The sequence below is a fragment of the Henckelia pumila genome, chromosome 4, assembly GCF_033568475.1.
Source record: "Henckelia pumila isolate YLH828 chromosome 4, ASM3356847v2, whole genome shotgun sequence".
Classification (NCBI taxonomy): Eukaryota; Viridiplantae; Streptophyta; class Magnoliopsida; order Lamiales; family Gesneriaceae; genus Henckelia; species Henckelia pumila.
The window spans coordinates 180,716,645-180,788,733 of record NC_133123.1 but is presented as its reverse complement, the minus strand read 5'-3'; the positions used below and the strand labels follow the sequence as shown (position 1 = coordinate 180,788,733).

The 72,089-nt window shown below is 37.2% G+C and overlaps 4 protein-coding genes across 4 annotated transcripts in view; 1 reads left to right on the top strand and 3 right to left on the bottom strand.

The window, feature by feature from the left end:
* Positions 1-4,498: 4,498 nt before the first annotated feature.
* LOC140862381 (uncharacterized) lies at positions 4,499-5,020 on the bottom strand. The gene has a single exon (XM_073265403.1). It carries the CDS (start codon positions 5,018-5,020, stop codon positions 4,499-4,501), a length of 522 nt encoding a protein of 173 aa, XP_073121504.1.
* Positions 5,021-37,321: 32,301 nt separating this feature from the next.
* Positions 37,322-51,810, bottom strand: LOC140864410 (ubiquinol oxidase 2, mitochondrial-like). The gene is made up of 4 exons (XM_073268582.1): positions 51,440-51,810; positions 50,332-50,460; positions 38,027-38,515; positions 37,322-37,646 (listed from the first exon to the last, which is right to left on the bottom strand). The coding sequence occupies exons 1-4, from the start codon at positions 51,746-51,748 to the stop codon at positions 37,587-37,589; spliced, it is 987 nt and encodes a 328-aa protein (XP_073124683.1). The 5' UTR covers positions 51,749-51,810; the 3' UTR covers positions 37,322-37,586.
* LOC140867136 (uncharacterized) lies at positions 43,882-46,619 on the top strand. Its single transcript, XM_073272209.1, has 2 exons — positions 43,882-45,997; positions 46,324-46,619. The coding sequence occupies exons 1-2, from the start codon at positions 44,899-44,901 to the stop codon at positions 46,356-46,358; spliced, it is 1,134 nt and encodes a 377-aa protein (XP_073128310.1). The 5' UTR covers positions 43,882-44,898; the 3' UTR covers positions 46,359-46,619.
* An 18,144-nt stretch (positions 51,811-69,954) lies between the features above and the next one.
* The window catches only part of LOC140863771 (ubiquitin carboxyl-terminal hydrolase 4-like), a 3,501-nt gene continuing 1,366 nt past the window's right edge, over positions 69,955-72,089 (bottom strand). Inside the window, exons 3-6 of the mRNA XM_073267413.1 lie at positions 71,799-71,897; positions 71,135-71,320; positions 70,691-70,872; positions 69,955-70,619 (exon numbers count right to left, since the gene is read on the bottom strand). Coding sequence (XP_073123514.1) covers positions 70,202-70,619; positions 70,691-70,872; positions 71,135-71,320; positions 71,799-71,897 — 885 coding nt within the window. The 3' untranslated portion in view covers positions 69,955-70,201. The remainder of the gene's footprint in view (positions 70,620-70,690; positions 70,873-71,134; positions 71,321-71,798; positions 71,898-72,089) is intronic.

Genomic DNA, 72,089 nt, shown 5'->3' with positions numbered 1-72,089 from the left:
TTCATTCAATAACAATTTCCAACAATCCCCCACATGAATGAATTTCACGTATATTAGCATTCTCACTAGAAAATCATTTTTAAGTTATTGTTACATCAGGATAGGTAGCTTGTGGCTTTGAACCTACCTTAGTAAAATACTATCGGATTTACTAGTTACATAGTGACGCGATGTCTTGAACTAGTCAACCGTTTGTGTAAACCAAGACAATAGTACTTACATAACAATACTCTAACATATTTTGTTCTCACGTTGTGTCCATTTGGGCCTTGGACCATATTTTAGATTCATAAGTGTTACAATCAAAGCGGCCAATACTTTTCATTTATATAGGTGATCTCCTATCAAGAGTATCCTGCGTTACTCCACCTCATAGGTATAGAAATTATTAAAAGAAAACTTAACCTCACCACATTTTGCAGGTCATTTATACTTGGATATTTTAGGAATGAGCAAGTAACAATTCCAAGCACTCAAACTAATATTTATAACTTAGTTGTCCCATTGAACCAAGGTTTTGGGATCTCCAATTCTCAAGGTTGGGTTACCGCTATAAATATTTTAATTTGTGGATTTTAAACTCATTCCTCCAAGTAGTTTGTACATTTGATCTCTATTTATACTTTTTGTAAGCAGATCCGCAAGGTTTTCCTTTGACTTCACATAGTCAACCGAAATAACCCCATTCGAGATCAATTGTCTTATGGTATTGTGTCTCCGACGAATATGTCGAGATTTACCATTGTACATACTGTTTTGTGCTCTTCCTATTGCTGACTGACTGTCACAATGAATCGTAATGGAAGACACCGATTTATTCCAACATGGAATATCTTCTAGAAAGTTTCGAAGCCACTCGGCTTCTTCTCCAGCTTTATCTAGAGCAATGAACTCGGACTCCATAGTCGACCGAGCAATACAAGTTTGTTTAGAGGATCTCCATGACACCGCTCCTCCACCAATAGTGAACACATATCCACTCGTAGACTTGGAGTCTTTCGTGTCAGAAATCCAATTTGCATCACAATATCCTTCTAGGACTGCATGATATTTTGTATACACTATTCCATAACTAGAAGTGTATTTCAAATATCCAAGCACTCTCATTAGTGCTTTCCAATGATCCTCACTTGGATTACTTGTGAACCGACTAAGTTTGTTTACAGTATATGCAAGATCAGGATGGGTACAGTTAGTTAAGTACATTAAACTTCCTATCACCCTTGCATATTCCACTTGTGAAACAGGTTCTCCTCTATTTTTGGCTAAATGGGTACCTAACTCCATAGGTGTTCTAGCCGGAAGACGATTTGTGGCATTAAATCGTTCAAGAACCTTTTTGACATAATGAGTTTGGGATAACATAATTCCAGCAGGTAGTCTAGAGACTTTAATCCCTAGAATTATATCATACAATCCCAAATCCTTCATATCAAAATGTTTTCTCAACATTTTCTTGGTTTTCACAATCAATTCATGGTTGCTTCCCATGATTAACATGTCATCTACATAAAAATAAACAATTACATATGCATTTGTAGTACCTTTAATGTAGACACATTTATCACATTCATTTATTGTGAAACCATTTGACAACATAGCAGTGTCAAACTTTTGATGCCACTATTTAGGTGCTTGTTTAAGTCCATACAATGACTTGACAAGTTTACACACCTTTTGTTCTTTTCCGGGTACAACAAACCCTTCTGGTTGTTTTATATATATTTCTTCTTCCAATTCTCCATTCAAAAACGTTGTTTTAACATCCATTTGGTGTATCTCAAGATCATACAATGCTGCAATAGCTATGAGAACACGGATGGATGTTATTCTAGAAATCGGAGAGTGGGTATCGAAGAAATCATATCCCTCCTTTTGTCTAAAACCTTGAACCACTAATCGAGCTTTATATTTATCTATAGATTCATATTCTTTGTATTTCCTTTTAAGAATCCACTTGGATCCCAAAGGTTTACATCCCGGAGGAAGATCAACCAACTCCCACGTATGATTGTGCATGATGGAATCTATTTCATTTTGTATGGCTTCCTTTCAAAAAGGATCCTCAAGATTCGATAAAGCCTCTTGAAGAGTTCTTGGTTCATTATCTAACATGTATGTTAGAAAATCCGGACCAAATGATTTTTCAACTCTTACACGCTTGCTGCGTCTTGGTTCTTCTTTGGTTTGTGGAGTTTCAATTGTATATTCATAAGTTCGCTTATTCGAACTTATTTCTTTCCTTTCTTTACATGGAAAAATATTTTCAAAGAATACAACATTCCTTGATTCCATGATTGTGCCTTCATTTACATCAGGAATTGTTGACTTATGCACTAAGAATCGATATGCACTACTATTGTATGCATAACCAATAAATATGCAGTCAACCGTTTTAGACCCAATTTTGATTTGTTTTGGCTTAGGTACTTCTACTTTAGCCAAATACCCCCACACTTTGAGGTATTGGTAAGATGGTTTACGACATTTTCACTGTTCATATGGTGTCTCATCTTTCCCTTTGATTGGAATCTTGTTTAGAATATGAGTTGCTGAGAGAATCGCTTCACCCCACATATTTTGAGGTAAACCAGAATTTATTAACAACGCGTTCATCATTTCCTTTAATGTTCGATTTTTGCGTTCTGCAACGCCATTGGATTGAGGTGAGTAAGGGGCTGTCGTTTGATGAATGACGCCCGAAGTTGAGCAAAATTCTTCAAAAGGAGCCACATACTCTCCACCTCGATCACTTCGAATCATTTTAATTTTCGAACTTTGTTGATTTTCAATCTCAGTCTTATATTTTTTGAAAGCTTCAATTGCTTTATCTTTGCTTTTCAATAAATATACGTAACAAAATCTGGTGCAATCATCAATGAATGTTATAAAGTACTTATTTTCACCTCGTGTTTGTACCATTTTTAAATCACATACATCAGTATGTATTAATTCAAGTGGCGTAGTACTTCTCGTGACATTATGAAATGGAGCTTTAACTATTTTCGCTTCAACACAAATCTCACACTTATGTTATGGATTTCTTTTAAACATAGGTATTATATTTAAATTTGCAAGTCTTTGCAACGTGTTGAATAGACTTGTCAAATTGGGTTGGGCCCGTCGGGCCGGCCCGCCCCGCCATGGAAATGGGTTGGGTTGGGTTGGCCAAATCTCAGCCCGTTTGGAGGCAGGCCAAACGGGCTGAGCCCGCGCGGGCCGCGGGTTAGGCCCACCAATTTTTTTTTATTTTTTTTTTGGCAAAATTGTATTTTTTAGTTTTTTTATATACATATTTTTTAGTTTTATTGAAATTATTTTAAATAAATTTTGATGATAATAAACTATTAGTATTTTTTAAATATTTTCATATTTTAATTTACTAATTAATTTTATATATTATTAATTTTTCATGGTAATACTTTTTAATATTGATTAAACTATTTGATTAAATTTTATTTTTCATTTTCTTAGCATTTCAAGTGTTTTTATATATTTTTTTAATTAAAAAATTAACATTTATTTTTAAAAAAATTAATAAAAAATTAGGCAGGCCAGCCCGCCCAACCCGCGGACCAAGGCGGGTTGGGTTGGGTTGAGCATTTGGAGGCCCGCCCCGCCGGCCCGTTTTGACATGTATAGTGTTGAAGTTAACGTGTCATAATCGTTCATGTCATATATCATAACTTTCAGTCAAGTAAGCAGAACCAATAACTTTATTCTTCGCCTCAGGGCGGATAACATTCATTGCATTCAATTTAAAGAGACCATTATCTTGGTACCCTTTACCAACAAATACACCAGATTTTGTTAATACAAATTTATCAGACTCAAACACCATTCTAAAGCCTGCCTTTCTCAAGAGAGAATCCGAAACTAAGTTCTTCCGAATGTTTGGCACATGCAGCACATTCTTGAGTGTCACCTCTTTGCCCGAGGTCATCTTCAACAGCACATTTTCCACTCCAACAACTTCAGATGTTGCGGAGTTTCCCATGAACAACTTTCGATCCCCAACGGTGGCATAGGTGGAATACATATCTTTATCGGCACAAATGTGGCTCGTAGAGCCGGTATCAATCCACCATCCTCTTGGATCATCCACCATGTTGGTCTCACAAATAACGGCACTTAAATCAATATCAGAAATTGCTAAAGGTACATACCTTCGTTCAACCAAGTTTGATTGATTTTGTTTCTGATTTGTGCTGTTTTTCTTTGGAATTCGGCAATCCCTTGCCATATGATTCGGTTTGCCACAGTTGTAGCAACTTCCTTGGAATTTCTTCGCTTTCACCTTTTGTTTTCCATCATGGGGGAGCTTCCTCTTTTGACTCGTACTAGACTCCGCCAGATTTGCTTTGGCCTCGGTTTCCATCATCTTTTTATGTGACTTGACCTCGGTATTTCTGTTATCCTCCTCAATGTGAAGTCGCACTATAAGATCTTCAAGTTTCAACTCCTTACGTTTGTGCTTAAGGTAGTTTTTGAAGTCTTTTCACAGTGGAGGCAACTTCTCAATGATAGACGTGACTTGAAATGGTTCATTGATTTCCATTCCTTCGGTCAATAAGTCTTGCAAGATGATTTGTATCTCTTGCACTTGACTCATCACAGTTTTTGAGTCTACCATCTTGAAGTCCAGAAATTTTCCAACCACGAACTTCTTTATTCCTGCGTCTTCCATTTTGTATTTCTTCTCCAAGGAATCCCAGAGTTCCTTGGCCGTCTTCACAGAGGAGTAGACACTATAGAGAGTGTCATCAAGGCCATTCAAGATGTAGTTTCTGCATAGGAAATCGATGTGATTCCATGCATCAACAGCGGTCCTCCTTTGGGTGTCAGAATCGCCATCAACGACGATAGGGGGATCCTCCTTCAGGAATCTATACAGATTCAATGTGGTAAGGTAGAAGAGCATTTTCTGCTGCCAACGTTTGAAGTTGGCGCCAGAAAACTTTGGCGGCTTTTCTCCATGTGCAGGGGCAGAAGCGAGCGGAGTGAACGAAACGGTAGACATCTTCAGAATCCGAGAAATACAAAATTTTGTCTTGCGATTGTTATGAGGGTGTACTTCGAATTCTGAAAATTAGTGCGTCAACAGCAACAAAGACGAACAAAGTCGAGGCGAGAGAAACTCTCTATCCGCAAGACGAAATTGCCCGTTAACAGTGCTCAACGTTGGCGACAATCGTTTCTAAGATACAACGACTATACTGTTGGAAAACGGTGTTCAGATCAATCAGAATTGATACCCGGTGCAGCGGAAGTTTTAAAATTTTATATGGAACGATTCCATATCATGGGTATCAAAACTTTACGATTAAATTGTGCGTGTAAAAATTAAATAACAATTAAATTTTTACCTTAAAATCTCGAAACGAGATTATGGACACCAACAGATAACTCTGCTCTTGTTGTATATCCTAGGAACTGATGAACGAACAATTCTTCAATCAGGTCCACGAACAGAAGTTTAATCCCTCTGATAGACTGCACTAGAAAGTCTATCAGAAGTTTCTGCGAAGAGATAGAACAGATATGATCTGCTAATTCAGACTGCAAATTCGAAATTCGCAGACTGAAAATTCTCTAAGACAGAGAGAGGGAGGGGCGGCCGAATTCTCAAGACTGGAGGCTAGGGTTTTCAAAAATTTGACCTCTGTTGTGTGTAATTTCTGTACTGCAATAACTTATTTATAATGTGGGCTGCTAATAGCTTAGGGCCCATTAGTCATAAGTTCAAGCCTGACAAGCAAAGCCCGCATGTTCAGAAATTAATATAAAATTCATCGTGACTCAGATTGATAAACCAATTTCACCAATGTGCACAGAAACCATTTCTGCATCTTTTAAAGTCAAGATAAATTTTCTGAATCCGAATTCAGTGATTTCCAAAAATGTCCATCACTATGTCATTTTAGGAAATCTTACTCCCTCTACTGTTAAATAAGAAGTCCCACTTATTTATTCACTAAATTTAACTCTTTAAATTTAATTATCTCAACGAGGATTAAAAATCCATTACTTGTGTGACCCTCAATGGTTCAGGGATACAGCTAGCCGTGGGCTCACAACTCCTTGCGACTCGGAACAACAATTTCCGACTTGCCCATCGAATCATGGTAAGAGCGCCTAGCAACATCACCCCATGATTCCCTAGGTATCACTGATAGTGCCTGCAAGAACCAATAGATTTTGGTTAGCGTACAGTACGGTCCCTTCATCCATATATCCCGATCGAATCAACAACTATTGGTAAATCGAGAGTCGTTCGAGATTCGATAACTATGCAATGCATCTTGAAGATCAAATAGTGACATCGCATGTGCTACTAAGAAACCATTTCTTAAAACACATCATGTACTCTGGCCAGAGATTCGTCACACTAATATCTCCTCAGATTGCATAGGATATCCACACTAGCAAGTATGTGGTGAATCCTTGACAACAAAGCATCGACTCCTATATGTGTTGTAACTGTACCCAATCCCGACACCTGATGACCCCAATAAAGTCGGTAAACGAGTCAAAGTACAGTACTAGCATATAGAGTCTCAATAATATTTCAAGTAGTAAGGACTAATGGTGTACAACCAAAACCGCGGACTTTATCCACTCGATAAGTGATAACCACTTGGAAAGTCCGGATAGGGTAGTTCGATCATTCATCGTATGAATATCCATTTGCATGCTTTGAACATCTTTATGTTCCATACCAATGAAACGTGGTACTCGGCATCGCAAATGCTAGTTTCAATCTCGAGCGATCCTTATCTTTATTAACGGACGGCTCAATCGACTAGGAACTGTTTAGAATATACAGTGACTATAAGATGTGTTTCATGATAGCCATCCCCATGTGCCACCACATCTTACATACACTATAGTATATTCAAGGTCTTTATCTAAACATCTTATAGTATGTCACAACATAATAATATGATAAAAGATAAATTAAACGCCATTATAAAAGTGTAAATTATATTAAACAAAAGATTGTTTATACATAGAGTCATAAAAGCCCTTAGCCACAAGTTGGCTCACCGGGCACCCACTCTTTCAATCTCCCACTTGCCCTAAAGCCAACTAGTCATACTACGCAGTCCCATTGCTTCGCGATGTTTGTCAAATAATGGTCCTGGCAAGGGCTTAGTAAGTGGATCAGCGATATTGTCTGCAGAGGCCACTCTCTCGACAGTGATGTCTCCTCTTTCCACGATCTCCCGGATGATGTGGTATTTCCTCAGTACGTGTTTGGATCTTTGATGAGACCTTGGTTCCTTTGCCTGAGCAACGGCACCCATGTTGTCACAGTACACCGGGACTGGACCAACAACTTCAGGAATAACGCCCAACTCTTGGACGAAATTCCTCATCCAAACGGCCTCTTTAGCAGCAGCTGATGCCGCAATGTATTCTGCCTCAGTGGTGGAATCCGCTGTGGTGTCCTGCTTGGAACTCTTCCAAGAGACAGCACCTCCATTGAGCATGAACACAAATCCAGAGGTTGACTTCGAGTCATCCACGTCACTTTGGAAGCTAGAGTCGGTATAGCCTTCCAATTTCAATTCTCTTCCTCCATATACCATGAACATATTCTTAGTCCTTTGTAAGTACTTAAGAATGTCCTTCACGGCTTTCCAATGCATTTGATCGGGATTGGCTTGATATCTACTCGTGACACTCAGAGCAAATGCTACATTTGGTCTGGTAGATATCATCCCATACATGATACTACCTATGGCTGACGCATATGGTACATGTGTCATTTTCTCTATCTCTTCATCAGTCTTGGGACACATGGACTTGGATAGAGAAATTCCATGACACATAGGTAGATGTCCTCTCTTGGACCCATCCATTGAAAACCTTTTCAATATGATTTCGATGTAAGTTGATTGAGTGAGTCCTATAATTCTTTTAGATCTATCTCTATAGATCTGAATTCCTAGAATATAGGATGTCTCACCTAAATCCTTCATCGAGAATCTACCTGATAACCATATCTTTGTTGACTGCAACATCCCTACATCATTCCCAATGAGTAAGATGTCATCAACATAAAGTACTAAGAATGTCACAGCATCCTTAACTACTTTCTTGTACACGCACGGTTCCTCCGGGTTCTTGATGAAACCAAAATCCTTTATTGTTTCATCAAATTTCTGGTTCCAACTTCTTGATGCTTGTTTGAGACCATAGATTGATCTCTGAAACTTGCATACCTTATGCTCGCTTCCCATGGATGTGTATCCCTCAGGCTGCGTCATATAGATCTCTTCCTTAATGTTTCCATTAAGAAATGCAGTCTTCACATCCATTTGTCATATCTCATAGTCATACCAAGCAGCTATGGCAATAAGGATTCTTATGGACTTGAACATTGCAACTGGTTAAAAGGTTTCATCATAGTCAACTCCTTGTCTTTGAGTATAACCTTTCGCCACCAATCGTGCCTTGTAGGTCAATACCTTACCATCAGGCCCAAGCTTTCTCTTGTAGATCCATTTACACCCTATTGGAACAATTCCATCGGGAGGATCTACTAAAGACCAAACTTGGTTTGTATGCATCGAATCTATTTCCGACTGCATAGCTTCAAGCCATAAATTGGAATCCGCATGAGAAATTGTTTCCTTGAAGTTTCTTGGATCACATCCAACGTCGGGTTCATCTTAATCCCCTTCAAGAAGAAGACCATATCGAATAGGAGGTCTAGAAGTCCTCTCGGATCTTCTAGGTATAGGCGTGTCCTCTGAATATTCTTGAGGTATGGGATCATTATTTTGTATTTCGGGTTCTTCTCGAATTTCTTCGAGTTCCATCATCTCGCCTTTCTCATCCAATAAGAACTCCTTCTCCAAGAAGGTGTCATTCCTTGAAACAAACACTTTTGTTTCAGTAGGATGATAGAAATAATATCCGATTGAATTCTTCGGATACCCTACAAAATAACATAAGGTGGATCGACTATCCAACTTATCTCCCACTGTCTGCTTCACGTAAGCTGGACATCCCCAAATCCTCAAGTACGAATACTTAGGAGTTTTGCCATTCCATAACTCGTATGGTGTTTTATCCACTGCTTTGGTGTGGACGTTGTTCAACAACAACACCGCCGTTTCAAGCGCGTAGCCCCAAAACGAAGGTGGAAGCTCAGTGAAGCTCATCATGGATCGAACCATGTCCAACAAAGTTCGATTACGACGCTCCGATACACCATTCAGCTGAGGTGTCATAGGAGGAGTCCACTGAGAGAGAATCTCATTCTCTTTCAGATAGTCCAAAAACTCGGTACTTAAGTATTCTCCACCTCGATCCAATCGAAGTGCTTTAATACTTTTACCTAGCTTGTTTTCTACTTCAGCCTTGAATTCTTTGAACTTTTCAAATGTTTCAGACTTATATTTCATTAAATATAAATACCCATACCTTGAATAATCATCAGTAAAGGTAATGACGTAGGTGTGGCCAAATTGAGTACCAATTCTAAATGGACCACAAACATCTGTATGGATCAAATTCAACAGATTTTGACTACGCTCAGGTTTCCCCTTGAATGGAGATTTAGTCATTTTTCCTTTCAGTCAGGATTCACAAGTAGGTAGAGAGTTAATATCAGACATATCAAACATGCCCTCTCCCACTAGCTTGTTCATCCTCCTTGAGGAAATATGACCTAGCCTAGCATGCCAAAGGTTTGCCGGGTTTTGACTATCGATTTTCCTTTTGTTCGTTGTTACCGGTTTATCAACATAATTTATTGGAACGTCTTTTAATTTTAAGTTATATAGATCGTTTTCAAGTTGTCCATTTCCAATCAAACATTCATTCTTGTAAATATTGCAAATCCCATTCACAAAATTGCAAGAAAAACCATCTCTATCAAGCATAGAAACAGAAATAATGTTTTTAATCAAGTCTGGAACAAATAAAACATCTCTCAAAAGTAACTTAAAATCGTTCTGCAATATTAAATAAACGTCTCCCACAGCTTTGGCTTCAACTCTGGAACCATTTCCGAGCCTCAGCTGGGTCTCACCCATTCTAAGCTTGCGACTTCTTGTCATCACCTGCAAATCATTGCAAATGTGAGATCCACATCCGGTATCCAATACCCAAGAAGTAGTATTAAGTGAAACATTTATTTCAATATAAATCATAACCTTCGCAGTTCGCAACTGCTCTAGATATTCCTTGCAGTTACGTTTCCAATGACCGGGTTTCTTGCAGTGATGGCAAACATCCTTGGACTTTTCCATGTTTGAAGCCTTTGTCTTGTTCTTCTTCTCGGGTTCGGTTTTCTTGGATGGGGCAGAACGTTTCTTACCCTTTGTACTTGGCCCCTTCTTAGCAGAAGAAGAGGAGCCCACCAAGAGAACCGGTTTATCCTTCTTTAAAGTGGCTTCATAAGTTACAAGCATATTGACCATCTCTTCAAGGGAGGCCTCTATCTTGTTCATATTGAAATTCACCACAAAACCGTCAAACGATGAAGGAAGAGAGAGAAGTAATAAGTCCACATTGAGTTCATGCTCCAATACCAAATCAAGCGTTACCAACTTCTGAATGAGCCAAATCACGCGTACCCCATGAACACGGACCGAAGTCCCTTCACGCATGCGACACGTCATTAACTCTTTTACAGTAGCGAACCTTTCAGCTCTCGATTGAGCCCCAAAAAGTTCCTTGAGTTGTACGTGAATGTCAGCAGCATTCACGGTATCCTCAAATCGCCTCTGGAGTTCATCAGACATCGAAGCTTGCATATAGCATTTGGCCTTGATATCATGGTCCCACCATTTATCAAGTTTGGCCAACTCTTCCGGACTTATATCAGATGGTGCTTCCTTCGGAGGAGATTTTTCTAACACGTAGAACATTTTCTCCGAGGTCAAGACAATCTTCAACTTACGGAACCATTCCGTATAGTTTGCGCCAGTCAGTTTATTTTGTTCGAAATAGAGAATAGTGGATTGCGCGAATTCATCTTAATGAAATACTGAAAAGAAACAGACAATAATCAGTGATTGTTTAATTAATTTACTAAGACATAAAATAGGCGAAATTTATTTTATGAATCTCACTCCCACTATTTTAACGATTTCACTACCCTCTAGTGAAAATGGGAAACTGTTTTCCTTAGTGGGAACATGGAGTCCAATTGACAAACTATGGTCCTGAATAATATCAGCCAACCATAATTTTCAAAAGGTAGAGCTCAATTGCTTCCAAAGCAACCTCCACGTTTTTACCACATGTCCAATAAGGGCCCAATAATATGAGCAAATCCCATGGGAGTTCCACCCAACTTACAACATGTGTCGATCCAATGTATAGCTTTCCGACGAACGGGCCCCCCCAATAATATGAGTCGGACCGTATCCGCGGGTAGCATCTCATACATTGATCGTTGATGGAAGGTAGGAACATTTAAACAATATTTAAATTCCCTTTTAATCTTGATATCAATTTTAAATCATATTTAAAATGAGGGATTTTAATTTTGAAAATTTGTCTCATCATTTAAAATTTGTATGCTTGCGGGATTCATACAATTTAGTCTAAACATGCATACAACGATAATATCATATATTATATTTTAGGATGATCGATTCCATTACTAATCGACCCGTGGTTGCCAATCACGAGTCTAAGTCCAATCCTAGGTGATATGCAAGTATGCAATGTAATCCTATTACATTGTGCTTCCAATTTACATTTCTTCAGTCTTTATTGTCTGCTGGGCCCACCTTCGTCTTCAAATCTTCATCTCCCACTAAGTATAATGTATTTACAATAAATAACTATGACAAGTAGGGGATACATTTTAAGGGGTGGGAACGGGCCATAAACCAGGCACACTTTTATTACATATGACAATTCATATTGGGCCATAAACCAGGCCCATTAATAAATCCAACAACAATAAAAACAAATGTAAATTCCCTAACATACACCTACAAAATTGGACATGGTAATTGATCATCCTTATCCAATAATATTTAATTCAAAATTAATTTATTGGATAACATGCAATGGCAATTAAATTAAAAAGGATAAAATCATATTCCATATATAAAATCTTATTTTACATAAAAAATCATATTTTACCTTTTTATCAAATAAAATCATATTTTACATATAAAATCCAATTTTATACATAAAATCATATTTTACTCAATATTTTCATAAGATCATATCTTATCATCAATTCTACCAAAAATAATTAATTACATAAAATCTGATTTAACGGATAAAATCTATAAATTTCCAAAAATTCAAATTTATCCAAAAATCAATTTTAAAATTTTCGGACTCGAACAATTCGATCCGACGCCTCGTGGACCAATCAAAAACAATTTTCGATCGAACCAAAAATAGAATTTTAACATATTAAAATTTTAATTAAAAAATAAAAATTAATTTTCCCGGGCCGCCCGGGACGATCCCGGGCAGCCCGCGCCCCAAAAGGGGCTCGGGCCGGGCAGCCCGTCGCTGCCCCTTGGGCAGCGATCCAATCGCTACCCTTGGGCAGCGACGTTCGCTGCCCTAGGCAGCGATGGACTCGCTGCCCTTGGGCAGCGATCCAATCGCTGCCCCGGGTTTGCCCATTAATTTTAAATTTTTAAAATTCTTTTGTTTCAAAAACCAAGGCTTAAAAATTTTTGTACAATCGATTAATTTAATCGCTTGATCTGAGCAACCTGGCTTTGATACCACTGTTGGAAAACGGTGTTCAGATCAATCAGAATTGATACCCGGTGCAGCGGAAGTTTTAAAATTTTATATGAAACGATTCCATATCATGGGTATCAAAACTTTACGATTAAATTGTGCGTGTAAAAATTAAATAACAATTAAATTTTTACCTTGAAATCTCGAAACGAGATTATGGAAACCAACAGATAACTCTGCTCTTGTTGTATATCCCAGGAACTGATGAACGAACAATTCTTCAATCAGGTCCACGAACAGAAGTTTAATCCCTCTGATAGACTGCACTAGAAAGTCAATCAGAAGTTTCTGCGAAGATATAGAACAGATATGATCTGCTAATTCAGACTGCAAATTCGAAATTCGCAGACTGAAAATTCTCTAAGACAGAGAGAGGGAGGGGCGGCCGAATTCTCAAGACTGGAGGCTAGAGTTTTCGAAAATTTGACCTCTGTTGTGTGTAATTTCTGTACTGCAATAACTTATTTATAATGTGGGCTGCTAACAGCTTAGGGCTCATTAGTCATAAGTTCAAGCCTGACAAGCAAAGCCCGCATGTTCAGAAATTAATATAAAATTCATCGTGACTCAGATTGATAAACCAATTTCACCAATGTGCACAGAAACCATTTCTGCATCTTTTAAAGTTAAGATAAATTTTCTGAATCCGAATTCAGTGATTTCCAAAAATGTCCATCACTATGTCATTTTAGGAAATCTTACTCCCTCTACTCTTAAATAAGAAGTCCCACTTCTTTATTCACTAAATTTAACTCTTTAAATTTAATTATCTCAACGGGGATTAAAAATCCATTACTTGTGTGACCCTCAATGGTTCAGGGATACAGCTAGCCGTGGGCTCACAACTCCTTGCGACTCGGAACAACAATTTCCGACTTGCCCATCGAATCATGGTAAGAGCGCCTAGCAACATCGCCCCATGATTCCCTAGGTATCACTGATAGTGCCTGCAAGAACCAATAGATTTTGGTTAGCGTACAGTACGGTCCCTTCATCCATATATCCCGATCGAATCAACAACTATTGGTAAATCGAGAGTCGTTCGAGATTCGATAACTATGCAATGCATCTTGAAGATCAAATAGTGACATCGCATGTGCTACTAAGAAACCATTTCTTAAAACACATCATGTACTCTGGCCAGAGATTCGTCACACTAATATCTCCTCAGATTGCATAGGATATCCATACTAGCAAGTATGTGGTGAATCCTTGACAACAAAGCATCGACTCTTATATGTGTCGTAACTGTACTCAATCCCGACACCTGATGACCTCAATAGAGTTGATAAACGAGTCAAAGTACAGTACTAGCATATAGAGTCTCAATGATGTTTCAAGTAGTAAGGACTAATGGTGTACAACCAAAACCGCGGACTTTATCCACTCGATAAGTGATAACCACTTGGAAAGTTCGGATAGGGTAGTTCGATCATTCATCGTATGAATATCCATTTGCATGCTTTGAACATCTCTATGTTCCATACCAATGAAACGTGGTACTCGGCATCGCAAATGCTAGTCTCAATCTCGAGCGATCCTTATCCTTATTAACGGACGGCTCAATCGACTAGGAACTGTTTAGAATATACAGTGACTATAAGATGTGTTTCATGATAGTTATCCCCATGTGCCACCACATCTTACATACACTATAGTATATTCAAGGTCTTCATCTAAACATCTTATAGTATGTCACAACATAATAATATGATAAAAGATAAAGTAAACGCCATTATAAAAGTGTAAATTATATTAAACAAAAGATTGTTTATACATAGAGTCATAAAAGCCCTTAGCCACAAGTTGGCTCACCGGGCACCCACTCTTTCATATACAATCGAGATATAGCAGCACAACAAATATCTCAATCTTCGTCTAACTAAAATATGTATCAACTTTTTCTTTTGTGAGAGAGAAGGAAGATTTTGCAAAAATCTAATGTATATGCGTTATCAGATGTTCTGTATCATCATTTCTGTGTTATAACTACCGTATATATATACTTATACACGAAACAACACGTTATAAGGAGTAAGGATGCAACCCATGACAGAAAAAGCCCAAAAACAGACGTGACTTTTCAGTCTACAGAAGGCGCGCACGGTCGGTTATTTTGACCGATCGAGCGCCCCTCTTCTGACAGACATTCTGTCTCGCTCAAACCATGGTGCGTTCGGTCGGTTAAATTTAGCGGACCGAGCGCCCAACTTATATGAAACATTCTGTCTCGGCAGAGGAGGGCTGCGCTCGGTCGGTTGTTTTTAACCGATCGATCGCACTCACAAAAATAATAAAATATTATTCTTGAACCAAATTTTATCCAAAAAGAATAATTTATAATAAGACATCGCCGAGCCAGCCGACCGCGCGCGTGTGTGTTTGTTGCATCGATTAGCGTCTTGCCCTTTTACAAAATATCGGTGCCCTAAGGGCCCAAACCCATAATCCTAAGTTGGATTATATAAGGTGAGCAACAATGTAACGCCCATAAATTCGTCACGTAAATTCTCATGCATAACTAGGGGATTTTATAATTTTATAATAATGTGAAAATGTGTTAAATTGTTTTTATGATTGATTATTTAAATTAATTGATTTATTTGCATGTTTTAAATATTGTTTCAGCATTTAAATCTGTATGATGTGATTTATGAATTTATTTGAGAAAGTTTATTTTATGATCGCGTAGGCGGGACCGTGGACGGACGAGATGTTGTTTTCACCCAAAATGTTTTATGAGATTTTTAAGAGCCTTAAAATATTATTTTAAGGTTAGATTTTAAGAAAATTATGGTATTTATATATATGTATACTTATGTGTCCATTTTTATCCAAAATAAGTCATTTTAATGACTTTTAATAACTTTTAAAATTACATTTAATTATTATTACGGGATTTTCATTATGTTACCTAATCTATATTTTTATTTATGAGTTTTAAATATATTTTATGGTATAATTATCTACTAGCTTAATTAGTGTAATTTAATTTATTCTAACCTAAAAACCCACCCTATCTCACGCCAAAACTCTCTTAGCCGCCTCCATAAATCTTTCGAAAATTTTCCATCGTCAAGAACGCATCACACACAATTTTCTCGAGGTTTTTGGGCAAGGATTTTCAAGCCGTTCGTCCCGGCGAGCCCGATACGCGTTGATTTCTTTGTTTTGGTCCAAATCTTCAACAAGGCACGTTTTGAATCCATTCTTGGCCACCATTTAAATCATATAAACTGTTTTTAAGCATGATTGATCTGTTTATGCATGCGTTTTTCAGATTTGAAGGAGATTTTTCATTGTGCATGCATGTTTCACGATTTTGAGTTAGATACCCCAAGTTTGATGTGATTTCTGTTCATGGATTGTTTGAGTCTACTGCCAATCGATTCTTGGTTCTAGGAGGGTCCCTTAGGGTCATTTTGGGATGATGGTTAGGTCCTAGGAGTGGCTTCGTGGCTAGAACCCCTGCTGTTGCATGGGTGACGGGCTGCACATTGTTTGAGTAAGATGGGATTGGGTGCAGCATCAGGGAGTTTATGGCTGAGCCAAGCCGGGTCCTATGGTTGTATTGGGACCCTGGGGTGGTTCAGGTGTCGGAGCTCCTTCCATTGGTGGCCGGAGCTGGTCGAAAAGTGCATGAGTTCAGGGGCTGCTCATGGGGGAGGGTTGCGCAGGTTGGAAAGGGGGAAAAACCAGCCATGGCCGAGCCATGCACTTCATGGTTCGAACCATGGATGGACCAGGAAGGATCCACAGGACCATGGGGTGGTCCTGTGGGCGAGGCTCCGGTCAGGGGCGGCCGGAGCAGGGCGGTCTAAGGCTAAAGTGAGGAGCTGCCGCATGGGGTTGGGGATTAGTGTAGGATCGGCAATTTCGGGATTCCCGAATCGTGTGTCGCTAGGGTGGTGTAGGGATCGGTTCAAGGCGAGGTTTGGCTCGTTGGAACCGCCCAGACGTGGGTTACGTTTGGGTGGTGGAGTTTTGGCCATTCGGCGGCCGGAGCTGGCCAGCAGAAGGCCATAAAGCCTGCTGCTACATGGCCGAGAACTTAGGGGGGGGAAGTCTGTACGTGGGTTTGGAAATTGGGTTTATGTTTTTTTTTATTATTATTTCGGGTTATGGGTTTTTAGGTGGGCCGGGATTGGGTCTTGGTTCCGGGTCCGGGTCCGGGTCCGGGTCCAGATCCGGGTCCGGGTCCGGGTTCGGGTTCGGGTCGGGTCACGTCACGTCTTGATGGATCAAATTAATTTTAGTCCGGGTCTAGATTTTTAATAATTAGGCTTGGGTATTTTATTTTAATTAATTAAGAGTTCAAGTTAATAAATTATGGGTTGGGCTTGACTAATCAATTGGACTAAATTAATGGGCTTTAATAATTATATTGAGGTGAGCCCACTAATTTGTCATGGCCATGTGATCCATGAAAATTATTGGGCCAACTTGAGTCGGGTTAATAATTTTATCGGTCTAATTTATAGTAATGGTTAGTTAATAATTTTATTAATTTAACTTTAAATTAATAAGTTGATGGGCCTAAATTATGTTTTAAGCGAGCCCATTAGTTTCCATGGGCCTGGGGCCCATGAAACTTAATGGACCAGGTCAGGTTTGGGCTTTTGAGTTTTTGAGTCAGTCTAGGAATATTTGGGTTTAAGTGAAGTGGTCAGCAGCTCGAACAAGTCCTTGAAAAAATAAATGTCCGTAAATATATATTTAATTCATGCATGCATTTTTATTAGATATATAAGTATGATTTGTTTTAAGAAAATAAATTAAATATATATTTACGGGCGAATTTTCATGAAAATAAAGAAATATGTGAGAATTTTCAAGTTCATGCATCATGTAAGAATTTTTATGATAAGTTTAAATGTATGTTAAGAAAAATATATTTTTTTTATGGAAGTTGAAGTGAAGGTGGAAAGTGATGTGGTTGGAGGCCGGGATACCTGGGCCCGGTGACCTTCCTAATGATGTATAAGTATGATGAGCTTATGGATCCAGCTGAGAGGGCTGGTGAAGTGGCAGCACAGAGGTGGAAACCCCGCCGCCGCGTACGTTGGTTTATAGATTGATCAAGCGTTTAGTATGATGCCACCGACATGGATACGACCTATTGAGAACTAAGAAATCATGATAAGTTATTTTATGAGATTTATTAAGTATGATGATATATGTTTAGCATTATGATAAATCAGTATAATTATTTTATTTCAAGTTTATATGCATATAATTTTAAGATCATGCACGTATAATTATTATTCACGTATTTTATATGATGTGTGCTTGTGTGTGGTTTCATTTTGTTATGTAAGGATAGAACGTGCTGAGCCTCTAGGCTCACTAGATTTAAATGGTGCAGGTGAGCAAAATGTCAATAAGGATAATGTGTTCCCGACTGGCGGCGAGGGCGTATGAGTTTCCAGGCGGCTAGAACCCGTGACCATTGCTCTAAGATGAATTTTATGTTGAGACTAGAACACTTATTTTCGCATATATTTTATTATTATAGATTTTTAGTATATGCATGGATTTTACGTTTAAGTATTTATTTTCTAAGTTTTCATGAATTTTTGTGAAAGAAATATTATTTAGGAATTTTATTATGAAAATTTTTATAAATGATTATTTAGTAATTAATGTTAGGTATTTAGTTGCATGCATGTACTTTTATTATTATTTATGTTTATCGTGTAGATGTATATTAAATTAAGAAAAGTTATTTTTAAATATGATGTATATATATATGTATTGCATATATATTTTTATATTCATTATTTTATAGTTAGAGAGTTTTTAAAAAAAAAATTCCAGTAGAAGTTCTAGGATGTTTCATTTGGTATCAAAGTCAGGTTCCTTGGAGGGTGACTAGCCTGCTTCACGGAGCTCAGAAGCCGTACTGCCAGCCTGTAAGTTTTAAATGATTTAAATTATGTTTTGCGCATGGAACACATGACTTATGTTTTAATGATTTATGAAATGAGAATTTCAAGTTATAACAGTCTTAAAGTTAAAAACACTTAGTTATGCAATGCGATTACGTGGGGAAATTTATGGAAATTACATTATGCTTCTGAGACGTGTTACACACGAGGATGAATAGAATGATATACGTTTAGAAAACTAAGTTTGATAATTATGAGATGTAAGTTTGACATATAGATTTGTAGATTAAGTTATGATTTTCATATTTAAGTTTGAAAAGTTAGAATTTTTGAGATTTAAGTTGAATTTAGATATGTAAATTAATTTATGTTTTGGGATTTAAGTTTGAAAATTAGTTTTGAAAAATTTTAGTCATGTGTTATTAGACGACTAAGTTAAATCAAATTTCGAGAACGAAATTTCATTTAAGGGGGAGAGAATTGTAACGCCCATAAATTCGTCACGTAAATTCGCATGCATAACTAGGGGATTTTATAATTTTATAATAATGTGAAAATGTGTTAAATTGTTTTTATGAGTGATTATTTAAATTAATTGATTTATTTGCATGTTTTAAATATTGTTTCGGCATTTAAATCTGTATGATGTGATTTATGAATTTATTTGAGAAAGTTTATTTTATGATCGCGTAGGCAGGACCGTGAACGGACGAGATGTTGTTTTCACCCAAAATGTTTTATGAGATTTTTAAGAGCTTTAAAATATTATTTTAAGGTTAAATTTTAAGAAAATTATGGTATTTATATATATGTATATTTATGTGTCCATTTTTATCCAAAATAAGTCATTTTAATGACTTTTAATAACTTTTAAAATTACATTTAATTATTATTACGGGATTTTCATTATGTTACCTAATCTATATTTTTATTTATGAGTTTTAAATATATTTTATGGTATAATTATCTACTTAGCTTAATTAGTGTAATTTAATTTATTCTAACCTAAAAACCCACCCTATCTCACGCTAAAACTCTCTTAGCCGCCTCCATAAATCTTCCGAAAATTTTTCATCGTCAAGAACGCATCACACACAATTTTCTCGAGGTTTTTGGGCAAGGATTTTCAAGTCGTTCGTTCCGGCGAGCCCGATGCGCGTTGATTTCTTTGTTTTGGTCCAAACATTCAACAAGGCACGTTTCGAATCCATTCTTGGCCACCATTTAAATCATATAAACTGTTTTTAAGCATGATTGATCTGTTTATGCATGCGTTTTTCAGATTTGAAGGAGATTTTTCACTGTGCATGCATGTTTAACGATTTTGAGTTAGATACCCCAAGTTTGATGTGATTTCTGTTCATGGCTTGTTCGAGTCTGCTGCCAACCGATTCTTGGTTCTAGGAGGGTCCCTTAGGGTCGTTTTGAAAGAGTGGGTGCCCGGTGAGCCAACTTGTGGCTAAGGGCTTTGATGACTCTTTGTATAAATAATCTTTTGTTTAATATAATTTACACTTTTATTAATGGCAATGACTTTATCTTTCTTCATATTGTTATATTGTGATATAATATTATTGTTTTGATAAAGACCTTGAATATACTATAGTGTATGTAAGATGTGGTAGAACATGGAGATGTCTATCATGAAACACATCTTATAGTCACTGTATATTCTAAACTGTTCCTAGTCGATTGAGCCGTCCGATAATAAGGATAAGGATCGCTCGAGTTTGAGACTAGCATTTGCGATACGGAGTACCACGTTTCATTGGTAAGGAACATAGAGATGTTCGAAGCATGCAAATGGATATTCATATGATGAATGATCGAACTACCCTATCCGGACATTCCAAGTGGTTATCACTTATCGAGTGGATATAGTCCGCGGTTTTGGTTGTACACCATTAGTCCTTACTACTTGAAACATCATTGAGACTCTATATGCTAGTACTGTGCTTTGACTCGTTTACCGACTCTATTGGGGTCATCAGGTGTCGGGATTGGGTACAGTTACAACACATATAGGAGTCGATGCTTTGTTGTCAAGGATTCACCACATACTTGCGAGTGTGGATATCCTATGCGATCTGAGGAGATATTAGTGTGACGAATCTCTGGCCAGAGTACATGATGTGATTTAAGAAATGGTTTCTTAGTAGCACATGCGATGTCACTATTTGTTCTTCAATATGCATTGCATAGTTATCGAATCTCGAGCGACTCTCGATATACCAATGGTTGTTGATTCGATCGGGATATATGGATGAAGGGACCGTACTGTACGCTAACCAAAATCTACTGGTTCTTGTAGGCACTATCAGTGATACCTAGGGAATCATGGGGCGATGTTGCTAGGCGCTCATACCATGATTCGATGGGAAAGTCGGAAATTGTTGTTCCGAGTCACAAGGAGTTGTGAGCCCACGGCTAGCTGTATCCCTGAACCATTGAGGGTCACACAGTGTAATGGATTTTTAATCCCCGTTGAGATAGTTAAATTTAAAGAGTTAAATTTAATGAACGAAGAAATTGGACTTCTTATTTAAGAGTAGAGGAGTAAGATTTCCTAAAATGACATAGGGATGGCCATTTTTGGAAATCACTGAATTCGGATTCAGAAAAATTTATCTTGACTTTAAAAGGTGCAGAAATGGTTTCTGTGCACATTGGTGAAATCGGTTTATCAATCGGAGTCACGATGAATTTTATATTAATTTCTGAACATGCGGGCTTTGCTTGTCGGGCTTGAACTTATGACTAATGGGCCCTAAGCTGTTAGTGACCTACATTATAAATAAGTTAATGCAGTACAGAAATTACACACAACAGGTCACAATTTTCGAAAATCCTAAGTATTTTTCTAAAAGGTGGCCGCCCCCCTCCCTCTCTCTGTCAGAAAAATCCAGCCTGTGATTTTGAATTACAGTCTGGTTTAACGGATCAAATTCGTTAATCTCTTCGTAGAAAACTTCTGATAGATTTTCTAGTGCAATCTATCAGAGGGATTAAATCTCTGTTCGTGGACCTGATTGAAGAACAGTTCGTCCATCAGTTCCAGGGATATACAACAAGAGCAGAGAAATCTGTTGGTGTCCTAAATCTCGATTCGAGATTAAAGGTAAAAATTTTATAATTGTTATTTAATTTTTACACACACAATTTAATCGTAAAGTTTTGATACCCAATATGGAATCGTTCCATATAAAATTTTTAAACTTCCGCTGCACCGGGTATCAATTCTGATTGATCTGATCGCCGTGTTCTCCAACAGTGGTATCAGAGCCAGGTTGCTCAGATCAAGCGATTAAATTAATCGATTGTACAAAAATTTTTTAGGCCTCGGTTTTTGAAACAAAATAAATATTTTAAAAATAAAAATATTTTTTCGGGCAAAAACCCGGGCAGCGATTGGATCGCTGCCCGGGGCAGGGCCAGCGATCGTCGCTGCCCAGGGCGGCGCACGGCGCTGCCCAGGGCAGCGATCGTCGCTGACCGGCCCGGGAACGTCCCGGGCGGCCCGCGGGAAAAATTATTTTTAATTTTTTTAAATTAAATTTTAATATGTTAAAATTCTATTTTTGGTCCGATCGAAAATTGTTTTGATTGGTCCACGAGGCGTCGGATCAAATTGTTCGAGTCCGAAAATTTTAAAATTGATTTTTGGATAAATTTGAATTTTTGGAAAATTTAAATATTTTATCCGTTAAATTGAATTTTGAAATTAATTATTTTTGGTACAATTGATGATAAGATATGATCTTATGGATATATTGAGTAAAATATGATTTTATGTATAAAATTGGATTTTATAGATAAAATATGATTTTATTTGATAAAAAGATAAAATATGATTTTGTATGTAAAATAAGATTTTATATATGAAATATGATTTTATCCTTTTAAATTTAAACTGCCATTGCATGTTATCCAATAAATTAATTTTGAATTAAATGTTATTGGATAAGGATGATCGATTGCCATGACCAATTTTGTAGGTGTATGTTAGGAATTTACATTTGTTTTATTGTTGTTGGTTTTATTAATGGGTCTGGTTTATGGCCCAATATGAATGTCATATGTAATAAAAGTGGGCTTGGTTTATGGCCCGTTCCCACCCCTTTAAAATGTATCCCCTACTTGTCATTGTTATTTATTGTAAATACATTAGATTTAGTGGGAGATCAAGATATGAAGATGGAGGTGGGCCCAGCAGACAATAAAGACAGAAGAAATGTAAATTGGAAGCAAATATAATAGGATTGCATTGCATACTGCATATTACCTAGGATTGGACTAAGACTCGTGATTGGCAACCACGGGTCGATTAGAAATGGAATCGATCATCCTATATAATATGTGATATTATAGTTGTATGCATGTTTTAGACATAATTGTGTGAATCCGGCAAGCATACAAAATTTTTAAAAAAATGATGAGACAAATTTTTATAATTAAAAATCCCTCATTTTAAATATGATTTAAAATTGATATCAAGATAAATAAAGGAAATTTAAATTTGTTTAAATGTTCCTACCTTCCATCAACGATCAATGTATGAGATGCTACCCGCGGATACGGTCCGGCTCATATTATTGGGGGGGCCCGTTCGTCGGAAAGCTGTACATTGGATCAACACATGTTGTAAGTTGGGTGGAACTCCCATGGGATCGGCTCATATTATTGGGGGATCCACATGGCGACCGTCCATCACAACTTAATATTGATGGGTCATCTTGACATGTCACAATAAACGGCGTCATATTATTGGGCCCTTATTGGACATGAGGTAGAAACATGGAGGTTGCTTTGGAAGCAATTGGGCTCTACCTTTTGAAATTATGGTTGGCTAATATTATTCGGGACCATAGATTGTCAATTGGACTCCATGTTCTCACTAAGAAAAACAGTTTTCCGTTTTCACTAGAGGGTAGTGAAATCGTTAAAATAGTGGGAGTGAGATTCATAAAATAAATATCGCCTATTTTATGTCTTAGTAAATTGCTTAAACAATCACTGATATTTGTCTGTTTCTTTTCAGTATTTCATACGATGAATTCGCGTAATCCACTTTTCTCGATCCTCGAACAAAATAAGTTGACTGGCGCAAACTATACGGAATGGTTCCGTAAGTTGAAGATTGTCTTGACTTCGGAGAAGATGCTCTACGTGTTAGAGAAATCTCCTCCGAAGGAAGCACCAGCTGACGTAAGTCCGGAGGAGTTAGCCAAGCTTGATACATGGTGGGACCATGATATCAAGACCAAATGCTATATGCAAGCCTCGATGTCTGATGAACTCCAGAGGCGATTTGAGGACACCGTGAATGCTGCTGACATTCACGTTCAACTCAAGGAACTTTTTGGGGCTCAATCGAGGGCTGAAAGGTTCGCTACTGTAAAGGAGCTAATGACGTGTCGCATGCGTGAAGGGACTTCGGTCCGTGATCATGGGGTACGAGTGATTTGGCTCATACAGAAGTTGGTAACCCTTGATTTGGTGTTGGAGCATGAACTCAACGTGGACTTACTACTTCTGTCTCTTCCTTCTTCGTTTGACGGATTTGTGGTAAATTTCAATATGAACAAGATAGAGGCCTCCCTTGAAGAGATGGTCAATATGCTTGTGACATCATGAATCCACATTAAAGAAGGATAAACCGGCTTTCTTGGTGGGCTCCTCTTCTTCTGCTAAGAAGGGGCCAAGTACGAAGGGTAAGAAACGTTCTGCCCCACCCAAGAAAATCGAACCCGAGAAGAAGTACAAGACAAAGGCTTCAAACATGGAAAAATCCAAGGATGTTTGCCATTACTGTAAGAAGCCCGGTCATTGGAAGCGTAACTGCAAGGAATATCTAGAGCAGTTGCGAACTGCAAAGGGTATGTTCTATATTGAAATAAATGTTTCACTTAATACTACTTCTTGGGTATTGGATACCGGATGTGGATCTCACATTTGCAATGATATGCAGGTGATGACAAGAAGTCGCAGGCTTAGGATGGGTGAGACCCAGCTGAGGCTCGGAAATGGTTCCAGAGTTGAAGCAAAAGCCGTGGGAGATGTTTATTTAATTTTGCAGAACAGTTTTAAGTTACTTTTAAGAGATGTTTTATTTGTTTCGGATTTGATTAAAAACATTATTTCTGTTTCTATGCTTGATAGAGATGGTTATTCTTGCAATTTTGTGAATGGGATTTGCAATATTTACAAGAATGAATGTTTGATTGGAAATGGACAACTTGAAAACGATCTATACAACTTAAAACTAAAAGACGTTCCAATAAATTATGTTGATAAACCGGCAAAAACAAACAAAAGGAAAATCGATAGCCAAAACCCGGCAAACCTTTGGCACGCTAGGCTAGGTCATATTTCCTCAAGGAGGATAAACAAGCTAGTGGGAGAGGGCATGTTTGATATGTCTGATATTAACTCTCTACCTACTTGTGAATCCTGCCTAAAAGGAAAAATGACTAAATCTCCTTTTAAGGGGAAACCTGAGCGTAGTCAAAATCTGTTGGATTTGATCCATACAGATGTTTGTGGTCCATTTAGAGTTGGGACTCAATATGGCCACACCTACTTCATTACCTTTACTGATGATTATTCAAGGTATGGGTATTTATATTTAATGAAATATAAGTCTGAAGCATTTGAAAAGTTCAAAGAATTCAAGGCTGAAGTAGAAAACAAGTTAGGTAAAAGTATTAAAGCACTTCGATCGGATCGAGGTGGAGAATACTTGAGTACCGAGTTTTTGGACTATCTAAAAGAGAATGGGATTCTCTCTCAGTGGACTCCTCCTATGACACCACAGCTTAATGGTGTATCGGAGCGTCGTAATCGAACTTTGTTGGACATGGTTCGATCCATGATGAGCTTCACTGAGCTTCCACCTTCGTTTTGGGGATATGCGCTTGAAACGGCGGTATTGTTGTTGAACAACGTCCACACTAAAGAAGTGGACAAAACACCATACGAGTTATGGAATGGCAAAGCTCCTAAGTATTCATACTTGAGGATTTGGGGATGTCCTGCTTACGTGAAGCGGACAGTGGGAGATAAGTTGGATAGTCGATCCAGCTTATGTTATTTTGTAGGGTATCCGAAGAATTCAATCGGATATTATTTCTATTATCCTGCTGAAACAAAGGTGTTTGTTTCAAGGAATGCCACCTTCTTGGAGAAGGAGTTCTTATTGGATAAGAAAGGCGAGATGATGAAACTCGAAGAAATTTGAGAAGAACCCGAAATACAAAATAACGATCCTACACCTCAGGAACCATTGCTGGACACGCCTGTACCTAGAAGATCCGAGAGGACTTCTAGACCTCCTATTCGATATGGTCTTCTTCTTGAAGGGGATCAAGATGAACCCGATGTTGGATGTGATCCAAGAAACTTCAAGGAAGCAATTTCTGATGCGGATTCAAATTTATGGCTTGAAGCTATGCAGTCGGAAATAGATTCGATGCATACAAACCAAGTTTGGTCTTTAGTAGATCCTCCCGATGGAATTGTTCCAATAGGGTGTAAATGGATCTACAAGAGAAAGCTTGAGCCTGATGGTAAGGTATTGACCTACAAGGCGCGATTGGTGGCGAAAGGTTATACTCAAAGACAAGGAGTTGACTATGATGAAACCTTTTCACCAGTTGCAATGTTCAAGTCCATAAGAATCCTTATTGCCATAGCTGCATGGTATGACTATGAGATATGGCAAATGGATGTGAAGACTGCTTTTCTTAATGGAGACATTGAGGAAGAGAACTAAAATTGGAAGGCTATACCGACTCTAGCTTCCAAAGTGACGTGGATGACTCGAAGTCAACCTCTGGATTTGTGTTCATGCTCAATGGCGGTGCTGTCTCTTGGAAGAGTTCCAAGCAGGACACCACAGCGGATTCCACCACTGAAGCTGAATACATTGCAGCATCAGCTGCTGCTAAAGAGGCCGTTTGGATGAGGAATTTCGTCCAAGAGTTTGGCGTCATTCCTGAAGTTGTTGGTCCAGTCCCGGTGTACTGTGACAACACGGGTGCCGTTGCTCAGGCAAAGGAACCAAGGTCTCATCAAAGATCCAAACACGTACTGAGGAAATACCACATCATCCGGGAAATTGTGGAAAGAGGAGACATCACTGTCGAAAGAGTGGCCTCTGCAGACAATATCGCTGATCCACTTACTAAGCCCTTGCCAGGACCATTATTTGACAAACATCGCGAAGCAATGGGTCTGCATAGTATGACTAGTTGGCTATAGGGCAAGTGGGAGATTGAAAGAGTGGGTGCCCAGTGAGCCAACTTGTGGCTAAGGGCTTTGATGACTCTTTGTATAAACAATCTTTTGTTTAATATAATTTACACTTTTATTAATGGCAATGACTTTGTCTTTCTTCATATTGTGATATTGTGATATACTATTGTTGCTTTGATAAAGACCTTGAATGTACTATAGTGTATGTAAGATGTGGTAGAACATGGAGATGTCTATCATGAAACACATCTTATAGTCACTGTATATTCTAAACTGTTCCTAGTCGATTGAGCCGTCCGATAATAAGGATAAGGATCGCTCGAGTTTGAGACTAGCATTTGCGATGCAGAGTACCACGTTTCATTGGTAAAGAACATAGAGATGTTCGAAGCATGCAAATGGATATTCATATGATGAATGATCGAACTGCCCTATCCGGACTTTCCAAGTGGTTATCACTTATCGAGTGGATAAAGTCCGCGGTTTTGGTTGTACACCATTAGTCCTTACTACTTGAGACATCATTGAGACTCTACATGCTAGTACTGTGCTTTGACTCGTTTACCGACTCTATTGGGGTCATCAGGTGTCGGGATTGGGTACAGTTACAACACATATAGGAGTCGATGCTTTGTTGTCAAGGATTCACCACATACTTACGAGTGTGGATATCCTATGCGATCTGAGGAGATATTAGTGTGACGAATCTCTGGCCAGAGTACATGATGTGATTTAAGAAATGGTTTCTTAGTAGCACATGCGATGTCACTATTTGATCTTCAAGATGCATTGCATAGTTATCGAATCTCGAGCGGCTCTCGATATACCAATGTTTGTTGATTCGATCGGGATATATGGATGAAGGGACGGTACTGTACGCTAACCAAAATCTACTGGTTCTTGTAGGCACTATCAGTGATACCTAGGGAATCATGGGGCGATGTTGCTAGGCGCTCATACCATGATTCGATGGGCAAGTCGGAAATTGTTGTTCCGAGTCACAAGGAGTTGTGAGCCCACGGCTAGCTGTATCCCTGAACCATTGAGGGTCACACAGTGTAATGGATTTTTAATCCCCGTTGAGATAGTTAAATTTAAAGAGTTAAATTTAATGAACGAAGAAATTGGACTTCTTATTTAAGAGTAGAGGAGTAAGATTTCCTAAAATGACATAGGGATGGCCATTTTTGGAAATTACTGAATTCGAATTCAGAAAAATTTATCTTGACTTTAAAAGGTGCAGAAATGGTTTCTGTGCACATTGGTGAAATCGGTTTATCAATCGGAGTCACGATGAATTTTATATTAATTTCTGAACATGCGGGCTTTGCTTGTCGGGCTTGAACTTATGACTAATGGGCCCTAAGCTGTTAGTGGCCTACATTATAAATAAGTTAATGCAGTACAGAAATTACACACAACAGGTCACAATTTTCGAAAACCCTAAGTATTTTTCTAAAATGTGGCCGCCCCCCTCCCTCTCTCTGTCAGAAAAATCCAGCCTGTGATTTTGAATTACAGTCTGGTTTAACGGATCAAATTCGTTAATCTCTTCGTAGAAAACTTCTGATAGATTTTCTAGTGCAATCTATCAGAGGGATTAAATCTCTGTTCGTGGACCTGATTGAAGAACAGTTCGTCCATCAGTTCCAGGGATATACAACAAGAGCAGAGAAATCTGTTGGTGTCCTAAATCTCGATTCGAGATTAAAGGTAAAAATTTTATAATTGTTATTTAATTTTTACACACACAATTTAATCGTAAAGTTTTGATACCCAATATGGAATCGTTCCATATAAAATTTTTAAACTTCCGCTGCACCGGGTATCAATTCTGATTGATCTGATCGCCGTGTTCTCCAACATGAATCCACATTAAAGAAGGATAAACCGGCTTTCTTGGTGGGCTCCTCTTCTTCTGCTAAGAAGGGGCCAAGTACAAAGGGTAAGAAACGTTCTGCCCCACCCAAGAAAATCGAACCCGAGAAGAAGTACAAGACAAAGGCTTCAAACATGGAAAAATCCAAGGATGTTTGCCATTACTGCAAGAAGCTCGGTCATTGGAAGCGTAACTGCAAGGAATAACTAGAGCAGTTGCGAACTGCGAATGGTATGTTCTATATTGAAATAAATGTTTCACTTAATACTACTTCTTGGGTATTGGATACCGGATGTGGATCTCACATTTGCAATGATTTGCAGGTGATGACAAGAAGTCGCAGGCTTAGAATGGGTGAGACCCAGCTGAGGCTCGGAAATGGTTCCAGAGTTGAAGCTAAAGCCGTGGGAGATGTTTATTTAATTTTGCAAAACGGTTTTAAGTTACTTTTAAGAGATGTTTTATTTGTTCCGGATTTGATTAAAAACATTATTTCTGTTTCTATGCTTGATAGAGATGGTTATTCTTGCAATTTTGTGAATGGGATTTGCAATATTTACAAGAATGAATGTTTGATTGGAAATGGACAACTTGAAAACGATCTATACAACTTAAAACTAAAAGACGTTCCAATAAATTATGTTGATAAACCGGCAACAACAAACAAAAGGAAAATCGATAGCCAAAACCCGGCAAACCTTTGGCACGCTAGGCTAGGTCATATTTCCTCAAGGAGGATGAACAAGCTAGTGGGAGAGGGCATGTTTGATATGTCTGATATTAACTCTCTACCTACTTGTGAATCCTGCCTAAAAGAAAAAATGACTAAATCTCCTTTTAAGGGGAAACCTGAGCGTAGTCAAAATCTGTTGGATTTGATCCATACAGATGTTTGTGGTCCATTTAGAGTTGGTACTCAATATGGCCACACCTACTTCATTACCTTTACTGATGATTATTCGAGGTATGGGTATTTATATTTAATGAAATATAAGTCTGAAGCATTTGAAAAGTTCAAAGAATTCAAGGCTGAAGTAGAAAACAAGCTAGGTAAAAGTATTAAAGCACTTCGATCGGATCGAGGTGGAGAATACTTAAGTACCGAGTTTTTGGACTATCTAAAAGAGAATGGGATTCTCTCTCAGTGGACTCCTCCTATGATACCACGGCTTAATGGTGTATCGGAGCGTCGTAATCGAACTTTGTTGGACATGGTTCGGTCCATGATGAGCTTCACTGAGCTTCCACCTTCGTTTTGGGGCTATGCGCTTGAAACGGCGGTATTGTTGTTGAACAACGTCCACACTAAAGCAGTGGACAAAACACCATACGAGTTATAAAATGGCAAAGCTCCTAAGTATTCGTACTTGAGGATTTGGGGATGTCCTGCTTACGTGAAGCGGACAGTGGGAGATAAGTTGGATAGTCGATCCAGCTTATGTTATTTTGTAGGGTATCCGAAGAATTCAATCGGATATTATTTCTATTATCCTGCTGAAACAAAGGTGTTTGTTTCAAGGAATGCCACCTTCTTGGAGAAGGAGTTCTTATTGGATAAGAAAGGCGAGATGATGGAACTCGAAGAAATTCGAGAAGAACCCGAAATACAAAATAACGATCCTACACCTCAGGAACCATTGATAGACACGCCTGTACCTAGAAGATCCGAGAGGACTTCTAGACCTCCTATTCGATATGGTCTTCTTCTTGAAGGGGATCAAGATGAACCCGATGTTGGATGTGATCCAAGAAACTTCAAGGAAGCAATTTCTAATGCGGATTCAAATTTATGGCTTGAAGCTATGCAGTCGGAAATAGATTCGATGCATACAAACCAAGTTTGGTCTTTAGTAGATCCTCCCGATGGAATTGTTCCAATAGGGTGTAAATGGATCTACAAGAGAAAGCTTGGGCCTGATGGTAAGGTATTGACCTACAAGGCGCGATTGGTGGCAAAAGGTTATACTCAAAGACAAGGAGTTGACTATGATGAAACTTTTTCACCAGTTGCAATGTTCAAGTCCATAAGAATCCTTATTGCCATAGCTGCATGGTATGACTATGAGATATGGCAAATGGATGTGAAGACTGCTTTTATTAATGGAGACATTAAGGAAGAAATCTATATGAAGCAGCCTGAGGGGTTCACATCCATGGAAAGCGAGCATAAGGTATGCAAGCTTCAGAGATCAATTTATGGTCTAAAACAAGCATCAAGAAGTTGGAACCAGAAATTTAATGAAACAATAAAAGATTTTGGTTTCATCAAGAATCCGGAGGAACCATGCGTGTACAAGAAAGTAGTTAAGGATGCTGTGACATTCTTAGTACTTTATGTTGATGACATCCTACTCATTGGGAATGATGTAGGGATGTTGCAGTCAACAAAGATATGGTTATCAGGTAGATTCTCGATGAAGGATTTGGGTGAGGCATCCTATATTCTAGGGATACAGATCTATAGAGATAGATCTAAGAGAATGATAGGACTCACTCAGTCAACCTACATCGACACCATATTGAAACGGTTTTCAATGGATGGGTCCAAGAGAGGACATCTACCCATGTGTCATGGAGTTTCTCTATCCAAGTCTATGTGTCCCAAGACAGATGAAGAGATAGAGAAAATGACACATGTACCATATGCGTCAGCCATAGGTAGTATCATGTATGGGATGATATCTACCAGACCGGATGTAGCATTTGCTCTGAGTGTCACGAGCAGATATCAAGCTAATCCCGGTCAAATGCATTGGAAAGCCGTGAAGGACATTCTTAAGTACTTACGAAGGACTAAGAATATGTTCATGGTATATGGAGGAAGAGAACTAAAATTGGAAGGCTATACCGACTCTAGCTTCCAAAGTGACGTGGATGACTCGAATTCAACTTCTGGATTTGTGTTCATGCTCAATGGCGGTGCTGTCTCTTGGAAGAGTTCCAAGCAGGACACCACAGCGGATTCCACCACTGAAGCTGAATACATTGCAGCATAAGCTGCTGCTAAAGAGGCCGTTTGGATGAGGAATTTCGTCCAAGAGTTGGGCGTCATTCCTGAAGTTGTTGGTCCAGTCCCGGTGTACTGTGACAACACGGGTGCCGTTGCTCAGGCAAAGGAACCAAGGTCTCATCAAAGATCCAAACACGTACTGAGGAAATACCACATCATCCGGGAGATTGTGGAAAGAGGAGACATCACTGTCGAAAGAGTGGCCTCTGCAGACAATATCGCTGATCCACTTACTAAGCCCTTGCCAGGACCATTATTTGACAAACATCGCGAAACAATGGGTCTACGTAGTATGACTAGTTGGCTATAGGGCAAGTGGGAGATTGAAAGAGTGGGTGCCCGGTGAGCCAACTTGTGGCTAAGGGCTTTGATGACTCTTTGTATAAACAATCTTTTGTTTAATATTATTTACACTTTTATTAATGGCAATGACTTTATCTTTCTTCATATTGTTATATTGTGATATACTATTGTTGTTTTGATAAAGACCTTGAATATACTATAGTGTATGTAAGATGTGGTAGAACATGGAGATGTCTATCATGAAACACATCTTATAGTCACTGTATATTCTAAACTGTTCCTAGTCGATTGAGCCGTCCGATAATAAGGATAAGGATCGCTCGAGTTTGAGACTAGCATTTGCGATACGGAGTACCACGTTTCATTGGTAAGGAACATAGAGATGTTCGAAGCATGCAAATGGATATTCATATGATGAATGATCGAACTACCCTATCCGGACTTTCCAAGTGGTTATCACTTATCGAGTGGATATAGTCCGCGGTTTTGGTTGTACACCATTAGTCCTTACTACTTGAAACATCATTGAGACTCTATATGCTAGTACTGTGCTTTGACTCGTTTATCGACTCTATTGGGGTCATCAGGTGTCGGGATTGGGTACAGTTACAACACATATAGGAGTCGATGCTTTGTTGTCAAGGATTCACCACATACTTGCGAGTGTGGATATCCTATGCGATCTGAGGAGATATTAGTGTGACGAATCTCTGGCCAGAGTACATGATGTGGTTTAAGAAATGGTTTCTTAGTAGCACATGCGATGTCACTATTTGATCTTCAAGATGTGTTGCATAGTTATCGAATCTCGAACGACTCTCGATATACCAATGGTTGTTGATTCGATCGGGATATATGGATGAAGGGACCGTACTGTACGCTAACCAAAATCTATTGGTTCTTGTAGGCACTATCAGTGATACCTAGGGAATCATGGGGCGATGTTGCTAGGCGCTCTTACCATGATTCGATGGGCAAGTCGGAAATTGTTGTTCCGAGTCACAAGGAGTTGTGAGCCCACGGCTAGCTGTATCCCTGAACCATTGAGGGTCACACAGTGTAATGGATTTTTAATCCCCGTTGAGATAGTTAAATTTAAAGAGTTAAATTTAATGAACAAAGAAGTTGGACTTCTTAATTATGAGTAGAGGAGTAAGATTTCCTAAAATGACATAGGGATGGACATTTTTGGAAACCACTGAATTCGGATTCAGAAAAATTTATCTTGACTTTAAAAGGTGCAGAAATGATTTCTGTGCACATTGGTGAAATCGGTTTATCAATCGGAGTCACGATGAATTTTATATTAATTTCTGAACATGCGGGCTTTGCTTGTCGGGTTTGAACTTATGACTAATGGGCCCTAAGCTGTTAGTGGCCTACATTATAAATAAGTTATTGCAGTACAGAAATTAGAGACAACAGGCATAATTTTCGAAATTAACTAGGGTTTTGAAACCTAGTGGCCGCCGCCCCCCTCTCCCCTCTCTGCTCGAAAAACCCAGCCTGTGAATTTTGAATTTGCATTCTGGTTTAACGGATCAAATTCGTTAATCTCTTCGTAGAAACTTCTGATAGATTTTCTAGTGCAATCTATCAGAGGGATTAAATATCCGTTCGTGGACCTGATTGAAGAACAGTTCGTCCATCAGTTCCAGGGATATACAACAAGAGCAGAGAAATCTGTTGGTGTCCAAAATCTCGATTCGAGATTAAAGGTAAAAATTTTATAATCGTTATTTAATTTTTACACACACAATTTAATCGTAAGGTTGATACCCATTATGGAATCGTTTCATATAAAAAATTTTAAACTTCCGCTGCACCGGGTATCAATCCTAATTGATCTGATCGCCGCGTTCTCCAACACGTTTTGGGATGATGGTTAGGTCCTAGGAGTGGCTGGTCGTGGCTAGAACCCCTGCTGTTTCATGGGTGATGGGCTGCACATTGTTTGAGTAAGATGGGATCGGGTACAGCATCAGGGAGTTTATGGCTGAGCCAAGCCGGGTCCTATGGTTGTATTGGGACCCTGGGGTGGTTCAGGTGTCGGAGCTTCATCCATTGGTGGCCGGAGCTGGTCGAAAAGTGCATGAGTTCAGGGGCTGCTCATGGGGGAGGGTTGCGCAGGTTGGAAGGGGGGGAAAACCAGCCATGGCCGAGCCATGCACTTCATGGTTCGAACCATGGATGGACCAGGAAGGACCCACAGGACCATGGGGTGGTCCTGTGGGCGGGGCTCCGGCCAGGGGCGGCCGGAGCAGGGCGGTCTAAGGCTAAAGTGAGGAGCTGCCACATGGGGTTGGGGATTAGTGTAGGATCGGCAGTTTCGGGATTCCCGAATCGTGTGTCGTTAGGGTGGTGTAGGGATCGGTTCAAGGCGAGGCTGGCTCGTTGGAACCGCCCAGACGTGGGTTACTTTTGGGCGGTGGAGTTTTGGCCATTCGGCGGCCGGAGCTGGCCGGCAGAAGGCCATAAAGCCTGCTGCTACATGGCCGAGAACTTAGGGGGGGAAGTCTGTACGTGGGTTGGGAAATTGGGTTTATGTTTTTTATTATTATTATTTCGGGTTATGGGTTTTTATGTGGGCCGGGCTTGGGTCTTGGATCCGGGTCCGGGTCACGTCACGTCTTGATGGATCAAATTAATTTTAGTCCGGGTCTAAATTTTTAATAATTAGGCTTGGGTATTTTATTTTAATTAATTAAGAGTTCAAGTTAATAAATTATGGGTTGGGCTTGACTAATCAATTGGACTAAATTAATGGGCTTTAATAATTATATTGAGGTGAGCCCACTAATTTGTCATGGCCATGTGATCCATGAAAATTATTGGGTCAAGTTGAGTCGGGTTAATAATTTTATCGGTCTAATTTATAGTAATGGTTAGTTAAAAATTTTATTAATTTAACTTAAATTAATAAGTTGATGGGCCTAAATTATGTTTTAAGCGAGCCCATTAGTTTCCATGGGCCTGGGGCCCATGAAACTTAATGGGCCAGGTCAGGTTTGGGCTTTTGAGTTTTTGAGTCAGTCTAGGAATTTTTGGGTTTAAGTGAAGTGGTCAGCAGCTCGAACAAGTCCTTGAAAAAATAAATGTCCGTAAATATATATTTAATTCATGCATGCATTTTTATTAGATATATAAGTATGATTTTTTTTTAAGAAAATAAATTAAATATATATTTACGGGCGAATTTTCATGAAAATAAAGAAATATGTGAGAATTTTCAAGTTCATGCATCATGTAAGAATTTTTATGATAAGTTTAAATGTATGTTAAGAAAAATATATTTTTTTTATGGAAGTTGAAGTGAAGGTGGAAAGTGATGTGGTTGGAGGCCGGGATACCTGGGCCCGGTGACCTTCCTAATGATGTATAAGTATGATGAGCTTATGGATCCAGCTGAGAGGGCTGGTGAAGTGGCAGCACAGAGGTGGAAACCCCGCCGCCGCGTACGTTGGTTTATAGATTGATCAATCGCTTAGTATGATGCCACCGACATGGATACGACCTATTGAGAACTAAGAAATCATGATAAGTTATTTTATGAGATTTATTAAGTATGATGATATATGTTTAGCATTATGATAAATCAGTATAATTATTTTATTTCAAGTTTATATGCATATAATTTTAAGATCATGCACGTATAATTATTATTCACGTATTTTATATGATGTGTGCTTGTGTGTGGTTTCATTTTTTTATGTAAGGATAGAACGTGCTGAGGCTCTTGGCTCACTAGATTTAAATGGTGCAGGTGAGCAAAATGTCAATAAGGATAATGTGTTCCCGACTGGCGGCGAGGGCGTATGAGTTTCCAGACGGCTAGAACTCGTGAGACTAGAACATTTATTTTCGCATATATTTTATTATTATAGATTTTTAGTATATGCATGGATTTTACGTTTAAGTATTTATTTTCTAAGTTTTCATGAATTTTTGTGAAAGAAATATTATTTATGAATTTTATTATGAAAATTTTTATAAATGATTATTTAGTAATTAATGTTAGGTATTTAGTTGCATGCATGTACTTTTATTATTATTTATGTTTATCGTGTAGATGTATATTAAATTAAGAAAAGTTATTTTTAAGTATGATGTATATATATATGTATTGCATATATATTTTTATATTCATTATTTTATAGTTAGAGAGTTTTTAAAAAAAAAAATTCAGTAGAAGTTCTAGGATGTTTCAAACAAATTGGAGTTGTTCCAATGTGGGACAACCAATTCCCCATTTTCCTTCCATTTATTTCACCAAATTCAAATTATTTGTAACACTTGGGACAAACTTTTCAAGCCTTTTGGAACAAGCTTTTCAAACCCATTATTTCCACAATTCATTCAATAACAATTTCCAACATGTAATCCTTATCTAGCTTCCGCCTGCCATGTCCTGTTTCATTGCTCTGTTGCTCGTCATGTTTGGAAAGATGGGGTATATTGGCCTTTCATTCGAATGAATCGGGATAGCTCTGTTTTTGGATTTTTTGTTTGGGCTGTCCCAAATTTGGTCTCATGATGAATTAATTATTTTTTGTGCGTTGTCTTGGGCGGTGTGGGGTGAAGTATGTAAGAGGAAGCGTGTTTCTTTTGAGTGTGTATCCTATGCAAGTGAACTGGGTGCATGCAATGATCAGAGAATTTATGTGCATGAATAGTAGAAGAATATATTGACGAGAATTCTAGTCCAGAATCGGGTGTTTGTTGGGTGGCACCATCACCGGGACACTTCCAGGTGGATGTTGATGCAAGTTTTGATTATAGTAAAGGACACTATTCGATTGAGGCTGTGATTCGTGATTGTAATAGAAACTTAGAATTGTAATAGAAACTTGTTGGCTGCCACATCTAGTCCAATCCGAAATCCTAGCTCAGTGGCGAGGGGGGAACTTGTGGCTTTGATTTATGGTTTGAAACTGTGCATTAGTTGTGATCTTTCTAGTTGCTGGGGTTGTTCAGACTCTTATGAGGTGATTCATGATGTGAATGACTCGATCGATTTCTTGGGTCCAGAATGTGTTCTAATTTCCTCCATTAGAGGATTTGCATTCCAAGAATATCTTCTTGGGTTTGAAGCACATGCGAAGACAAGCAAATTCTGTGGCCCACATAAGCTTGCTAGATATGCTTCTACTTCTTCTCGTCCTTTTTCTTGGAATTTTAGTGGTTTTCCATCTTAGTTGAATATGGTTGTATCTAAAGACAATTCAGTCTATGGATTTTATGTTTCTCTCAAAAAAAAAAATGTTTTATTTGCACGTACCCCTCCAATACTTTTACCCAATTGCATCGTCACACAGCGTCTAACCAAGATAATACCAACATTACTTCATTTTACACTTAATTCCTCTTAGCTAACACCAAAACAGTGCCTTACAAAGAAAAGCCAGTGTTTCTGCTATATCTGATCAAAGCCATAGATGTTGGAACCTCCACTCATATTCGGCAACATCCATCATGGACACTAGGAATCAGACAGCTTCAAACGTGACCGAAATTAGTGGTACCCAATAGGAGCTGGTGCCTCTCTTAATTCCTTTCCCTGGAAATGAACATCCTGCACATGAGAATTGCATTCTGTGAGTATTGCGTTATCCGAGCCGAACATGTAAAATTCGAACCCCATACATATGCTTTGTCATTCTATAATCAAAGTCAGATAACATCACAAATTTCTTCACAAGATAATATTTCAACCAATCCTAGTCGTAATGATGAGGTTCTATCATTTCTCTACCCGGCTATCTTTGGATTTGGATTTCTGGTTGTTGAGAACAAAGTTGGGAGAGTGCGAAAGCATGGTGGAAAGGATATGGTGTTAAATAAGATGAAACGCTAAATAAATAATCAAAGATGAATGCCAAAGCATACAAATCAGGCATTTCAACAGGAAATTGCACTAACAAAGAAAAGTTTAAGATGGTCAGCTGACAATACCGAAGCAAAATGGTTGACATCTCGATGGTGGGCTTCATCAGCCCGGATGACAGTGATAACATCCTTCAGAGTTGCATCTTTGGGAAGCCTCCAGTAGTCAATTGCAATAGCTGGAGCAGGGACATTTTTAATGGCACCACTTTCGATATCCTTCAAGTACTCGGTATATGAATGTATGGCCTCTTCTTCCAAGTAACCAACAACTCTATGAGCCACTTTTGGGGACATCACGTACAGTACAAAGAAGGCATTGAAAAAGACTCCTTGAACCGCGAGCACCAGAAGTCTCTCATACCATTTAGGCTGCACAAGCTCCACCATGGTCATCAAGTGCATCCTCTCGTTTTCAGCTTCTTCGAGTAATGCTTTAATCCAGCCACCACTTTGCTGAAACTTGCGCAGAGACCTGAGATGCAAAAGCATTCCTCCTACCATACCAGGAACAGCAGCCACAGTTTCAAGCATCATTGCTCGGCATCCATATCGCCTCTGCAAAAAGAATCTTAGGTGTTAATGAAATCACTAAAATACACGCTATGCTGTCAGGATAAATGTACAGGTGGTTGCTACATTTCACGTTCATTTTCAAAACTATGCTTTAATTCTCTGGAAATAAAAACAAAATACTTTCACTTTTCTCCCAAAGCACGTTTACGTGAAATTTCTCATTTTCCTATGTAGTTTTTATTTTCATTCAACTTTTCCAATTCCAGAAAACTTGATTATTATATTGAATCATAATCTAAAAGACTACATTTTCAGATTTTAAAATGCTCCATATGCTATTAGAAATTTCCCTAACCCATCAATTTCTTGCATGATGGAACATCCGCAGTAGAAAACTGTCACCTTCAGGAAACAAAATCAAGCAAACATTACATTCTCCAACAAAATTTTTAAGACACATTCAGATACCACACATCTAAAAATGCGTGGCATGGATTCAAACATAGCCATGATATCCAACAGTCAAAAAAACAAACATGGAAACCGAAGAGGAGGGAAAGATTCAGAGTTTTAACTTGGATCCAACAGCAATAACAATATGATTTCATCAGTGAAATGCAGTCGTGATGTGATGCAGTCTGTCATGAGCCATGAGAATACGTTATGGGCAGCTCATGGATAATTCAAACAAAATATTAATTAAAATAGGGATAATTATTTTATGTATTTAATGATTTGGTTTTATTTATTTTAGGATTAGGTTTCTTTATTTTAGGATTCTAAACTATCTTTTCATTTCAATAAAAATATTTGGAATCATCCAAATCTATAGGATTCTTAGGGATTTGATTTCTGATTTTATCTTCTAAGCTCTATTATTTATAGGGTATAATTTATATGAATAAAATGATGAGAGAAGAATTATTTACAATCTTGTGTTATGATATCTGAGGTTCTCTGCCAACGAGTCTCAAACCCAAGACCTCGAGAGGTTTCTATAGGATTCTTAGGGATTTGATTTCTCATTTAATCTTCTAAGCTCTATCATTTATAGGGTATAATTTATATGAATATAATGATCAGAAAAAAAATATTTACAATCTTGTGTCATGATATGTTCTCTCCCAACAAGCCTTCAACCCAAGAGATCGAGAGGTTCTCTCCTAACGCCCCACACATTCACAATAGACAGCCCCTGACGAGATCAATAACTTGGACCATACAACATGGTCTCAAAGAAAGTGTTCTAAATAGCGGTTCAGGCGGCCCTCGACCGACCCGCCTTTGCATTAGGTGGTCCTAGGCTAGCAGGCGGTGGAGGCCATCAATAATTTTAAAATCCTAGTCAAAGTCAATTAAATTTAAAGCCTAGTCAAAGTCAATTAATTTTTAAAAACTGTCAAATCAATCGATTTTAGAAAAACACATCTCACTTTCTTTCGTTTTTACCTTTTAGTTTCAAGTATTCTCCACCATCAGCCACCACCGCAAACAGCCTCCAGCCGGCAGCCACTAGCTGCCACCAGCCCTTTAAGTTAGTTATTGTATATTTAACATATTTTTACATGATATTCCAGATTTTGTTATTTAAAAATTCAAATTTGTTACAATTTTTTATCTTTCATTAACTGTTAAAGATTAATGGAAGAAAAGGATAAACAACCGGAGTTGGAAGCAAAAGTCTTAATGATATTGTTTGGGATTATGTCGTTTTGTATAATAAAGACTAGTAAACGTATGCACACGATGCGTGCAAATAAATTAAATTTATGTCGTATATAACAAACTTTTATATGAAATATAATAAAAATTGAGTAATTTTATATTTAATATTATGTTTTTTGTTATTAATTGTTGATTACTTATGTTATTTAATAAGCATTATGGTAGTTATGGGTAAGGATATTTTGGAGACAAAAAATGGTATGGCATAACCTACCAAAAGTAGTTACTATGTAGGCCTCAAACTTAATAAAAGGGAATGGGATCACACGCAAGCTGTGTAAGCGGCTTATTAAGAGAGGAGTTTATCTGATGAAACATCATATTGTGGGTATCGTAGGACAAGTTGAAGCATGTCCTAAAGCATCCGATGAGGACAAAAAAAGAATGAGAGCTTATCTTGAAAATAGCAAGAATAAGAAGCGAGAAAGGGAGGAAGAACTAAAATAATAGAGAGAAGAGGTAAATAATTGTAGTGAACTAATGATGGAGAGAATGATGATTGTCAAGTGGTGGGAGATTCTTCAAAAAATAAATCAAAGCACCTGGAGCCTATTGATAAATGGACATCTACAATCGATCCAACAATGACAAGACAACAAAACATAAATGATGTCTTGAAATAAAGTTTACAAATGATGTGCTTGAGCACGTTGCTAGATGAATTTATGAAGGTGGAGATTCATTTTCATGCAATTGACAATCAAAGCTTTAGACAACTTCTAAAGACGGTTGGCCAATTTCTTCCGTGCTACAAACCTCTAAGTCAATATCTTTTAAGAGAGCAACTTTTGAAGCAAAAGGTTGAGAGGCACAAATTATCTCTAAAAAAACAAGAAGAGTGGATGAAAAATGAATGTACAATAATGACCGATGTATGGACCAATCGCAAGTGGATAGGTATTGTGAATGTAATTGCAAGTTAGACACTTAATTCCTTGGTTCTAGTGTTGTAAATGGCGGGAGCCGGTGGCAATACAGTCAGTGCCCGCTCATCGCCTCGCCTAGGCTGTTGAATTTTCTTTAGCAATTTTTTTATAAGTAATTATATATAAAGATGCAATATAGTTACAAATAATGATAATTTTTTATGTAATATATATATAAAAAATTTCATAACATCTAGACAAGATGCAAATAAATGCATAAACACTAAACATAACTAATTTTCTAAATCATCTACATATGCACCATCAACTACATTCATAATCCTCTCATCATCGGACGCAAAATCAACATCTTTTTCATTATCTTCCTCCGATGTATATCTAAATCCTCATAAAGTTCTCTAATGTAGAAGTTCCTTGTAGTCATCTTTGGTTTTAGCACTTCACCCACTCCCGAGAGTTTGCTGTCATTCTCCAAGTCAGTCACAAACCCCGATCTACCTCATCTTCATCACCAGTGTCAACAAGCCAATCTTGACCCTCACTAGCTCAAGAGGATAGAAGCAAATCTCCACTTTTTTCTCTTCTTCATAACATTGACATATACAAGATCATGATGTCTCAAGCCTATTCCTCTTCTTAGTATGTATCCAAAGATTTTAAATGTTATTTATAAAAACAAAGGATAGATAACATAATTTATGAATTACTTAATACATACCCCTTCAAATTGGCTCCAATTTCTCATATCCCCAACGAACTACATGTCAAATAGAGAAATCTAATTGCCATTTTTTTGTAATTTTGGAGGGTCACCACCATCCAAGTTAAAAAATTAAAGAGACAAAAAAATAATTAAACCAAATATGAGTAAAAAATATATATATTAGTGAATATAAATAAAGGAAAAATATTTACACGGATCAAAGTCATGGTACACATCCACCTTCTCATATACTGTTACCGCCAGTTTTCTTCCAAAGCTTCTGGATTTACTTTTGTAATTCAACAATTCATAATTAGCAATGGTTGATTGCATGGTATCGTTGGTGGAAAAAATGATATCAACACAAATTCAAGAACTCATCCATAACATTAGTGTCACTTGGTATGGTTGAATCTTCAAATTCAACAAGTAGGCGTCATAATGCAAAGACTATCAAGTTTACCCTTAGACTTCTCATCAATAATCTTCAAAATAGAAGTGACATTTCCATTTTTTTGAAAGACTTTCTAATATCTTACTCGGTTTGTTTAAGAACTCGATAAAACGGGCGTCAACAAGACGTAGAACTTTCACTAAAAGGATGAAAACATTCTAAGCAAAAGAAACATCATTCCAAAAAGATATACTTGTAACCATCAACTTCGCGGCTCCGCCGCTTTCCCCTTCACACTACTCTTTTAACTTTGTTTTGCTTCATTCATCGGATGTAAACACAAGTCTCAATTGATCTTTATTGTCTTTTAGACTTTCCAAAGTAAAAAAAATGAAGTAGCAAATTTGGTTATCCGTGCCTCACAATATCCCTTTTCTTGGTATATTTCATCCATAATAGCCAAAGTTTTATGATGTGCATAGATGAATATGGTTAAGAGTTTTTCTTTCTCAAGCGGAATAAACTTGGGACAGCGTTCCAATTCTCTCTAAGTCAATATCTTCTAAGAGAACCACTTTTGAATCAAGAAGTTGAGATGACCAAATTATCTCTAATGAAGCATGAAGAAGGGTGGATGAAAAATGTATGTTCAATAATGACCGATGCATGGACCGATTGCGAGCGCAGAAACATTATGAATATTTGTTAATTGCAAGCTAGGCACTTCATTCCTTGGTTCTATTGAAGAATACATGGATGCACATTTCAATGAAAAATATATCAATGAGATTGACACGCAACATGTTGTTCAAGACTTCAGTAGTGACGGACAATGCGACACAAAATAAGGCCGCGGCGGATGCATTGAAGAGACAACCTCAAAATATTTGGACCTCTTGTGCAACTTATGCAGTCAACCTCATGCTTGAAACAATTGAAAAGCTACCCAAGTTTAGCTGAATCCTTGAGAAAGCAAATGCCTTAACTATATTCATCTACGCACATCATAGAACTCGGTTATTATGAGGAATATATCGAGAAGAGGGATATTGTGAGGCCCGGGTGACTAGATTTGCTAATTAGTTTTTGACTTTGAAAATTTTGATCAATTGAGACTTATGTTTACAACCGAGGAGTGTAGAAAAACAAAGTTAAGGAGTAGTGAGAATGGGAAAGTGGCGGAGGTCACGGTAACAAGTATATTTTTTGGAATGATGTTTCTTTGGCTTTGAATATTTTCACCCTTTGAAAGGTTTATGTCTTGTTGACGGTGACAAGAATCCCTCAATTGCTTTTTTATTGGGTGCGTTTAAACAAGTCAAGGAAGATATTAGAAAGTCTTTCAAAAAAAGAGGAAAATGTTGGCCTTATTTTGAAGATTATTAATGAGAAGTCTAAGGGTAGACTTGATAGTCCTTTACATTATGTCGCCTACTTGTTGAATCCGATTTTTTACTTCAAAGATTCAAATATACCAAATGACATCAATGTTATGAATGAGTTCTTGAATTGTGTTGAGACAATTTTTCCCGAGGACGAGGACATGCAATCTAGGATTGTTAATAATGAATTGTTGAAGTATAAGAGTAAATCTAGAAACTTTTGAAGAAAAATGGCGGTCACGGCATATGAGAAAGTGGATGCATACCATGACTTTGATCCGGGTAAACCTCTTTCCTTTATTTCTATTCATTAACATTCATGTATTTTTTACCCATATTTGGTTTAATTACTTTTTTCCTTCTTTACTTTTTAAGTTGGATGATGGTCCAATTATAATGGTGGCATTTCAGACTTACAAAAAAACGCAATTAGATTTCTCTCTTTGACAAGCAAATCACCGGGGTCTGAAAGAAATAGGAGTCAATTTGATTAGGCTCGAGACATCAAGATTAATGATTTGTATATGTCAAATTCAACGCCAATCTTACGAAGAAGATGATTAAAAGAGAAATGGGTGGAGATTTGCTTCTCTCTCAAACTAGTAAAGCTCAAGGTTGGCTTGTTGATTGTGGTGATGAAGATGAGGTCGAACCGGGTTCGGGTCTTACTTGGAGAATGGTAACAGAGGCCTCGGGAGCAGATGACGTGCTACAAACAAGGAGGAGAGCAAGGAACTACACCATCAGAGAACTTGATGAGGATTTAGATGCACTGGAGTAATAGAATGAATAAGATGTTTTTTAGTCCGATGATGAGAGGATCATGAATGTAGTTGATGGTGCATATGTAGATGATTTAGAAAAGTATTTAAGTTTAGTCTAGTATCTGTTGTCTTTGGATTGAAACCTTGAATTGTAAACTTAGGTTTTTGATAAAAGTAATTATATTACTTTGTTAGCATATGAATCTTTATTATTTATCATGTTAGTTTGCATTTCTATATTTATTTGTCAGAAAATCTACTCCTAATCAAGGAAGATTGTGTGCATAATTATTTAGTCAATGTATATCCCAGATTGTGTGGGATTTAGATTAGAGTAAATATTCTCTAGGATTTAATTCCTAATTTAGATCTTAACTATCGTGTATATAAATCATTGTAATCATCATTATTAAGATATAAGAGTTATATTTTTCTCTTTAATTTTTCTTACATGGTATCAAAGCTTTAGGTTAAAAAAAAATCCAGAATTTTATTAAAGCTTCACATCGTCACCATTACATCGTCGATCACTCCATTCCCTTCAATCGTGTAACCAGTAGGCACACAAATATGTCAGAAGTGTATGATAATAACAGCGCTAAGGTCACCAAAGAGATCCCATCGAATGAAGGCAGCAATTTGACGCCAACCGGGGAGCTGCAAAACATTCACTCAGCATATCGGCTGAATGGGAAGAACTACCTGAAGTGGTCTCAACTGGTTCGAACATTCTTGAAGGGAAAAGGCAAACTGAGTCATCTACTCGGTACGGGCCCAAAAGAGGAAGATCCTCGATTTCAAGCATGGGATGAACAAGACTCAATGGTGATGTTCTGGTTATGGAATTCTATGTTGCCTGAAATCAGTGACACATGCATGTTCCTCACCACTGCAGCAGAAATATGGGAGACAGTGAAGCAAACATACTCTAAAGTTCGAGATGCTGCGCAAATCTATGAAATCAAGACAAAGATTTCATCAACCAAACAAAAAAGTTGGTCAATCACAGAATATTCCAATCTTCTACAAAGTTTGTGGCAAGAGATGGATCATTACCAATGCATACAAATGAAATGCAGTGATGATGCAGCACTTCTTAAAAGGTTGGTTGAAAAAGATCGAATTTATGACTTTTTGGCTGGATTAAATATTGAATTTGATGCGGTGAGAGTACAAATTCTTGGAAAAGAGGATCTGCCAACACTAAACGAAACAATTGCAATTGTTCGAGCTGAAGAAGGAAGAAGATGTGTTATGATAGAACACAATTCAGTGAATAATAGTTCAGCCCTTGCAACCACAAAAGGGAGGAACTTTAGGGCTGAGCAGCCGACAGAGAAGGATAATAAACAGCCTACTTTTTCATCAAAATCAGGCAATAAAAATTCCATGTGGTGCTCTCACTGTAAGAAGGATAATCACACTGAGGACAAATGCTGGAAAATTTATGGCAGGCCACAAAGTTCAAATAAAAATTGGACAGCAAAAGCAGGATATCCAAAGAGACAAGGAAAGGCATATGCAGCAGCTAGTGATCAACAGGCTGGAGAAGATAACTCTCAAGGATCACCCATTGAATTCAATAGAGAAGAAATGGAGAAACTAAAAAGTTTTCTGGGATCATTGGAAAAACCCACCACAACAGGTACTTGCACTTTGGCGTTCTCAGGTATATCTTCTTCTTCTCATGCCTTTAATGTCTTGGATACAATCACCACTAGCTCTTGGGTTATTGATTCAGGAGCTACAGATCATATGACCCACTGTCCACAAAAATTCACATATAAGCCTTGCCCAAGCCAAAAAAAGATAACAATGGCTGATGGTTCTGCAACAACAGTAGCAGGACAAGGAGACATTGTTATAAACAAAACTCTCACTCTTAAAAATGTCCTTCATGTCCTTGAACTATTTACAAACCTGTTGTCAATCCAAAAACTCACAAAAGACTCTAATTGCAATGTTGTTTTCGATGGTTCTCATTGTGTTTTTCAGGAACAGGGCACGAGGAGGATGATTGGACATGCTAGAGAAAAGAATGGTCTCTATTATCTTGAAGAATCGAGTGGTCGGGATAGAGTTATGAACCCCTTCCCAGTCTCATTGCTTTCAGAGTCTTCTAAATCCAATAAAGACCAGATTTGGCTCCAACATTTTCGTCTTGGTCACCCATCGTTTAGAGTCCTTAAGATTATGTTGCCTTTATTGTTTAAAGATTTGGATATTGATAATTTTAAGTGTGATGTTTGTGAACTAGCAAAACACAAACGAGTCTCATTCCCAGTAAGCAATAAAAGAACCACAGTTCCAATAAATCTCATTCACAGTGGCGTTTGGGGGCCGTCCACTATTTCTAACATATCCGGGGCTCGATGGTTTATCTCTTTCATTGATGATTGTACCCGTGTCACTTGGATTTTTCTTATGAAACACAAATCGGAGGTCAGCACCATTTTTCCCATCTTTTGTAACATGATTAAAACACAATTTGATAGGGACATCAAAAGATTGCGATCTGACAATGCTAGAGACTATTTTAATCAAGTTCTGTCACCATATTTCCAAGAAAAAGGCATAATACATGAATCTTCTTGTGTTAATACACCCCAACAAAATGGGGTGGCTGAGCGCAAGAATGGTCACATTCTGGCAGTCACTCGAGCCTTCTTGTTTCAAAAAAATGTTCCTAAACAATTTTGGGGGGAGGCAGTCTTAACATCAGCTCATATCATCAATAGATTACCTACTAAAGTTCTTGATTTTCAAATTCTCATGCGTACCTTGCTGAAATTCTTTCCAGATTTTAATGCTTCTTGCAATCTTGCTCCAAAAATATTTGGTTGTGTTGTGTTTGTCCATATTCACTCTCATAACAGAGGAAAGCTTGATCCTCGGGCTTTTAAATGTGTGTTTCTTGGTTATTCCTCCACTCAAAAAGGGTACAAGTTTTACCACCCTCCCACAAGGAAAGTCTATGTTTCTGCCGATGTCACTTTTAACGAAGACGATTCCTATTTTTGTAGTCCTTATCTTCACTGACAGAAGATAAGGAAAATGATTTTTTCCCCCTCAATCATGATCCTCCTGCCACACCTACAACTCACACACCTACCCAGCTACACACTGAACCTTTAGTGCCTAAATCACCTCATTATACTGCTCCTCCAGATCTCAGCACTCATCCAAAACCTCCTACAGGTAAAGTTCAAGACTCTACTCAACCACTGCAGGTTTATTCAAGAAGGCAGAGACCAATTATCAAACCGGTGCAGGTCCAATCACCCAAATCAGTCTCTGTTCGTGACCCTAATGAGGTAATCCTTGAACCTTGTACTGATAATACTTCGAATGTCCATGATCAAAATAATGATGATGTTCCAATTGCTATTAGAAAAGGAATCCGATCATGCACTAAACACCCCTTAAACCTATTCATGTCTTGCAAGAATCTGTCTCCCAATCACAAAGCCTTTCTCACCAGCCTAAACTCAATCCAAATTCCCAAAACAGTATCCGAGACATTGAAGGATCAGAATTGGAAGAATGCCATGAAGGCTGAAATGGAAGCACTTGAAAAAAATAAGACTTGTGACTTGGTGAAACTGCCAAAGGGAAAGCAAACAGTTGGGCGTAGATGGATATTCACAGTCAAATATAATTCAGATGGTTCATTGGAAAGATACAAGGCAAGGCTTGTCGCCGAAGGTTACACTCAAACATATGGCATCGATTACCTTGAGACATTTGCGCCTGTTGCAAAGATGAACACTGTGAGAGTGTTGTTATCTTTGGCTGTTATTCGGGGATGGAAATTACAGCAATTTGATGTAAAAAATGCTTTTTTACATGGAGAACTTGAGGAGGAAGTTTACACGGACGTTCCACCGGGGTTTGAATCAAATACAGGACAGGTATGCAAATTAAGAAAGTCTTTGTATGGATTGAAACAATCACCAACAGAAATACACCACTGATTTGTTGATGGAAACTGGTAAGTTGGGTGCCAAACCAGCAGAGTCACCCATAGAGTTCAACCACAAGCTTGGTGATAGTGTGGAGGACCCAACCGTGGACAAGAGATCTTATCAGAGACTGGTGGGAAGACTCATATATCTATCTCACACAAGACCTGATATCGCTTATGCGGTTCGTGTGGTTAGTCAATTCATGCACAACCCCAAAGAACCACATCTTAGAGCTGTACATCGGATCCTTCAATACTTGAAGGGCACACCGGGAAAGGGTATCTTATTCAAGAAAGGTGAGTTGACTCTTGAAGCATACACAGACGCAGACTATGCAGGCTCTATAATAGATAGGAGATCTACCTCAGGTTACTGTACTTTTCTAGGAGGCAATCTCGTGACTTGGAGAAGTAAAAAAACAGAACGTTGTGGCAAGATCCAGCGCAGAAGCCGAGTTTAGAGCAATGGCTCTTGGTATATGTGAATTATTGTGGCTGAAATTTGTTTTAGAAAACTTGAAGGTTCAATGGAAAGGTCCAATGAAGCTTTATTGTGACAACAAATCAGCTATTAATATTGCTCATAATCCGGTACAACACGACCGTACAAAGCACGTTGAAGTGGACAGACACTTTATAAAAGAAAAGCTGGAAAGTGGATTGATTTGCATCCCCTTCATTTCTACGAAAGAGCAACTTGCAGACATATTTACCAAAGGATTGGTTGGGGTTGGTTTCCAAAGACTAGTAAGCAAGCTTGGAATGAACGACATTCATTCCCCAGCTTGAGGGGGAGTGTCAGAAAATCTACTCCTAATCAAAGAAGATTGTGTGCATAATTATAATTATTTAGTCAATGTATATCCCAGTTTGTGTGGGATTTAGATTAGAGTAAATATTCTCTAAGATTTAATATTCTTAATTTAGATCTTAACTATCGTGTATATAAATCATTGTAATCATCATTATTAAGATATAAGAGTTATATTTTTCTCTTTAATTTTTCTTACAATTTGCACCTTATCTAGATTGTATTATATTGTATGAAGCTTCTTTTAGCATAAACATTATTTGTAATTACATATACTACATAAAAATGATGATTATTTGTAATTAAACTGCGTAATTATATATAATTACCTATAAAAGATTGCTAAACAAATTCAACCACCTAGGCAGCCGAGACGGTAGGCGGTACTGAAAGCCCCATCATCGCCTCCCGTCATTTACAACACTGATCGGAGCAGGTCTTCATGGGGGATATCAATGTTTTCCAACAAAAATTTGAAACCTTTGTAAAAAGGTTTCATGTATACAAGACAAATGGCATCAAGCTCTTATAGATAAGTTATTCTAAGCTATCTTTTCATTTGACTAAAAAGATTTGGAATCATCCAAATCTGTATAATTATTAGGGATTTGATTTCTGATTTAATCTTGTTAACTCTGTTATTTATAGGGTAGAATTTATATGAATAAAATAATCAGAAAAGAATTATTCACAATCTTGTGTTACGAGATCTAAAGTTGTCTCCCAAAGCCTTGAATCCAAGAGATCGAGAGTTTTCTCCTAACGAGCCTCAAATTCACAATAGACAGCCCTCTGGTAGATCGGCCATAACAATCTTTTTCTATTTTTTCTCAATTCCAAAAATCAATGGTGGTAATTGAATATAAGCGAAAAGTGCGTATAACAGAGTTTTACATCTGCATCCTCCCCTCAAAACAAGAAAAAGGTTCCGAATGTTTATGGTCATGCTTGGTTGCGCTATTTTGATTAACCCATCTACATCAACACCTACAAGCCTTACATGTGTGTGCATGAATTATATTATGAATTTATGACACATCATATACAGTGGTAAGAATTCACAAAATCTTCCAACTCAATCCAGCTCAAACAATGCAGCAATAGCTCATACTAAAAAGTTAAAATCAAATAAAATTAGGGCCCACATATCTAAAGATAATGATCTAAGAAGCAGAGTCCAAGAGAAAAGAAAAAAGAAGAAACGCGGAGAATTAAAAAAACAGCATACCTTGAAAAATAGGTCTGTGGGAATTCTAAGAAGCTTCACTGTTCGGTATGCTACTTTATCAACAAATTTCTTCGGAACATGATGCTTGTGAAGATCAATTGACAAGTTCGAATGATAAGTTTCCCATGGCTGCACCACAAAAATAAAATTAGAAGTGTTCAGGGTCTTAGGCAGCCAAAATACAGGAAATCAGTACTCAGAAACCTGAGTGCTTGACTGCCCGATGTATCACTACACCAAGCCACTAGATACAACTTCAACGGTTCGCAATTGTTGTAAACACTAAAGAAGCAATTTCTGATGCTTTATTTTCTATTCAATAAATAAATTAAATAGCCCAGGCACACCAAACTACAAGCCAGACACTTCATAACAATTTTTGCTCAATGTCTAAATTAGAGATCGTAGTGTGTAATCAACTTGAAGTTCCTGTCGTCAAAACCATGACTTCGAAATTGGAGTTGGTGTCAAGAATGCAGCAACACATCTACCGAAATTGAGAGATCTCAGATTGGAAGAACGAACTTTGCATCCTGCTAACTCTATTAAAGATCGTGACAAACCAAAACTTCATCTCAAACAAAAACATAAATTCCACTCTATGGATCATCAAAGTTGTGAACTTGTATTTACACAGTGGAGTGTCCCACATTAGAACATCTGCCAAGAAACTATTTTGACCCATTAAAAAGTACAGATATGCATACGTTCCCAGAAGTTTCCTAATACAGAAACAACACCACGGCTGGTCAACTACTGAAAAAGATTCTGAGAAACATGACTCCAGCCTAACGACACTCTCAGGCAACAAAAAAAGAGCACGAAACAATGTACAAAACAGAAAAATAAAACCAAAGACAGATGCATTCAATACACCACGGCTGATCAACGACAGCAAAAGATTCTAAGAAACATGACTACAGGCTATCGAAACTCTCAGGCGACAAAAAAAGAGCACGAAACGACGTTCAAAACAGATAAATAAATAAATAAAAACAAAAACAGATGCATTCAATACACCACCAAGTGTACATCAGATCATCATTTTAATCCAAATAGGCAGTAAAATCAAAGAGAAGCAGCAGAGCTACACAATCTATCGTTTTACCGTGAAGCAGTTCCAGACCCACTCAGTGCCGTCTTCTCTAGTAATCTTTGGCCTCGCGATTCCCCAGTAGCTCGAAATCCCACCTTTCTCCGCCTTCTCAAGTGCCACGTCGAGAGTCCCCTTCGTATCCGTCCCCGACGACGAAGGCTCCGCCGCGGAGCTCATCAACCGCCTACATCCCATCGACAAGCCCAAACTCTGCATCTTTGCCGCCCCAAACACATCAAACGGAGTTGCCGCCGCATAGGAACTGGTAAAACCACCGCCGGAAAGGCGCTTCATCACCGAATTCACTACCAAGCGATTCATCTTCGTAATCTGGCACCGAAGTTTAAGTGTGCATCGGGTCAAAAGCAAAGCTCGTGTATACGCAACGGCTGCGCCGACTGAGGAGATTACGAAAATGCCCTTGTGTATTTTGCCCATTTCTTTCTTTTTCTCCAAGTCTACAGGAAAGTGTTCTCTGTGACGGTTGCACGAAAGTACTCAATCCTATGCTTTCTTTTTTCTTTTTTTTTTTTTGAGATAACTATGCTTGCTAAATTAGATTAATAGTCAATTGAATTTTTATTTTTATTTTTATTTTTTATGAAAAAATTTAAATATTAAGGTTAATTTAGTGATAGTTGATGAATAATTAAATTTAATTATATCTTATTTTACAAGTTTTTTCGTTAATTTTTACCATCGTTTGCTTCTATTTTCATCTTTTCCTGAAATAAAAAATGATAATGTTATATGTACATAAAAGGTGATACATTATATTTAAAATTACAAAATTATCTATTCATTTATTTCAAAAAACTTTTTCAAAAATACATAAGGAATAATTATGTAATTTCAAGTGCAATCTGTAACTCAGATGATGTTTGGCTAAGCTTATTAAAAAGAGCTTATAAGCTCCTAGAGCTTAAAAACTGTTTTACGAGCTTATAAACTGTTAGAACTTATTTTAAAAATAATTTGTTAAAGTGTTTGGATAAACTTATTTTAAATAACTTAAAGATGTTGATGTGTTTGGTATTATAAGATATTTTTATCGTCGAAATTATCAAAAGGAGTATAATTATATGAAAATAATGTTTCGAGCTATACATATATGAAAATAGTTTTAGAATAAACATATATTAAAAATAAAATTGTTATAATATTTTATTTTAGAAAAATTTATGTGATTTGGAATATTTTTAAAAAATAATATTTAATATTTAATGGATGGGTGATGGAGATTTATTAAAATATTTAAGGATATTTTAGAGAAATAGAATGTTAAAATAAGATCTTTTTGAAAAAATACCTCCCCCTTACTTTTTTAAAAACAGCTTATAAGCTGTCAAACAGCTTATTTTGACAGCTTATAACCTATTTTTAAAAAAATTTACCAAACATATCCGAAAAGCTTTTAAGCTCTTAAAAACAACTTTTATCCTCTCAATATGTAATCTTCAGTGTAAATATAGTTTCACATAATAAAAATTGTCAATTATAATATTAGAACTACCAATAACAACAGAATTTGTTTTTCGAGCTCATAATATTGTCGGTATTTAAATTTTACTTCATATAAATATATATGAAAAAATATCTGTTAACTACTTAACTCATCTAATTAGTTATAAAGCAATAATGTGTTAGAAAAACAGCTTCGTAATATGTGGTCCTCTCAAATATATTACTATCTATTGGGGAAATTGTTTTTAAATCCTATTACCAAACTTCAATTTTTGCTCAGTCCCCATTTCAGATAAAGTTTGTTACAACTCCTTGACACACACAAAATATATGTTTTAGCTTCCTATTACATTATTTTATTCATTTTATTGTTTTTTTGTGTCTCATGTGGTTATTATATTCATTTTTCTAGTTTCTAGTGCCTTCAATTATTTTTTATATTATTTTACTTTATTCATTTACTCATATTTGTAAATATAGCTATTATAATATTTTTTGTTCTTTTTTCATATTTATAATATATGAAAAAAGTTGTTGTATATATAATAGTTGTAATTAATTCAGGACTTCAATTATAATATTATAGTTTCTAGTGCCTTCAATTATAATATTCATTTACTCATATTTATAATATATATATAACACGTATGTGAAAGGTGTCAAGTCTTGTATATATATTATATATATCGGGTTTGGTTTGATAATGCATGGCAGTTAAGGATCGCAAGATATATATTAACATAAATTGATTGCAAATTAAGATCGAATGGTTAATACTTTGGAATACTTTTGACTTACTAAGTCCTACGCATGAACAATAATAGTATTCATGCGGTTTAATTGATTTTAAATTTTTATACTTCATGGGATAAAATTTTGGACCACTGAGATCGATCTTGTCAAGTGAAAACTAATTAGGTTCGAATTCTCCCGGATTCAGAATAATTCCAAATTAATTTGGAGCAATCTCGAACATTTTTGGAACAAACAAGTAGGTAATTGGGTATGAGAAACTCATTGTTTGCACATACATGAAGAGGTTATGATTTCGAGCATAACACATATTATGATGCTTATGATGAGTTTCATGGTCGTATGATTTGTGGTAAATTAAATTAATACTGATATAATGTCATGTGTATTACTTTGACAAATTTAGAAGATGAATACATTGTTCATTATTCAATGATATCACATGTGATGATATCATTCATTGCTCAATGTCTACAATCGTGTAATTAAATGTATTTCTAAGTTTTAACAGTTGTTGAATGTGATATTCAGACATCGAGTAGCCAAATTTGTAAAACGAAGCTTGTATTTGAACTTAACTATTAAAAGAGCATGTGTGATCATGAGATCTAGCACAACACATGAGCAAAAAGAGTACAAATGCAGGTTAATTGCACGTATAATGTTCTATTTCTCGGGATAAAATTTGGGTCACTAAGATCGACCTTGACAAGTGAGAGTAAATTAGGTTCGAATTGTATCCGATTTAGAATAATTCTAAATATATTTGGAACAATCTCGGATATTTGTGGTATAAGCGGATAGGAAATTAAGAATGGGAGACTCGTTCTTTGCACATGCACGAAGATGTTATGATTAGGCGCATAACACACATTATGATGTTTATGATTCATTTTCATTGTCGTGGTGTTGGTCATTTAATGCATGTACACTATTTGACAAATATAGAAGAGGAATACATTACTCATTATTCAATGATATGTATCACATGTGGTGATATCATTCATTATCCAATTTCTACAATTGTGTATTTAGATGTACTTTTACAATTCAATATTTGAATATGATATTTAGAATCGATAACAAAAATTGTAAAACGATGCTTGTATCTAAACTCCACTATTAAAAAAGCATGTATGATCATGGGGTCTGACACAACACATGAGCAAAAAGAGTACATTTTGAACCTAATTTACTTTCCCTTGGCAAGTGATCTTAGTGACCTAAAGTTTTATCACAAAAAATAAAATATTATATATGCAATTAAGCCGTATTTATACTTTTCTTGCTCATTTGTTGTGTCAGACCCCATGATCATACATGTTATTTTAATAGTGGAGTTCAAATACAAGCATCGTCTTACAGATTTGGTGAATCGATTGTAAATATCGTATTCAAATGTTAAATTTTAAAAGTACACCTAATTACACAATTGTATAAATTGGAAAATAACTGATATTACCACATGTGATATCATTGAATAATTAGTAATGTATTCCTCTTCTATATTTATCAAAGCAGTGTACATGATATTAGATAATCAATACTAATAGAATTGGACGACTATTCATACGACAATGAAAACTCATCATAAGCATCATAATGTGTGTTATGCACGAAATCATAAATATCTTTGTGTGTGTGTGTACAAAGAATGAATCTCTCATTCCTAATTTTATTTTTTTTTTGCCACATCTATCTGAGATTGTTCCAAATATATTTGAAATTATTCAAATCGATGACAATTTGAACCTAATTTACTTTCACTTGGCAAACGATCTTAGTGTCCCAAAATTTTATCCCGAAAAATAAAATATTATATACGCAATTAAGTCGTATTAGTACTCTTCTTGCTCATGTGTTGTGTCAGACCTCATGATCATACATGTTCTTTTAATAGTGGAGTTCAAATACAAGCATCATTTTACAAAATTGGTTAATCGATTCTGAATATCATATTCAAATATTGAATTTTAAATTATATCTAATTACGCAATTGTAGAAATTGAACAAGAATGATATCACCACATGTGATCTCATTGAATAATGAGTAATATATTCCTCTTCTACATTTGTCAAATTAATGTTATATATGACATTAGATAACCAACACTAATGGAATTGGACGACTATTCACACGACAATGAAAATGAATCATAAACATCATAATGTGTGTTATGCACCAAATCATAACATCTTCGTGCGTGTGAAAAGAACGAGTCTCTCAATCCTAATTTTCTATCCGTTTATGCCACAAATATCCGAAATTTGTTCCAAATATATTTGGAATTATTCTAAATCGGGGATAATTCGAACCTAATTTACTCTTACTTGGCAAGATCGATCTTAGTGATCCAAAATTTTATCACGAGAAGTAGAACATTATATGTGCAATTAACCTGCATTTGTACTATTTTTGCTCATGTGTTGTGCTAGACCCATGATCACACATGCTCTTTTGATAGTGAAGTTCAAATACAAGCTTCGTCTTACAAATTTGGCTAATCGATGTCTAAATATCACATTCAACAACTGTTGAAACTTAGAGATACATCTAATTACACAATTGTAGACATTGATCAATGAATGATATCACTACATGTGATCTTATTGAATAATGAACAATGTATTCATCTTCTACATTAGACCAAAGTAGTACACATGATATTAGACCAGTACTAATTTAATTCGGCGACAATTCATACGACCATGAAAACTCATCATAATCATCATAATGTGTGTTATGTACGAAATCATAACCTCTTCGTGCATGTGCAAACAATGAGTTTCTCATACCCAATTACCTATTTTTTTGTTCCAAAAATGTTCGAGATTGTTCCAAATTAGTTTGGAATTATTCTGAAGCCAGGAGAATTCTAACCTAATTTGTTTCACTTGGCAAGATTGATCTTAGCGGTCCAAAATTTTATCCCATGAAGTATAAAAATTTACAATCAATTAAGCCGCATGTGTACTGTTATTGTTCATGTGTTGGACTCAGTAAGTCAAAATTATTCCAAAGTATTGACCATTCGATCTTAATTTGCAATCAATTTATGTTAATATATATCTAGCGATCCTTAATTGCCATCCATTATGTAACACCCGAAAATTTTAATACGTAAATTTGCATGCATAATTAAGGAAAATAATTATTTAAAATTTATATTTGGGTTAAATGACATTTATGTGTTATTATGTGAATTATATGCATGATTTAAATTTATGAGATCATTTAACCCGCAGTTATTGTATTTTTTAGATTTTTGAGAATATTTTTGAGTCGATCGCGTAGACGGGACTGTGGACGGACGAGATGCCAAAATTTTTAGCCAAAAATATTTTATGAGTTTTATGAGCCTTAAAATAATATTTTAAGATATTTTGTCAAGAAAATTTTAGTATTTAGTTATATATTTATTTAATAACTTATTTTTGGCCAAAATAAGTCATTTTATGGACTTTTATTAATTTTTAAAAATCCTCTATATTAATATTTCGAGATTTGAGATATTTTATCAGATTGTTATTATTATTTGAGAGTTTAAAATATTTTGTTTAAGGTATAATATCTTTCTATTGAGTAATATCTATTATTATTCAATTATCTACCAATAATTTAAACCTAAATCACTCCCTAATCTATTCCCAAACCCTATCAGCCGACACTCATCACTCTCACCCCCATCCCACGCCTTTCAGCAGAAAGCTAGAACCCCATAGCCGATCAAGCTTAACTCTTGAGGATTTTTGTCCGTTCGTCGTCCCGGAGACCCGTATACGCATCAACCTTCGTCAATCAATTAAAAAGGCATGTCTAAATCTTTTGTTTGGCCACCATATAAGCTATTATGCATGCATTATGTTTTTATTTTCAGAATTTTCCTTGAACATATCGAATTTCATGTAAGTTTTGATGTATGTTGCATATTTGATGATTTTCCAGCCATGGTTCACGTTTTTTATTGCATGGCTCGGTCCAGGGGCTAGGGATCGGTCAAGGGGTGTCCTAGGGTGCCTTAGGGTCGAGTAGGAGCAGCTGGTTCGGACTGGTGTGGGCTGGGTTTGGTCTGATGCAAGGGTTGGTCAAGGAGGTGACAGTCTAGGGTTAATAGGAAGAAGCCTTCGGCTTCTAGGTGTTTGACCATGGCTCGGGCTGAGCCATGGTGGGTTAGGACCGCCCAGACGTGGGCTACGTCTGTGCGGCGGCGCTCCGGCCAAGGGCGGCCGGAGCTGGCTGGCAGCAGGCCAAGAAGGCCTGCTGCTCGCGGCCGAGAGAGGAAGAGGGGGGGGGGGAATCGGGTTTGGGGTTTGGGGGTTGCTGGGTCGGGTCTGGGTGGTCCAGGTCGGGTCTGTAGGGTAGTGGGTTGGGTCAGGTCGGTCCGGGTCCAGGTTAGGTGGGTCGGGCTCGAGTATTTTAATTTTTAAATATATTATGTTTTAATTGGTTTTTGGGCCAATTAATTAGAAATAAAATTATTTAGGCTTCCAAATAATTTTATTTGGGCTTTCAAAATTATTTTTAAGTTAGTCCAATGATTTTTATGGGCTCGTGGGCCCATAAAAACTTTTGGACCAGTCAGTGATTTTATGGGTCAGCCCAATGAATTTTTAGGAATTAATTAGTTAATGGGCCTAAATATTTTTATTTAAGCCCAATAATATTTAAGTATTTTATTTTAGTAAAAATTATAATTTTTAAAATTATTTATTAATTATGGGCTTTAATTTAGTTAATGGACTTTAAGTTAGTTAAGGGGTTTAGTAGAGAGACCAGCAGTCTGGACCAACCCATGAAAAATAAATAAGTCCGAAATATATATTTAATTATTTTATGCATAAATTTGATATTTTAAGTATAAGTATATTTATTATGAAAATAAATTAAATATATATTACAGACATATTTTCAGTGCATCCATTCATGAAATATCTTATGTATATAATTATGTAAATGATGAGCAATAAAATATTTTGGTGAAAATTGAAGTATGTGTGACATAGGGGTGGTTTTCCACCATATGATTCGGTAGTTTTACTACCATAGGGGTGGTTATCCACCATATGATTCGGTAGTTTACTACCATAGGAGGTGATTTATCACCGCCATCGTACGTTGGTTCATGAGACTGATCAGTCGACACATGAGCGTCACACTTATGGATAGGACCATCTGCAGGTTTCAAAAGCATTGCTCAATTATGTTATATATGATGAAGAAATAATATGTTTATGATTATGATTATGATTCAGTTTATGATTCAGCAGTTTTATTATGTGATGAAAATATTTCCATGCATGCTCATATACATGTATATGTATTAGTAATTATGTGATGCATTATTTTTAACCTTGTTATAAAGGATTAGACATGTTGAGCCCCTAGGCTCACTACGCTTATATGGTGCAGGTGAGCATGATGATATTTATGTAGCTCCTACCGGTGGTGAGGACTTATGAGCTCACAGAGCAGTGGACCCCGTGACCGTCGCAGCTATTTAGATTATTATGTTGAGTTTTGAAACATGTTTTATTTTATTATTATTTCCGCATATGAGTTTTTTTAACAGCTTTGTTTATTATTTTAAATTGATGCATGAAACATTTTTTAAGGATTTATTTATTTAATATTTTTCAGGTTATTTAAGAAAAAGTATGTTATTTTTATATATACATATATGTATGGGCATGTATGTATAGTAGTATTATTTAAAAAAAAAAAATTTCCGCATTTATTAGTAGTAGATGTTTCATTTGGTATCAGAACGCGGTCCTTGAAGGGTGTCCTACTGCCACGTGAAGCTCAGAAATCCTACTACCGGTCTATAAGTTTTAATTGTTTTCTTATGATTTATAAGGAGCATATGTAATGATTTAAGATTTTCATGTTAGAAAAGTTATAGAACCCTTAAGTTATGCATTGCGATTTACGTAAAGAAAATATGTGGTGGTGCAGAATGCCTCCGAGACAGATGAATAGGCGAGGGGGACCTCCACCTCCACCTCCACCTCCGCAGAATCCGCTTGCAGCATTGGAGCAGGCCAATGCGAATATGATGGCTGGGATTACTGCTCTGTTGGAGCAGCAGGCGGCACGTCCTAGGCTCACACATGATGAGGATGTTTCCGAGCGGTTCCAGAAGAAGGGACCTAAGGCGTTTGTCGGCACCACTGATCCTCTTATTGCTGAGGGGTGGATTCGATCACTGGAGTCCATATTTGACTACATGGGGATCACTGATGCTGACAGGGTGAAGTGTGCAGTGTATATGATGAGAGGTGATGCAGCCTCTTGGTGGGAAGGTGCGGTTCGAGGTGTGAATCTACCTACATTGACTTGGATAGAGTTCAGACGCATGTTCTATGCCAAGTATTTCACTGAGGATGTGCGCAGTCGCATGATCCGGGAGTTTATGAGTCTCCGCCAGGGAGACAAGTCTGTGGTGGATTACATTACCCAATTCGAAAGAGGGTGTCATTTCGTGCCTCTTATTGCTGACAGTGCGCCGGATAAGTTGAGGCAATTTGTGGATGGTTTGCGGGCTGACATCAAACATGACGTTCGCATGTTGGATGTCACTACTTATGAGGCGACAGTTAGCAGAGCATTACGTTCTGAGGAAGGGAGGCGAGAGATGCAGCAAGAGCAGCAGAGTAAGAGGCAGTTTCAGCCAGGGTATCAGAGGGCGACTTCGCAGCCTCCTGCGAAGAAGCCGTATACTGGGCCGTCTAAGGGCCCGAATCAGCAGGGACAGCAGCAGAGGCCTCAAGGGCGTCAGCTACAGCAGCAGCAGAGGGGCGGGGCCCCTAATACTAGAGGAGTTCCGATCTGCCCACAGTGTCAGAAGCCGCACACCGGGAAGTGTCTAGTGGGGTCCAATGTATGCTATGTTTGCAAGGAGCCACGCATTCGTTCATCTCCCTAGAGTTTATCAGGCGGGTAGGCATCAAGCCTGAGGTTGCTGTTACAGGTTACGATGTCACTATGCCGTCTGGTCATATTCTTACTACCACTAGCGTCTGCAGAGATTTGGAGATGGAGTTACAGGGACATACTATCAGAGCAGATTTTGTGGTTTTACCGTTGACTGGATTCGATCTGATTTTGGGTATGGATTGGTTGTCAGTCAACGGAGCAGTGATTGATTTTCGGCAGAGGACAGTGGCAGTGAAACCAGTGGTAGGCGACCAGTTTGTTTTCTATGCATCTCCGAGCAGTGAGATCTCGCCTGTTATCTCTTATACACGTGCGAGGAAGTTATTGAGACGTGGTTGCCAGGGGTTTCTTGCCAGTGTAGTCACTTCATCAGAACCACCTAGCAGATCATTGTCAGATATAGAGGTGGTTTGTGACTTTTCAGATGTCTTTCCGGAGGACGTTTCGGGAGTCCCACCAGCTAGAGAGGTGGAGTTCAGTATTGATCTGATACAAGGTACTGTGCCTATCTCTAAGGCACCGTATCGACTTGCTCCTACCGAGATGAAAGAGTTGAAGGAGCAGATTCAAGAGTTGTTGGAGAAGGGCTTTATTCGTCCTAGCTTTTCTCCTTGGGGAGCTCCAGTGTTGTTTGTGAAGAAAAAGGATGGTAGCATGAGACTTTGTATCGATTACCGAGAGCTCAACAGGGTCACTGTGAAGAACAAGTATCCACTGCCGAGGATTGAGGATTTGTTCGATCAGTTGCAGGGAGCTTCGATTTTCTCTAAGATCGATCTGCGATCTGGCTATCATCAGTTGAGGGTCAGAGATGCAGATGTGTCCAAGACTGAATTCCGGACATGCTATGGGCATTACGAGTTCTTAGTAATGCCGTTTGGATTGACCAATGCTCCAGCGGTCTTTATGGATCTCATGAACCGTGTATTTTAGCCGTACTTAGATCAGTTTATCATAGTCTTTATTGATGATATCTTGATCTACTCGAGGAGCATTGAGGAGCATAGACAGCACTTGCAGAAAGCATTGCAGACTTTGAGGGAGCATCGACTATATGCGAAATTCAGTAAGTGCGAGTTTTGGATAGAGCAGGTGGCATTTCTTGGCCATATAGTTTCGAAAGATGGGATAGCGGTGGATCAGATGAAAGTGCAGGCAGTGCAGGATTGGGGAATTCCGAAGAATGCTTCAGAGATTCGCAGTTTCTTGGATTTAGCAAGCTACTACCGGAAGTTCATTAAGGGTTTTTCTTCTATTGCAGTACCCTTGACTTCCTTGACCAAGAAAAATGCGAAGTTTATATGGAGTTCAGACTGTCAGAGGAGCTTCGATCGACTTAAGGAAGCACTCACATCTGCGCCAGTGTTGGCAATGCCTGTTCCACATGAGGAGTTATTGGTTTACACGGACGCATCTAAGCTAGGGTTGGGCGCCGTATTGATGCAGAGTGACCGAGTCATTGCCTATGCGTCGAGACAGTTGAAGATTCATGAGCAGAACTATCCGACGCATAACTTGGAGCTAGCAGCAGTGGTTTTTGCTTTGAAAATCTGGAGGCACTATCTGTATGGTGAGAAGTGCAAGATTTTCACAGACCACAAGAGTCTCAAGTACTTCTTCACACAGAAGGAGTTGAACATGAGACAGCGCTGATGGTTGGAATTAGTTAAGGATTATGATTGTGACATTAGCTACCATCCGGGTAAGGCTAATGTAGTGGTTGATGCGTTGAGTCGGAAGACTTCAGTGGTATCTTGTGTGACAGTTCAGTTGCCACTTCAGGAGGAGATTCAGAGATTCGAGCTGGAGTTGTACTCGAGCGGTCATGCACCGAGTTTGGCAGTGTTAGTGGTACAGCCGAATCTTCGGAATCGTATCAAAGTTGGACAGCCTGCAGATGAGGAGTTGCAACGATTGAGGCAGAGAGATGAAGCCAAGGGCGGGCTTCTCTATACAGTTGTTGATGGTATCGTTCAGTACCGTGGTTGTATGTGGGTACGAACGTTGATCAGTTGAGGATTGAGATCTTGACAGAGGCTCATACATCTCCGTATTCCTTTCACCCCGGAAGTACGAAGATGTATAGAGATTTGCAGTTATTGTATTGGTGGTCCGACATGAAGAGAGATATTGGCCGATTTGTATCAGAGTGCTTGACTTGTCAGCAGGTCAAGGCAGAGCATCAGCATCCTGCAGGGTTACTTAAGCCTCTACCCATTCCGGAGTGGAAGTAGGAGAACATCACGATGGACTTTGTAGTTGGCCTTCCGAGGAGTACTAGAGGATGTACAGCTATTTGGGTGATCGTGGATAGACTCACCAAGTCAGCTCATTTCTTGCCGGTGAGGACTACTTACTCATTGACGCAGTATGCAGAGCTTTACATCAAGGAGATTGTTAGACTGCATGGCATATCAGTGTCGATAGTATAGGACAGAGATCCGAGATTTACGTCTGCATTCTGGAAGAGTTTGCACACAGCTTTGGGGATTCGGCTATTATTCAGTACAGCGTTCCATCCCCAGACAGATGGTCAGTCGGAGAGGGTGATCCAGATTCTTGAGGATCTACTGAGAGCTTGTGTCATTGATTTTCAGGGCTCTTGGGAGACTAGACTGCCATTAGTGAAGTTTACCTATAACAACAGCTTTCAGTCGTCTATAGGTATGGCTCCTTATGCAGCTCTCTACGGGAGAAGATGTAGATCGCCAGTGCATTGGGATAAGGTTGGCGAGAGGATTTTACTTGGCCCCGAGATTGTACAGCAGACTGCCGATATTGTGACACAGATACGGGATCGTATGAGGACAGCTCAGAGTCGTCAGAAGAGTTATGCTGATACTCGACGACGAGATCTTGGGTTTGTAGTACGTGATCATGTGTTTTTGAAAGTATCACCTATGAAAGGGGTGATGAGATTTGGTCGCAGAGGCAAGTTGAATCCGAGATACATTAGGCCATTTGAGATCTTGGAGAGAGTTGGCACTTTGGCATACCGTTTAGCACAACCGTCAGGGCTTGCAGCAGTGCACAACGTATTCCATGTATCCATGCTTCAGAGATACATCTCTAATCCGACGCATGTGTTGAATTATAAGCCTTTGCAGTTAGCACCAGATCTAGCATTTGAGGAGAGGCCTGTTCGGATCTTAGCCAGAGAGGAGCGGAGATTGAGGACGCGAGTCATACCGATGGTCAAAGTCCAGTGGCAGAATCATTCCGAGGAGGAAGCCACTTGGGAGACCGAGGCAGACATGAGGACTCGCTACCTGGAGTTATTCGAGTAAGCACTTTAATTTCGAGGACGAAATTCAATTTAAGGGGGGGAGAATTGTAACATCCGAAAATTTTAATACGTAAATTTGCATGCATAATTAAGGAAAATAATTATTTAAAATTTATATTTGGGTTAAATGACATTTATGTGTTATTATGTGAATTATATGCATGATTTAAATTTATGAGATCATTTAACCCGCAGTTATTGTATTTTTAGATTTTTGAGAATATTTTTGAGTCGATCGCGTAGACGGGACCGTGGACGGACGAGATGCCAAAATTTTTAGCCAAAAATATTTTATGAGTTTTATGAGCCTTAAAATAATATTTTAAGATATTTTGTCAAGAAAATTTTAGTATTTAGTTATATATTTATTTAATAACTTATTTTTTGCCAAAATAAGTCATTTTATGGACTTTTATTAATTTTTAAAAATCCTCTATATTAATATTTCGAGATTTGAGATATTTTATCAGATTGTTATTATTATTTGAGAGTTTAAAATATTTTGTTTAAGGTATAATATCTTTCTATTGAGTAATATCTATTATTATTCAATTATCTACCAATAATTTAAACCTAAATCACTCCCTAATCTATTCCCAAACCCTATCAGCCGACACTCATCACTCTCACCCCCCATCCCACGCCTTTCAGCAGAAAGCTAGAACCCCATAGCCGATCAAGCTTAACTCTTGAGGATTTTTGTCCGTTCGTCGTCCCGGAGACCCGTATACGCATCAACCTTCGTCAATCAATTAAAAAGGCATGTCTAAATCTTTCGTTTGGCCACCATATAAGCTATTATGCATGCATTATGTTTTTATTTTTAGAATTTTCCTTGAACATCTCGAATTTCATGTAAGTTTTGATGTATGTTGCATATTTGATGATTTTCCAGCCATGGTTCACGTTTTTAATTGCATGGCTCGGTCCAGGGGCTAGGGATTGGTCAAGGGGTGTCCTAGGGTGCCTTAGGGTCAAGTAGGAGCAGCTGGTTCGGACTGGTGTGGGCTGGGTTTGGTCTGATGCAAGGGTTGGTCAAGGAGGTGACAGTTTAGGGTTAATAGGAAGAAGCCTTCGGCTTCTAGGTGTTTTACCATGGCTCGGGCTGAGCCATGGTGGGTTAGGACCGCCCAGACGTGGGCTACGTCTGTGCGGCAGCGCTCCGGCCAGGGGCGGCCGAAGCTGGCCGGCAGCAGGCCAAGAAGTTCTGCTGCTCGCGGCCGAGAGAGGAAGAGGGGGGGGGGGAATCGGGTTTGGCGTTTGGGGGTTGCTGGGTCGGGTCTGGGTGGTCCGGGTTGGGTCTGTAGGGTAGTGGGTCGGGTCAGGTCGGTCCGGGTCCGGGTTAGGTGGGTCGGGCTGGAGTATTTTAATTTTTAAATATATTATGTTTTAATTGGTTTTTGGGCCAATTAATTAGAAATAAAATTATTTGGGCTTCCAAATAATTTTATTTGGGCTTTCAAAATTATTTTTAAGTTAGCCCAATGATTTTTTATGGCTCGTGGGCCCATAGAAATTTTTGGACCAGTCAGTGATTTTATGGGTCAGCCCAATGAATTTTTAGGAATTAATTAGTTAATGAGCCTAAATATTTTTATTTAAGCCCAATAACATTTAAGTATTTTATTTTAGTAAAAATTATAATTTTTAAAATTATTTATTAATTATGGGCTTTAATTTAGTTAATGGACTTTAAGTTAGTTAAGGGGTTTAGTAGAGAGACCAGCAGTCTGGACCAACCCATGAAAAATAAATAAGTCCGAAATATATATTTAATTATTTTATGCATAAATTTGATATTTTAAGTATAATTATATTTATTATGAAAATAAATTAAATATATATTACAGACATATTTTCAGTGCATGCATTCATGAAATTTCTTATGTATATAATTATGTAAATGATGAGCAATAAAATATTTTGGTGGAAATTGAAGTATGTGTGACATAGGGGTGGTTTTCCACCATATGATTCGGTAGTTTTACTACCATAGGGGTGGTTATCCACCATATGATTCGGTAGTTTACTACCATAGGAGGTGATTTATCACCGCCATCGTACGTTGGTTCATGAGACTGATCAGTCGACACATGAGCGTCACACTTATGGATAGGACCATCTGCAGGTTTCAAAAGCATTGCTCAATTATGTTATATATGATGAAGAAATAATATGTTTATGATTATGATTATGATTCAGTTTATGATTTAGCAGTTTTATTATGTGATGAAAATATTTCCATGCATGCTCATGTACATGTATATGTATTAGTAATTATGTGATGCATTATTTTTAACCTTGTTATAAAGGATTAGACATGTTGAGCCCCTAGGCTCACTACGCTTATATGGTGCAGGTGAGCATGATGATGCTTATGTAGCTCCTACCGGTGGTGAGGACTTATGAGCTCACAGAGCAGTGGACCCCGTGATCGTCGCAGCTATTTAGATTATTATGTTGAGTTTTGAAACATTTTTTATTTTATTATTGTTTCCGCATATGAGTTTTTTTAACAGCTTTGTTTATTATTTTAAATTGATGCATGAAACATTTTTTAAGGATTTATTTATTTAATATTTTTCAGGTTATTTAAGAAAAAGTATGTTATTTTTATATATACATATATGTATGGGCATGTATGTATAGTAGTATTATTTTAAAAAAAAAAAAATTTCCGCATTTATTAGTAGTAGATGTTTCACATTATCAAACCAAACCCGATATATATACAAGACTTGACATTTTTCACATATCCTTCGTTTTCAAGGACACATACATAAAACCAATCGAATATGAATATATATATATACATATCCGATCATAAATTATTTTTAGTTGGCATGTTCATCTTATATATATACATATCCGATCATAAATTATTTTTAGTTGGCATGTTCATCTTAGTATATATATATATATATATATATACATATCCGATCATAAATTATTTTTAGTTGGCATGTTCATCTTAGTAAGACGAATTTATCAACCCGTAAATACGAGCAATTATTCTAAATTATACAAAGTATGTATTATTATCTTAATTTTTTGTACCGAAAATATAGAACACACATACAAATTGGTTTCACTGGAGCTTAAAAAAAAATATTAAACCATCTTTAGTTTACAAAATGTCTTCATACTAATTAATTATTGTCGCACTTACATTAACCCCAAAAGCATAACCACATAATAAAAATCATTCAATTTTTTTTCAGCAATCCATGTTCATCAGATAGTATTCTCGCAGCAACATGAGCTCGACAAATCTCCATCTTCACTGTCTTTTCATATCTCCATATTTCATCTGTGTAACGTACTAAACATTCGAATGCAACCATAAAATACAATAACAAGTAGTTTCAGAAATATTTCAAGAAATAAAATAAATTTTGGGCAAAAACAGATTTACCATATTCATTCAAGCATTTCAAATGAATAATTATTCAACTGAAGCGGCCAATAATAGAAAAAGAAACCACATAAAAAATTCAAGAACATAATAAAAATTGGGAATAAACATATGAAAACAAAGAGCTAAAAAATAATTTATGAACCTTAAAATACTATTAAAAATTTTCAAGTAAATACTCAATTGCGACAAACGACTAAATAAATAAGTAAAGTAAGTTCTTTTCATATAGCATTACACAACCATGGATCTTATTATATAGGAAAAAATGGTGGATTTATTAATGATAAAAAAATAGGAAAAATTGTTGACAATGAATTCATTAATAAAAAAATTCATTCCATGCAATTCCACCATTTTCATGGTAGATTTGGTTGCTATAGTTTTTTTTAAAAAAAATAAAATTAATCAACTATAAAAATAAAAAGTGAATGATAAAAAAAAAAGAGCAAAAAAAATGCTATAACCTGCATTGAAATTAATGCCTCAGTGATTTCCAATTTAAAATATAAAAATATGTGAAGATGAAAAAATAACAAAAAATATTATAATAGCTATAGTTGTACATGAATAAATGAAGAAAGTAAAATAATATAAAAAAATATTTGAAGTCACTAGAAACTAGGAAAATAAATATAATAAACACATGAGACACAAAAAACAATAAAAATAAATAAAATAATGTAATAGGGAGCTAAAACATATATTTTTTGTGTGTCAGGGAGTTGTAACAAATTTTATCTGAAATGGAGATTGAACAAAGATTGAAGTTTGGTAATGGGGATTTAAAGGTAATTTCTCCTTAATTAGGGGATATAATACAATCAATTTATTTGACAATTTTAATTAAAATATAATTTTATATTAAAAATGACTATTCAATATGTAATGTGCGCAACATAAGGCTAATATCCTTCATAAGCTTTTGAAAATCAGTTTTTCACGAGGAGTTAAAATATCTAATTTCAATATGTTGACCCTCAAATTATGGGAGAGATACTTTTTTTTACTCTTTTAAAAACATAATTTATTACATTTCAATACTAAATATATAATATATTATGAAAGACAAATTTAGGAGTGTTCATTTAATACGAACCGAAATTAACCCGAAATTCGAAACCGAAATCGAATCGAATTTAACGATACAGTTCGGTTAAAAACCGAAATTATTTCGGTTTAACCGAATTTTCGTTTTTAATTTTTTTTGTTATTAATTAATAAATATTTAAAAATATAAAAAATGATTTTCAAAAATTAAAAAAAGGAAAAAATCGGTTTTCGGTTCGATTTGGTTAACCGAGCCAGAAACCTGAACCGAAAAACTAAAAACCGAATTTATGGTTCGGTTTTAGTTCAAATCGAATTTTCGGATTCAACTCGATTTGGGTGATTAACCAAACTGTGAATACACCTATACAAACTCTATATGGTATCAGATGATCTTTAATGACATAACAAATATCGTAGAATGGGGGTGAACTCTACTTCAAAACATAAGGGACTAATAGGTCATCACTCCACACATGTTGTATGGTCGTGGCCTGTGGGGCATAAACTACTCGTTGTGACCGAACAATTTGGACACCCCTTAGTTTCTGAGCTTGTCTTGGATCAATCGTGTTTAATTCAAGCCTTGTTTTCGCTTTCGCAAATATATTCATGCTATCACCATTCGTCAAATATTGAAATTTAATGATTTTGGGTTTTGACAATAAATATTTGTAAATGCATATTTTGTCAAATTTAAAATTATTCATACGCCATAACAAAATGAAAAGTAGAAATTTTGATTTAAAAATTTTATGATTTTTAAACAAGAGTAAGTTTCTTGTTAAAAGTTCTCACGAATCTATACATGTGACTTGTGAGACGAATCGATCCGATCTATATTTATAGTGTAAAGTAATATTATTGACCTACAAAATAATACTTTTTATTTGTTGGGTCGTGTCGAACATCTATCTCAAAAAATTGAACCGATAAATAATATCATAAGTGTTTTTGTGTTTAAACAATATATAAAGTATAAACAGCCACCAAATAGACCAGCAATCCTTTAAGGAGAAATTCTATGATCTACATGGTCATTCATTTGGTGAGTGAGTGTAAGTCAGTGTGACCCACACAAAAACAAGGACATTAAAATTTAATAATAAATATATATTTCCCCCCTTTTTTTAAAAGAATAAAAATACAAACTTATTATACAAACACAAAAACAATGTGTAAACCAAGATGTTAATATATATATATATTAATTTTCAGCTGCCCAACCATTTCCGTCCACCTCGTCCCCGACCCGGGTTTTAGTGGTTTTTTTTTAATTTTTCGCATAACTAAAACCCGGTAGTTGTCGAGGACGAGTTGAGCAGCTGAAAATTTATATATATATATATATATATTGAGAATTTCAAATATTTCGAATCGAATGCGAACTTCATTTCAAATTGATTTTGAGAAGGAAAAAAAAGTAAGATCTTTGAATTGAACTCGCATTCGAATATAATGCGAATATATTTAATCCGAGCCAAATTCAAGCTATAAATTTTTACTGACATTCAGCTTGATTGGTCGCTTGTACTCCAAACTACTTTATGAATAAATTTTACCTATGGAATATGAATGACATGAATGGAAATGTAAATAAGTCAACAATGGCCCGAAAAAAATATAAGACAGTAAAGCAAGTATTAGTTTTTATTATTTCTGTATGTCTAATAACAGCTCCGATGCACCAGGAAAAGGGCAAGGTAACAGAAGCAGTCAGTAACAAAGTGCAGATCCCTTCACTGTCAAACTGTACATGAAAACCAAGCCTCGAGCAAGGCCACATGTTATGGAAAAATAGAAACAGACGAGAAGCGCGTATACTATCTACGCCTTTAAACTGAAATGAAATGGGCTCCCATTGTTAGATCAACTTTTGTTCAGCTCGTCATTAACAGCAGCGATGCTTTCATAGAAGAGAATGTATCCATGGTCAATATTGGGCGCGTATTCGTTAGCTGATCCGAAGTAGGTTTGGATAGCTGACTCCTCAATCATCTCCACAGTTTCATCATCAAAGTGCAGCCAGTGATTGTGACTTTTGACGAGACTCACATAATGCCCATGATTTGGCCCACTCCCCACGTGTACCACCACAGCAAATAATGAGTATTCGGAGTCAGCATCGTCCATGGTACAGGTGAGTTTTAGTTCCAAAGGGAACACAACACGATAGGATAACTTCTTGTGCCGATTTAGCTGCTCCATGTACTTGAATCGCTTGAGATGAATGACGAGGATATGTGGTGGTTTCTTTATCTTCATCCTCTTCTGTGCTTCTTGCAAACTGTGTTTAGAGTACAGAGATTAATATTTTTATAGTCTCAGTACGACTAAATGTCAAGAAAGGCGCCCTACCTGGAGCACTTATCGCAGAAGAATTTATCTTCGGCATTTAGGGTTTCAGTGGAGCTGAAGTTCTTGAGGCAGCTAGTAATTGAACTGTTTTGTTCAATATCAAGGCTTAGATCTAAAAATGTCTCATCCCTTGCTGTAACTGTCTCACACCTTAAACATTTTGTCTCATTGGTCAGAGTACCCTGCATCTCGCCAAGAGTCGGAGATAAAATGAGAAGAAGCATATCAACATTTGGCAACCACATCACATAATGATTATATGAGTTCTCAAGCAATCGAAATTCTTAAATTCTATGTATAATAAAGCTCGAGTTCGGCTAAAAAGGCGTAACAGGCTTGCAATGAACATTTTATATCATTGTACAGCATATTTCTGATGTGAGTGGAGATTCAGCCAATAAAATCTGAATCCAAAAAATATAATTTTCCCAGTGTGTTAGTAACCTGAAAAATTTTGTGCACCCAGGTAACTAATGGCTCCTTCTTAACACCATTTATAGGGCCGTTGCTTAGCCCATTTGCAAGACCGTCAACAGAAGAAGTATGCGGAATACTTGGCAATTTTTGAGACTCTTTCTCCAGTGTGTCGACAAGTTCATTTAACAAAAAATTCAAAAATTCATGGGCGTCCTGCACGAAAGAATGAATATCACATCATCTTGAAGCTTGAAAAGAAAGTTATAATGAAGAAGATTATGTACTCAATATTGTAAAGTTCATAACCATCTGACTCAACCTTATTTTAATTGTAGAAACTTCCAATAAGTTGTCATCTAAAAGAAAAAGGTTCGTAACAATATGAACAACCAACACGCGGTAAAACAAAAAAATTTCTGGATGTTTATAAAAAAAAAAACATTTCATGACAATAAATCCCTGATGCGAATTTCACGAATCATTGAAATCAAATGTACAAAAAATAACTTTGGTCCCCAGAAACACGTAGCTGAACTTCAGACATGAATTTTAATCACAATAGATTTGGTGATAAAAGGATTTAGCAGGACACGTTTGGCACTCTAAAAAAGGCTCAAATAACTTAGATTCTATTGAAACCAACTCAGTGTTTCCATGTGGCAAAAGAAGCTATTGTTCACCAAAAACACACCTGATGCATGTATCCTCGGAAAAGGTCATTTTCTTTTCTTACTCTCTGTACAAAGCGTTTTGGTGCTATTACACCTGTTTTCTTCTTCTGTGAACTTATCTGCATAAAATAATTAACAGATTAATTTGCAAATTCTCAAGAGCATGCCAAATTACAAGCATTCAAACCAACAAGCACAATACACAATTGTGGCTTCGTCCTAAACTGATGTCTGCTAAACCAACCAGGTGAAGAATGAACCAGCCATGTGTTTACCAAATTTCTCATGGATAGTTGGTAACTCATGTCAAG

What these genes read in the sequence shown, in the direction of transcription:
- LOC140862381 (XM_073265403.1), bottom strand. Translation starts at nt 5,020, where the DNA reads ATGTCTACCGTTTCGTTCACTCCGCTCGCTTCTGCCCCTGCACATGGA.
- LOC140864410 (XM_073268582.1), bottom strand. Translation starts at nt 51,748, where the DNA reads ATGAATCGCTTGGTAGTGAATTCGGTGATGAAGCGCCTTTCCGGCGGT. An exon ending in GGGTCTGGAACTGCTTCACG is followed by an intron (nt 50,461 to 51,439) that starts GTAAAACGATAG and finishes TTTGTGGTGCAG; the next exon opens with CCATGGGAAACTTATCATTC. An exon ending in ATGTCAACCATTTTGCTTCG is followed by an intron (nt 37,647 to 38,026) that starts GTATTGTCAGCT and finishes TCTCATGTGCAG; the next exon opens with GATGTTCATTTCCAGGGAAA.
- LOC140867136 (XM_073272209.1), top strand. Translation starts at nt 44,899, where the DNA reads ATGTCAGAAGTGTATGATAATAACAGCGCTAAGGTCACCAAAGAGATC. An exon ending in TTGCACTTTGGCGTTCTCAG is followed by an intron (nt 45,998 to 46,323) that starts GTATATCTTCTT and finishes TGTGTTTTTCAG; the next exon opens with GAACAGGGCACGAGGAGGAT.